A 72,089-nucleotide genomic window follows, 5' to 3' on the forward strand; every position below is an offset into this window, starting at 1 on the left:
AGTTTTCTTTATTTTCATGACTATGAAAATTGTAGATTCACACTGAAGGCATCAAAACTATGAGTTAACACATGTGGAATTATATACATAACAAAAATGTGTGAAACAACTGAAAATATGTCATATTCTAGGTTCTTCAAAGTAGCCACCTTTTGCTTTAATTACTGCTTTGCACACTCTTGGCATTCTCTTGATGAGCTTCAAGAGGTAGTCACCTGAAATGGTTTTCACTTCACAGGTGTGCCCTGTCAGGTTTAATAAGTGGGATTTCTTGCCTTATAAATGGGGTTGGGACCATCAGTTGCGTTGTGGAGAAGTCAGGTTGATACACAGCTGATAGTCCTACTGAATAGACTGTTAGATTTTGTATTATGGCAAGAAAAAAGCAGTATTACTTTAAGAAATGAAGGTCAGTCAGTCCGAAAAATTGGGAAAACTTTGAAAGTGTCCCCAAGTGCAGTCACAAAAACCATCAAGCGCTACAAAGAAACTGGCTCACATGCGGACCGCCCCAGGAAAGGAAGACCAAGAGTCACCTCTGCTGCGGAGGATAAGTTCATCCGAGTCACCAGCCTTAGAAATCGCAGGTTAACAGCAGCTCAGATTAGAGACCAGGTCAATGCCACACAGAGTTCTAGCAGCGGACACACCTCTAGAATAACTGTTAAAAGGAGACTGTGAATCAGGCCTTTATGGTAGAATATCTGCTAGGAAACCACTGCTAAGGACAGGCAACAAGCAGAAGAGACTTGTTTGGGCTAAAGGACATTAGACCAGTGGAAATCTGTGCTTTGGTCTGATGAGTCCAAATTTGAGATCTTTGGTTCCAACCACCGTGTCTTTGAGCGACGCAGAAAAGGTGAACGGATGGACTCTACATGCCTGGTTCCCACCGTGAAGCATGGAGGAGGTGTGATGGCGTGAGGGTGCTTTGCTGGTGACACTGTTGGGGATTTATTCAAAATTGAAGGCATACTGAACCAGCATGGCTACCACAGCATCTTGCAGCGGCATGCTATTCCATCCGCTTTGCGTTTAGTTGGACCATCATTTATTTTTCAACAGGACAATGACCCCAAACACACCTCCAGGCTGTATAAGGGCTATTTGACCATGAAGGAGGGTGATGGGCTGCTGCGCCAGATGACCTGGCCTCCACAGTCACCGGACCTGAACCCAATTGAGATGGTTTGGGGTGAGCTGGACAGCAGAGTGAAGGCAAAAGGGCCAACAAGTGCTAATCATCTCTGTGAACTCCTTCAAGACTGTTGGAAGACCATTTCAGGTGACTACCTCTTGAAGCTCATCAAGAGAATGCCAAGAGTGTGCAAAGCAGTAATCAAAGCAAAAAAAGGTGGCTACTTTGAAGAACCTAGAATATGACATATTTTCAGTTGTTTCAGACTTTTTTGTTATGTATATAATTCCACATGTGTTAATTCATAGTTTTGATGCCTTCAGTGTGAATCTACAATTTTCATAGTCAGGAAAATAAAGAAAACTCTTTAAATGAGAAGGTGTGTCCAAACTTTTGGTCTGTATGGTACAAGTAAATATTCAGGAAAGAATGTTTTCTATCAATTTTTAATCTAAAATTGATTTTTTTTTCCCCTTGGTTTTGTGCGTCTTATTGTCATTATGTAAAAGTGGCGTACTATTTGGACAACATAGTTCCCAGCAGCGACCAGCGAGTCCAAGATGCATCCATACATCTTCCCCATGTTGTAACAGAACCATTTCGGTGATGTTACCAACAATTTCTGACATTTTCTTATGAATCAGGCACCCTCCCCTCTTCAGAGCAGGAGGTACCTGGTTTAATGCTCGGGTTCTCCCATTGACTTCCATTATACTTGAGCCCCCAAGCACTACGGTGCTCGATCAACACTACTGTGAATCTATGGAATAGACTTCCTCAGGACATGGTCACAGCAGAAACAGCGGACAGTTTTAAAAAGGTTTTAGATAAATTATATAACGTAAATAACATTAATGCTTATGCTAAAACGTGTAGTTAGAGTCTCACTTCCTTCTGGGATTCGCGTCCCCACTTATCCCTTGGTTGAACTTGATGGACTTGTTACAACTATGTAACTATGCATGAATTGGCTGCAGAGTTTTTACAGGTGAAATATTTACAGACTTGATATGATTCACACAGCAAATCGCAGTAAAGGCGCGCGTGGTTGCAGTGGTGTGCCTATGGTGTTTGGCACCCAGGACGGGTCCTTTCTCTGGCAATCCACCAATACTTTAAAAAAAAATGTACCCCCTCACAGTAGATTTGCCTTCATTGTACAACCTTCACAGTAGTTTTGTACAGATATGTGCCCTCTAACAGTAGTTATGCCCACATTGTGCCCCCCTCAAAGTAGTTATGCCCTCTGTGCCCCTTTCACAGTAATAATCACCATTGTGCTCCCTTCACAGCAATAATCCCCATTGTCTCCCCTTCATAGTAATAATGCCCATTGTGCCCCTGCAGCATACGGGTAGGCTACCCGACACTGCTAGATTTGAGTGTGTAGTTCCCTTTAAGCCAGTCAGGCCGGTTACCGGCAATCCTTATAACAGCCAGCAGAGGGAGCCCCCAGTTCAGTATAAATAGGCTAGGGCCTAGCTCAGAAGGGTAGAAGTTTCCAGACTCAGTACAGAGAGGGTTCCCCTCCTGAGTCCTTATGCATAGAAGTCAGAAGGGCATAGCTAAACAGCCTGAAGACAAAGAATACCACAGAGGCCGATCAGATAAAGCAAGAGGTACTCAAGACAACAGAGGAGGTACTATATAAAGACAGCTTCAAGGGTACGCCAGCTATAGGGCATTAGACCTTGGAGAGAAAGTCACATGTAGCAGGACCAGTCAGGAATAGTGTGCAAACCGCCTGTACTGCATCTCCTGTAATCAACACTCTGTATAATGCCTTGCTAAGACCGGCCATTCTGTACTCCCAAGAACCAGCTGTATCCACTGATATTCAGTAAAAGTTCCAGTTTTTGTTGGCTATCCTATGCTTGCTTCATTCTTCTACGATACCATACACGGCGTGTCACCGTTTAATTGACACTGGCGTCACGAACTGTTAAATACCTGCCTGTTCCAGTATTTGCCCCAATTGAAGACGACAGTGGATCCCAGGTTAGTGGTCAATCTGCACTACAAAGCCCAGCATACACTACTGACCCCCTGGGACACTGCATCGCTCTTTTTGGCGTCACGAACAGGATCCGCATACTTCTACAGTGCAGAGAAGTGTGAACTGTGTGCTTTAACTATTCCACCACCGTATTACAAAGACTGTACCCTTTATTTCCAAGCCGGTGGATTGAAATTGTGCCTGGGAGGAATCAGAGACGCTGTACTGTGTTGCGCTACCCCCAGAGAAAAAATCGTACTTGTGGACTGTGATTTATTGGACTTTGCAACACCCTGCTTGCTGTCAGGGAATCGTGATCAAGATGGCCACCGGCCGCCTGGAGTAAAGTTTCCCGCGCTGCTGAGGACCTCCGTGGGCGGATCCCTTCAAAGACACAGAGAATCCCGCCCTCTTCATCATCGCACCGCCGCGGCCCTGCTTTTCCTGCGTCAGCAACGTCACCGCGTACACAGGACGTCCGGAGTCTCACGAGATTTGGCCTGCGCGAACCCGGCGATACCGGTAAGAACTTGTATCCGGAGGGAAGGGGATTGTTCCGGCCCCTTTAGTCACCAGCGGCCACCTCGTAATAAGTTAACATGTCAGATCCGGGAGTTGCCGAGCGGCCGGACCCGGGAGAGCTTGCGGCTCCTAATCATCCTATAGCCCCCAGCATGATGCCCTTTACCATGCCTTACTACTTTGGGGCCCCATGGTTTCCCCGCTATAACGGAGAGGTCCATACCCTAAGAGACTTTAAAGAAAAGTTGCTGGCCTTATTCAAACTGTACCCCATAAATGCCGATCAGCAAATGGAAATCTTGCTAGCGCAACTGGAGGGGGCTGCCCGCAGAGAGGTGTTATCCTGGCCTGCTGCTGAAAGGAGTACTCTAGAGCAGATATTCACCCGCCTCAGGGCCACTTTTGAAACGAGGACTGCCTCAGAGATAAAGATGCACTTCTTTGGCAAGAAACAGAAGTCCGGTGAGTCCCTCCGTGACTATGCCCTATCACTTCAGGAGGCTTTGGGGGCTGTAATCCAGATAGATCCCAAGGAAGCTGATAACCAGGATCAGACCCTGAGGGAACAATTTATTACCGGAGTGTCTAGTGAGCAAATAAGGACCCAATTAAAGATGCTGTCCGCCCAACACCCTAACAGTACCTTTCTGGACTTTAAAGAACTGGCTATAAAAATTCTGGGGTCAGCAGTATCTACAGAGCTGAGCACCCCACCTGAGTTATCAGCCTGCAGGTCAAAACCGCTTATCATTAACCGAGCTGAGGCCGGTCAAGCTGTTCAAGCTACAGCTACCGATACTATCGCCATGCTGACAGAGCAAGTAAATCACCTCACTAAAAGCCTAGAGAGAGTGTGCAGAAAAATGGAGGAATGGGAAAAACCTATGATGTCAGAAGAGGAGTTCCTGTCACCCTCTAAGCCGTTCCCACCTCCATACCAAGAGACTCACCCCAGGGATCCTGGGAGGCGCAATAGGGGTCGCCAGCGGCCCGTGTGTGCATACTGCAAAAAGATGGGACACACAGAATCCACTTGCTGGCAGTTAAACGGGCAACCCCTGAGGCTGAGGACCACCCCTCGGGAGGTAGAACACTAGGTCCAAAAGATCCAAATTGGATGCCACGGTATGTAGGATCCCATCCTAAAATCAATGTGGAGATTAACGGGGTCCCCTTTGAAGCCCTATTAGATACTGGGTCTCAGGTCACTACTATTCAGCTGCCCGCCTTTGAAAGATTCTGGGACACCAACCAATTGACCCAGCCGCCTGAATCCTGGGTAGAGATTGTCGCCAGCAATGGCAAACCGGTAAAGATCCATGGATACTGGGAACCCACCCTGCAGGTGGGAGAAGTAACCTTGCCTCAACAGGGGGTGATAGTAGTACAGGCTGGCGACAGAGGAGGACATCCTGTCATTCTAGGCACCAATGTCTTCAAAAACTGTTATGCAGAAATACATGCCGTATTACACCAGACTCTGCCCACCGCTTCCTCTGCATCCAAGAGGGTGATTCAAAAGACTATCACTGTGTTAAGTGCCCAGCAGAGGTTTGCTAACGGGAAAGGAGAAATTTGTACTGCCAGGATTCGTGATAATAAGCCTGTGACTTTGCCTCCTAATTCCCAAACTCTCTTATGGTGTCGTGCTGTCCTGGGAGTCCAAGGCCAAGATTATCCAGCCCTGGTGGAACCAATCCAGATGGAGAACTACCCTTACGTGAGAGCTGCCAAGTGCCTGGTGAACGTCTCCCAAGGTAAAGTACCTGTCCGTCTGATTAACCTGAGTGATCATCCTGTTGCGCTTACTAAGCATGACCCTGTTGCCCAGCTTTCTCAGGTGTTCTTCCAAGACATCATCCGTCTTCCAGTGACAGAAAAGCCGCCAGCTGTAGTCAGCGGATGTCCGCCGGTGCCCCAGTCACAAGTGCCCTGGTGGGAAGAGCTCCATGTCGGGGACGAGACTACCCCCCAACGTCAACAAGAGGGGATACTACAGCTTGTCAAAGAGCACCACCAGGCCTTCAGTAAACATGCTACTGATTATGGAGAGGTTAGTGCCATACAACACACCATACCTACTGGCTCTCATCCTCCTATCAAGGAGAGATACAGACCCTTACCGCCTACTTCCTATCAGACTGTAAAGGAAATGATCCAAGAGATGAAAGACTCTAATGTAATCCGGGACAGTCGTAGCCCGTGGGCGGCACCCCTGGTCCTTGTAAAGAAGAAGGATGGTGGTATCCGTTTCTGCGTGGACTATAGAAAAATTAATCAAATAACCCACAAAGACGCGTACCCACTGCCCCGCATTGAGGAGTCACTAACTGCTCTGGGCTCCGCTGCCTATTTCTCCACGTTGGACTTGACCAGTGGCTACTGGCAAGTACCCATGGCCCCGGCAGATAGGGAAAAGACGGCTTTCACCACTCCCATGGGCCTGTTCGAATTCAATTGTATGCCGTTCGGGTTATGTAATGCCCCAGGAACTTTCCAGAGACTAATGGAACGGTGCTTGGGTCACAAAAACTTTGAAACAGTGCTGCTGTATCTAGATGACGTCATTGTGTACTCAAAAACATATGAAGACCATCTGAAACACTTAGCAGAGGTCTTTGAAATCCTTATCAAATATGGCCTGAAGGTAAAGCCATCCAAGTGCCACTTGCTCAAACCTGCGGTAAAATACCTGGGGCATGTGGTAAGCGGAGAGGGCATACAACCTGACCCTGATAAGTTAGCGGCTGTCCGTAACTGGCCGGTCCCCACTACCGTCAAAGAGGTGAGGGGTTTCCTTGGTTTTGCCGGCTACTATAGACGTTTTATCCCCCATTTTGCTCAAATAGCCGATCCTATCCAGGAACTCTTGAGGGGGCAGCCCAAGAAAAGTCCTAGAACTCCAGTGCCCATTGAGTGGAATGAAGAAAGAGAGATAGCGTTCCAGTTGTTAAAAAAGAAACTGACTGAGCCTCCCGTGTTAGGTTATCCAGACTACAGCAAGCCCTTCCATCTGTATACTGATGCTAGCAAGCGAGGCCTGGGGGCTGTGTTAGCCCAGATCCAAGAGGGAAAAGAAAGAGTGATAGCTTATGCAAGCCGCTCCTTGAAAGGAGCTGAGAAAAATGACCAGAATTATAGTTCCTTCAAACTAGAGTTCCTGGCATTAGTGTGGGCAGTGACGGAGAAATTCAAAGATTATCTAGCCGCTACCCCCTTCATTGCATTCACTGATAATAACCCTCTGGCACATCTAAATACAGCTAAATTGGGGGCTTTGGAGCAAAGATGGGCCTCTCGCCTCGCCAACTATGATTTCTCTGTAAAATATCGTGCTGGACGTACTAATGACAATGCTGATGCTTTATCCAGGCTTCCCACAGAGACAGCTCCTGATGATGTGCGAGATGCTTGGGAAGATGTAGAAATGCCGGCCTTCTACCATAAATTTGCTCAACAGGATCAGGCTCGGGCTACCAGTAACAGAGCTGCAGTTCCTTCACCCTCCAGTAGGCCTGAACTCAAAGAAGAAAGGTGGGTGAAACTACAGTCTGAAAGTAGAGTGCTGGGTGAATTGTTGGACTTCATCACCAGTGGCAGAACCCCTGAGAGGATTCGGCGTAAGAGTACAGATCCTGAGCTCATCAAACTGTGGAGACAGCGCCATCAGCTCTTCATACAAAAGGGCCTGTTGCTGCGGAGAAGCCTAGACCCAGTGTCCAACGAGAGGGTGCATCAGATTCTCATACCCCGACGAGATGCAGGTATGGTGTTGGAGATGTACCACAATCAATCCGGTCACTTTGGGGTCCAAAAGACTGAGGCAAATATCCGCCAGCGGTTTTACTGGGTGGGCATGCGAGAAGACATGGAGAAGTGGTGTCGAGAGTGTGTAGCCTGTACCTTGAAACGAGGTGAACACCATGATCAGAGGGCACCACTGAGACCCATTGTAAGTACTCGTCCTCTTGAACTTGTCGCCATCGACCATGTGAAGCTGGAACCTAGTCGCTCAGGGTATGTGTACGCTATGACTATTATTGACCATTTCACTAAGTTTGTTGTAGCGGTGCCTGTGAGAGACCAGACGGCCAAGACTACAGCCGAACTGTTCTGGAAACACTTCCTCCTGCCCTACGGTTGTCCAGAAAAGATCCTCACCGATCAAGGTCCTGCTTTTGAGTCCCATCTGTTCCATGAACTGTGCCGCCTGCACAACTGTAAGAAGATCCGGACGACGGCCTACCATCCGCAAGGTAATGGATTGTGTGAAAAAATGAATCAGACCTTGATAGAGATGCTGAGGACCGTGCCTCCTGAAACCAGGGGAGATTGGCCTAATCTGTTGCCACAGCTCATGTTCACATACAATCATACCATACACTGTTCCACCGGGTATACCCCCTTCTATTTGATGTTTGGGCGCCAAGGGTTATTGCCTGCTGACCACTCCTTGGACGTACTCGTACCTGATTGCATCAACCCATTACCTAATACCGACTGGGTTGCTGAACACCAAAGGCGATTGAATACGGCCCAAGCTATTGTTCAGGAACGTATGGACTATGCTAGAGACCGGCAGCAGAGAGACTATGACCAAGCAGCCCATGCAGAACCCTTGACAATAGGGGCTGTGGTATGGTTAAAAAATAACCGCCGCACCAGTAAACTGGACAGTAAATGGGAACAAAGTCCCTATGTTGTCACTGCAATCCCAAATGTTGGAACTCACACTTATGAGATCACCCGGGAAGGCAGGGGATCCCAAATTGTACACCGAAACCGGTTAAAGCTCTGCCTGACACCAGAACCCAGTGCCGAGAGTTCTATCTCTGAACCCCCTGTGTCAGAGTCATCAATACGGCCCGAGGATCCTATGCAGGCTGTCCGTGATCTAAGGTATGACGCTGATCCCATGCATTGGCTTCTGACACCATGGTTGAACTTGTTGGTGCCCGCTCCGGCACCTACTGTACCTTCACTTCCAGAAGAGCCGGTTCAAGATGCCCCGGGTCCAGCTCCCCCTCTAGTGGATCCTGTTGTTCCTGTTGTTCCAGTTGTTCCTGACCAAGGTCTCACGGATGGAGATCCTCCTGTTGCTCCTCTCTCTTCTACCTCGTTGCTAAGGGAAGAGGAGACCCCTGTGTTGAGAAGGTCCACCCGGATAACCAGGGGACGTCCGCCAGTCCATTTAGGAGACTTTGACTATGCTGGTGGTGTCTCCCCCCGAACAGTTGTTAATAGAAATAGCCTGCTTGACGTTTGTACGCAAGAATGGACTCCTCCACGTGAGCCCTTGCCTGTTCTATACCCACGGGGAAACCCTGTGTAGTTCCTTATTATACTTCAGTCAAGGAAAAAATAGACCAACCTGGTTCACCTTAAGTCCGCTGTGCCAGGTCAGCGGCCGTGTCTAAGAAGAAAGAAGACGCCCCTTTTTCTTGCGTCATTTATTGCAAATGTTATATTTTTTGTGTGAAATAGTTGTTTATTATATTTATAATGCAATGTTTAAATTATGCAGCAGCTTATGTTGGTTCAGGCATGTGTGTGAGTACGAGGCCTTACTCACGTTAAAGTCTGGGGGTGTGCAGCATACGGGTAGGCTACCCGACACTGCTAGATTTGAGTGTGTAGTTCCCTTTAAGCCAGTCAGGCCGGTTACCGGCAATCCTTATAACAGCCAGCAGAGGGAGCCCCCAGTTCAGTATAAATAGGCTAGGGCCTAGCTCAGAAGGGTAGAAGTTTCCAGACTCAGTACAGAGAGGGTTCCCCTCCTGAGTCCTTATGCATAGAAGTCAGAAGGGCATAGCTAAACAGCCTGAAGACAAAGAATACCACAGAGGCCGATCAGATAAAGCAAGAGGTACTCAAGACAACAGAGGAGGTACTATATAAAGACAGCTTCAAGGGTACGCCAGCTATAGGGCATTAGACCTTGGAGAGAAAGTCACATGTAGCAGGACCAGTCAGGAATAGTGTGCAAACCGCCTGTACTGCATCTCCTGTAATCAACACTCTGTATAATGCCTTGCTAAGACCGGCCATTCTGTACTCCCAAGAACCAGCTGTATCCACTGATATTCAGTAAAAGTTCCAGTTTTTGTTGGCTATCCTATGCTTGCTTCATTCTTCTACGATACCATACACGGCGTGTCACCGTTTAATTGACACTGGCGTCACGAACTGTTAAATACCTGCCTGTTCCAGTATTTGCCCCAATTGAAGACGACAGTGGATCCCAGGTTAGTGGTCAATCTGCACTACAAAGCCCAGCATACACTACTGACCCCCTGGGACACTGCACCCCCTTTATAGTAGTAATGCCCTCTGTGCCCCCTCCATAGTAGAAATCCCCATTGTGCCCCCTCCATAGTAGAAATTTCCATTGTGCCCCCTTCCCAGTAATAATGCCCACTGTGCCCCATTTACAGTAATAATGCCGCCCTTCATTGTAGTAATACCCTCTGGCTATGTCGTCCCCCCCCCCCACAGTGTTGATCGCGAATATTCTAATCACAAATTTTAATCACGAATATTGGCACTTCGAGAATTCGCAAAGATGTAGAATATAGTGCTATATATTCGTAATCATGAATGTTCTAGATTTTTTCTTCATCAGTACCCACACTGCTTCTTGCTTGTGGGGCAAAGAGAAGGCTGCAATATCTTTGTCAGAGCTTAGCAACATCCCTAGCAACCAATAGGAAAGTTTCCTACCCCTTTACTATATAAGAAACTTCCCAGCAGTCATTTTCTGCAGTTTTTTTGCAGTTCTGAGAGAGAGAGCAGTGGCATTGCTGTGCTCTGTGCTTTCATCTGGATCCTATTCCTTATCCATTTACATTAGATAGTTAGTATGTGTGTGTGTATATATATACATATATATATACACACACACACACACACACACACACACATACACATACACATACATATGCTAATACAGATAGTTAGTGGGAAATAACAAGACCGTAATTACTCACCTTGTCCCGATCCGGAAGCTCACATACCCATACCTCCCAACCGTCTGGTGGGACAGTCCCGGATTTCAGTGGCTGTCCCAGTAAGGGGGAGGTATAAAAAGGGGTTCCGTGATCCGTGTCCGTTTTTATTTCCGTGTGACTTCCTTTACTTTTGGAGGATCTAAGAAAAGTTAGCAAAGTAAAAAAAAAAATCTAAGTTTAGTTTGCCATGCAAATGATAGGGAAAAAAAAAACGGACGTGGACGACAATCTTGTGTGCATCTGTGTTTTTTTACAGACCCATTGACTTGAATGACCAAAAAAAAGTGGACAGGGCAAATTTTTTTCACGGACTGGAAACACGGATCACGGACGGGGATGACAAACGGTGCATTAGCCGAGTTTTCCACGGACCCATTGAAAGTCAATGGGTCTGCAGAAAATCACGGAAAACGGAACAACGGACATGGGACACAACAACGGTCGTGTGCATGAGGCCTAAGTATGTGGTGTTTATTTTTTACTTACTGTGAGGGGCACAATGTGGGCATATTACTGGGGGGCACAATGTGGGCATAAATACTGTGCGGTGGCATGAAGGGGGAATAATTACTATGTGGTGCATTAAAGGGGTATCCCCATCACATACAATGGGGGCATATCGCTAGGGTGTTGTCTGATAGGTACAGGTCCCACCTTTGGGACCCGCTCCTACAAGGAGAACGGAGAGCTATGGCTGAAGGACCCCGTGCACGCGTGGCCCCTGCTCCCATTCATTTCTATGGGGCAGACAGAAATAGCCAAGCCAGTGCTCGGCTATTTTCGGCAGCCCCATTGAATTTAATGGAGGGCGGCTGGTCATGGGCAGTGCGCCCTCCATTCATTTCCCCGCTCCGTTCTTGTTCAGGACCCGCACCTATCAGACAGTGGGGGCGCATCCTAGTGATATGTCCCCATTGTATGTGATGGTAAAACCTTTTTAAGGGGACTGGGTCGGATTAGGTGTATAGTTATGTTTTGGGAGGAGTTAGAGGCGTGGCCTAGTGCAGAAGAAATTTGCTTTGTGCGCCGCACATTGTGTCCCTCTTTGTTAGTTTACACGCACAGCGATCTTTTTGCAGGCACAGATTATTCTGCAGCATGGTGTGGGCGGAGCTTATGCAGATTCCCGGGCTGCAGGCTCCACCCACACAGGCTGGCAGTGCGATCTGTGTCTGCAGGCTGAATGGTGGAGCAGGGAGAAGTCTTCCTTCTTCACCATTCTGTGCGCTGCCGGCCTGAAGGAGGGGAGAAGCGCTGGAAGCTGAGCGGTAAGTGACAGGGCCGCAGCTCCCAGCGCTCCAGCAAATGAGCGCTTCCATCGGTATTGATGGAAGCGCCCATTGCTTCTGGCACCCCCTGAGTGCCGGCATGGGCCGGACCCCCCCCCCCCCCCAGTACGCCACAGCGTGGTTGTCAAACGCAGGTTCTGATGCAAGTGTCAACAGCAGTATGTGAAGAAATCCTTATGGGTCCAACAGTGAGGAATAGCTGTAAAGTTTTAGCCCACATAATAAGGGATGAGCAAACTTTGCGAGTTCAGGGACCCGGACCCAAACCCAGACTTTTTCACTAAAGTCTGGGTTCGATGTTTGGGTGTTTTATTTTTCGTTATAACATGCTTATATCAGAAAATAATGGCATTCTTAAGACGGAATGGAAAAGGGAGACCTTTAGAGACATTCCATTTTGCAATTGTTCAAAATTGAAGTCTACAGGAGCATAACGGATCCATCCTGGTTTCCGTTATGCAGAACAGGACTCCTGCATAACGGAAACCAGGTATTCCTTTTGCATTCAGTCTTAAGAATGCCATTGTTTTCAGATAGAACCATGTGATTATGAAAAATTAAAACGTGAAGAAGTTCAGGTCCCCATTGACTTTAATGGGATTTGGGCCTGGGGTCAAGTTCAGAACCTGAACTTCCATGGGTTCATCGTCCCTAGTCATAATGCCATCTTGTATTGGCGTTGCAGTGTAATTGTTCAACTGTTCACATGAATGCTGTATGCCATATATTGCTATGTCCACTACATTATTTAACCCTGTGCAGTACATAGGATGATAACCACAGCATGAAAATCCACAGGTAACTTTTTCTGCAAATTCTTTGAAGATTTTTTGCACCAAAATATGCCATATGTAGGGTGGCTGCTTTTAGGCCGGACAGCCCTGTTTTCTGACTCCCTGTCCTCTGTCCACCGCAGGGCCTGGATGGACACAGGGATGTCCTCCTTTTCAGTAGCTCACGCTCAGACGGCCATAAAAAACAGATGCAAAACCGCCATTAAAAACTGACAGATGGCCAGAAAATGGAGGCACAAATGGTTGACAAATGGCCATGACAGTGCATTTTTTTCACTGTTGCTTATAGTGTGCATGTAGCCTAATGTTTCTCTTCAGTTACAATAGGTAATGCAGGCTTTGACAAACCATGGCTACTGGAAAACTGTACCTTTTTTTTCCTCTTACATTAAATACTTAGTGAAGAAATGTTCCCAATCATAGTTATGACAATTCATGTCTGCTGTTTTGCAGGACTTATAATGACACGTCGTTTTCGAGACCCGCATTCCATATTTGACAGCCTGAGCACGGCAGCCATGGAGGAGGACGTCAAGTTAGACATTGACGACTGGGAGGGGAGCTCGGGAGTAAGAATAGACCGAAACATATCTGCTAGTGAATTTTCCTGCAGTTGTTGCCATAATATATTGGTGAACCCCACCACCCTGAAATGTGGTCACAGCTTCTGCAGACATTGCCTCGCCCAGTGGTGGGTGTCTTCTAAGAAGACCGAGTGTCCCCTATGTAGTGACAAGTGCAAAGAGTTTCCCAAAGTGAACATACTTCTTAGGTAAGTAGAGGTGGGGGCTAAACGTAATTCTGATATACGTATTTTCATGGTAAAATTGTTTTGTTTGAGGCAAAGATGACATATTCTGCATGTGTCCTACAAGCGAAGTGGCTCATCAACTGAATGCGATGGTAATCTCTCCTCTTTCATATCAATTAAAGGGTTGCCCCTATGACAACTTATTGCCTACTAACAGGATAGATGGTAAATATTTTATCAGTAGGCATTCACTCACAGGGACCCCCATGTTCACAAGACAGCGCCCCAGAGTGAATGGAGAAACAATCTACATGCACTGCCACTCTATTTATTCTCTATGGGACTGTCGGATATGGCTATTTTCACATGCACGACAATTGATCCATTCATTCTGAGGACTTCAAGACCCTGTTCTTGTGATCGGTGGGGGCCTATCTATTGAATCCCCCACACACATCAGATACTTATCACCTATCCTGTGGATATGCAGCAAGCCCTTGAGGAGCCGGAGCAGAGGGTGAGAATGGTAGTGGCTCTGACTATAGGATGTGTCACAGTGGTTTCCCTCAGGCTGTTGCTCCCTAGGGTGATGCAGTGAGAGGAGGGCACACCCTTTGTTTCTCGGGATGCTCCTGGTCGCTGGGGTTCCTGCAGGATGGTAGATTGGGGTACCCTTGATGTTAAGTGTTTGTATGGCGGCAAGGCAGGGTGTGTAGAGTATGCAATGGCCGGCGTATGGCGATGTACGAGTCAATAAACCAGCCCAGCTTTAAACAGAATAAATGCTTGTCCTTAATGTAGAGAAAAATGGGAGTTGTAGTATATCCAACAACAAGGAAATACAGTCTTATCTGTACATAGTGCAACTCCTTCCACGGATAGCAATGTATGGCTCTTGGCCCTCTTTATACACTATATTGCTAAAGTCTCTCTTTCTAGAATCTCTGGCTGGTGACTGTATTCTTGCAATAATGCCTATAGTTCACACTGCGATGTGCAGGTCCAAATGACTAAGATTGGTCAATTCATGCCCATGTGTGTAGGGTGTCTTAACTTGTTATCCCTAGTACTGCAGATAGGTGGCAAGTTCTTATTTTTTAAAATAACACCTTTAATGCTGAGCTGTTAGTGGAACGTAGGATTGTATCAATGGGTTTTGTAGGACAAACAGGAATGTATATTGATATAAATACACTCTGCAAGAAACTCCGCATTTGACCAAATGTTAATATGTAGAGAGAGCATCCACCTGAAGACAGTGTGTCATCAGTAAATTACTTACATTTTTATTAGTTAATATATTTATTTATTAGTTAATATATTTTTTATAACTTTGATAGGTTTTCTTGTCGTTGTCTGTATAAAAAAGAAACTCTGAAATCTTTTCGCTCTGATCACTGAGCCTCACAATACCCGTTTTGTGCAGATCACTTCTCAGTGGCCATCTCATTATCATCACAAGCAGGATTATAATGAAATATATCTCGATATAGATAACACAGGACCCACCATTCACAATAGTTGAGGGTCACAGCTTTTCAACTACCCCTCCCTGCACAATAACCTCTGTACAGTTCACAGAGCATGGGTTAATGATTCATCTCGTCTACAAATGTTGAGCTATATAAAAAAATTAGACAGAGCGCATAGAGATGGGCACAAAATGGAGGTGCTCACCTACCAGAAGATAGGTCAATATACATTCCGAGATAACTCCTTTAAAGGGGTTATACAACTACTATAATGCCCCCCAAAATTACGGGTGACACTAGGGAGGCCCCATAAGGGCCTAACAACATGCAATCGTCAGACTGCCAAATCTATTTAGCAATAGGATTTAATATGTTGCTAAATATAAAATTCTGTATATTCCAATGTAGTGCTGCCACCTGCAGGCCTACATTGGATTGGAATATACCTGTGAAAGGCCTGAGTCTCCAACAGGCTCGGGGCTTTCTCAACAAACAAATGTTTCCCCAATAGCTGCGCGGGGAAGCCAATTCAGGCCCAGATGCACAGTTCTTCCAGGTTTTCAGCTCTCAGATGCCAAGGTCACATTTGACTATGACATCACCAATCGCAGACATTAGCAATGGGTGCATGAGAAATGTGTGACTGTACCTTTAAACTATCAGCTGATTGTTTGGAAATTAATGAAGACCTAGTCTTACAGACTTCAACAGCATCCTCTCCTGACGAGAGAGAGATCAGTTTTGGTCGGATTACTTCTTTTCAAAAGGTTTTCTGGAGGAGCTGTCATGCGTACTGAAATGTTTTTTTTTTTGTTTTAATAATTTCCCTGTGACGCAGCAATTCTGTTCTCTGTTATTCATTTTGGAAAATTATGAACAAATTGACAACTGTGTTTGAACTAGGGCTGCAGTAAACGATTATCTTAGAAAGAAATCGAGTATTCTATCGATCAAGTAATCTAATAAGAAACGATGAATTAATAGACCGTTTTCCTTTATAAAAACTCATCAGACCCCCTGCCATCAGTCCCCAACACCCTTCCCCCAGTGCAATCAGCCCAAGTGCATCAGTTCGCCCCAGTACCATCAGCTCAGTCCCCCCAGGGCCTTAAGCTCTTCCTCACCTTGTGCCATCAGCTGCCTCCTCAGTGCCACCAGCTTGCATCCCCAACTGCCGTAGAGTGCCACCAGCTTGCCCCCCAGTACCACCAGCTTGCCCCCCAGTACCACCAGCTTGCCCCATAGTGCCACCAGCTTGCCCCCCATGTGCCCTACAGTGTCACCAAATGCCCCCCAGTGCAACCAGCTTCACCACCAACTTCTTCCCAGTGCCACCATCTCCCCCTCCTAGTCATGACCCCAGCAACAGTAATTACCTATCCTGTAGGGGTGCCTCTCCACAGCTCCTCCATCTTCTCTGTGCACTGACGTCCTGACGTCACACAGCGTCGGGTCATAGTGCGCGCTTCACTCCCGTTCCGTGGTCACATGACACAAACGAATCCTCAATGCAAAAAATTTGAATTGAGAATTTTATTGTGTCTAATTACTTGATTAAATCGAGTAATCGTTTCAGCCGTTGTATGAACATTCCCCTTCTCAGCTTTCTCTGTCCCTGCAGCATCTGCAATGGTCGGCACTGATTGGATAGTGCCAGACCATGATTCCCCCCTCAAGATGAGCACTCGTGCTTAAACCTGCACTTGTCCCCATATTGGATATTGCATGTGCCCTCGTTAAAGAGGAAGCCAAACCCTTCTGAACCGCCACCGAGCACTCCGACTGTCCTGAACAACTGCCCCCTCCCCCAGTGAAAGGACTGACCTGCCCTAACTGGAGCCGTCACCCGCAACCACAGCGCTATATTCTTGTGGTCCAACCTGATACTAGGACGCACTGCCTTGCACTGACAAAACTGTTCGTCATAATGCAACCAAGCAAGCCCCCATAAACCCGATATGCTTCCCCAATAGCGTCAAAAAAGTGCAGAACAATTCTCCGGCGCCTTTTCCCCTATAACAGTGATAGGCAAACTGCGGCTCTCCAGCTGTTGCAGAACTACGACTCCCAGCATGCAAAGACTGCCTACAGCTTTCAGCTAACAGCAGGGCATGGTGGGAGTTGTAGTTTTGCAACAGCTGGAGAGCCGCAGTTTGCCTATCACTGCCCTATAACATTGGCCAGGATCACAAAGGCCTGCAACAAATTTAAGAACGTACACGGAATCAGACGATAACATCGCCTGTCCTCATCCTCCTTTTTCTTATCCTCTTTCCGTTCCCTATCCAACTAAAAATGCTCCAAAGGGAGTAGGGGCCCTTCAAAGCAAACATACGGTCACGGATGTTGTAGGGGAGAACACCAAAAGACAAGAAGAAGGAAGGGAAAAGACACTTAACTTCTGAGGCTGATGGATGATGGATGAACAGGACTTCACCAGGAACCACACTCCAGCTCTTCCAAAAACCAAATGAAGCCGGAGAAAGGAGTGATGGGTAAAGTCAGACTAAATAGGGGGAGGTGAAGGTCACATGATCCACACCTGAACAGGGTGTGTGGACATACCAGCAACACACAGACAAAGTGAAACCAAAAGAGGCTGTCAGATAACTAATGTGCAGATAATCTTTCAGACCTTCTCGAACCTGTCACCGGCGTGACACATACATCTCGCCCTTTGCCGCGTCAGCCAAATGAGGCACATCCTCCTCCTTATCACCGTCTTTACCTCCGTCCTTATCCCCCCCGACTCCGCTGTTGTCCCTCCAGTCCCACCACTACTACCGCAGCTCCCCTCCCCTTAGACACCCCATGTTGCCAATGGCGTCCCCACCGTCGACCCAGGTGCCACTAAACCCCGCACCAACTCCCGTAACCCAGCCCAAAGCTCCCCTAACCCCAACCAGCCGCTGCCCAACCCAGAGGTCCCCTTTGCTACCTCCAAGAGGTTACCTTGCAACTCACCTGGCTGCACAGATGCTGTGACTCCGCCAGCCAGAACAAGAGCTTCAGGGTGTTGCGTGCAGTCACCCCCCCTGTCCTAGGATGCTCAGGAAGTCCTCTGCAGAGATGTCTTCTCCTCTTGTAGCCTGGACGCACGGTTCGACAAATCTCCAGAAGACAGTGAGCCAGCCCTGTGCGGCAGACGCTGAGCCTCCATCTTAGCCACGCTACTCCTGCTGCTCTCCCCCTCGCTAGGCGTCAGAACCACTGCCCAGAGATCCTGCCACACCTGGTCCTGCTCCCCTGCCGCCCACCTCCACTGAAGAAAAAGGGGATCCACTCCCAACGCCTGGGTCCCGCCGTGCTGCCGAATTCATCCTGGCTTGTGCCTGCCTAGAACTAACCTGCCCCACAGCACCACAAACTGGAGGATCCCTGGAGGGTCTCCTCACTCTGTGCCGGACCCTCGGGGTCACCTCTGGGCTTAGGCGCCCGAAAGCCTGGTCCTCCGCGGCCATTTTCCTAGGGGCACTTCAGCAGCAGCACCAACCGACCCTGCCAGCAATCCCTGGACCTGAGCCTTCAGCCATCCAGAGCTGCGCTAGCATTGCCTCCATCTCAGAAATGGTGAGTAGGCTTTGGGTCACACAGCACACTGTAGCTTTTTTTGTTTAGTTTTTTAAATAGGGGGGAGAACGACTGATCCCTTTACTGTGCCCACTAAAATGGCCCCTTTCCTGCCCTTTGTCCTCCCTTTTAACAGCCTTCTCCCCCACCAGCTACATCTCCTAGCGCGGCCCTTAACCCCTTGCCTGCCATTTTCTCACCACTCCTCCCAAACCCAGTCATGCAGGCCTCCCCCCAGGCTTGCAACACAGGTCTGGCCCGTCCTTTTATGCATGACATTTATATGTGAAATACAGGCATAGGAGGGATAATGAATTTCCCCTAATAGGTTTTTTTTTTTTTTTCTTACCATTTTGGGGTACTTAACAATTTTTGATCACTTTTAATTCCATTTTTTTTGTAAATGAGCGAAAAACAGCAATTCTGGTGTGTGTGTGTTTTTTTTTACAGCATTACTACTGTAAAGGGGTCACAGTGAGGGCATTACTGCTGTGAAGGGGCACAAAGAGGGCATTACTGCTGTGAAGGGGCACAGAGGGCATTACTGCTGTGAAGGGGCACAGAGGGCATTACTGCTGTGAAGGGGCACAGAGGGCATTACTACTGTGAAGGGTTGCAGAGGGCATTACTACTGTGAAGGGGCACAAAGGGCAATACTACTGTAAATGGGAACAGAGGGCATTACTACTGTAAAGGGGCACAGAGGGCATTACTGCTGTGAAGGGGCACAGAGGGCATCACTGCTGTGAAGGGGCACAGAGGGCATCACTGCTGTGAAGGGACACAGAGGGCATTACTGCTGTGAAGGGGCACAGAGGGCATTACTGCTGTGAAGGGGCACAGAGGGCATTACTGCTGTGAAGGGGCACAGATGGCATTACTACTGTGAAGGGACACAGAGAGCAATACTACTGTGAAGGGGCACAGAGGGCATTACTACTGTGAAGGGGCACAGAGGGCATAACTACTGTGAAGGGGCACAGAGGGCATAACTACTGTGAAGGGGCACAGAGGGCATAACTACTGTGAAAGGGCACAGAAGGCATCACTACTGTGAAGGGGACACAACAAAGGCATAACTACTGTGAAGAGGCACATTGTGGGCATTACTACTGTGAAGGGGCATAGAGGGGGCATTACTACTATGAAGGGGCCACAGTGAGGGGATTACTTCTGTGAAGGGGGAACAATGTCGGCATAACTACTGTGAGGGGGGCACATTGTGAGCATGACTACTGTGAAGGGGTATATTGGGGGCATAGCTACTGTGAAGGGGTATATTGGGGGCATAACTACTGTGAAGTACTCACTTTGCACTTGGTAGTCCAAGACCCTTCCTGCTACCCTTAGATTGGCCAAAACTACTTACATGTGCATTGCTGGCTAATCCAAGTGCAGGGCTGGACAAGCAGGACTGCGACCAGAAGGTTGTTTTTAACATTGTAAAATGTACATAGTTGGAGTCCAATGCTAAAGGAACAATTGAAACAAATGATAAAATATTACATGGCATCCAGCAAATCTCAGTGAGATAGTACTTACATGAGAAATATTTGAAAGGGCTCCCAGAGGGTTAATTTCCGTTAATACCAGATTATTTAGCAGTAATGCATAATGTTACGTTTTCTTTGTGTATCTTATAATGACCTCTTGGTTGATATTTTGTTTTTCAGGAATGTCATTGAAAAACTGTTTCCTAATACCATAAAAGAAAAATATGAGGACCTTAAGCAGAAAGTTGATATTACCAAAGCCTTGCAGGCCTTCAATAAGTATGGGATTTTACAGAGTCGGTTGTCTTCCTGGGCCAGAGGTGACTTCTCAGGAGTGCTGGCTGTATTAAAGGGAGTAACAGTAAGTGACCCTCCTGTATAACACAGTCATTTGTAATGTCTTTACATACATCCCATCTGCTCTGTCTTCATACACATTCACACAGTGTGCAGTCTGACATTCAGCACAAACCAGGCATGCTCAACCTGCGGCCCTCCAGCTGTTGCATAACTACAACTCCCAGCATGCCCGAACAGCCTACAGCTCTCAGCCTACAGCAGGGCTGGGAGTTGTAGTTTTACAACAGCTGGTGGGCCGCAGGTTGAGCATCCTTGGCATAAACCATTCATGTCTTCCAAATAAGAGGACTGTTTTCTGTAGTCTAACTTGTTTATTGGCAAAATAGGAGTATTTAATGTGATTGATCAATTCCGGTAAAACTAAGAATACAAATGGCTTGTATAAGGCATAACATGTATCATGCAGAAAGCATAGAACAGCATATATTATAACATTTGCATAACAATGAGAAAAATGTCCAAAATGGCTGCCATATACATAGATTGCATGGCTAGCTAACATAAATAACTCCCTCAGTGACACTTCAACTACTAGAACAGCTCTGTATAACATACTGTCCATGAAACAAAGGTAGATGTCACTCACCAGCTATACTTGCACAAAGATGGTGGAATTTAAGAAGAACTGCATGGAACAGCTCTGCTGATGTCCTGTAGTCTGTATGTAGACTGGAGACTGAGCTTCTCCTTCCCAGAATGCCTTGCACTACCCACCATGCCTAACACCTCTCACAAAGCAGTAATCTTTATTAACAAGAAAACAAGGTGCAATACATTTTTACCACCGCTAGATGGTGCTGTTACCTAACTAATAACTACAGGAATACAGAAAGTGCAGCAGAATGAACTAGAAAAGAAATAGACTTGAATTGAAATGAATCTCCTCCTACTGGAGGCAGAACACCATCTGTTCATGTGCCTACACAATGATGAAGAGGACTATGTTATCACTTCTCTTTATGAACCAGAGCAGAGAACCGCTCTGTAAGACTGGCTCCTATCCTGGTGGACACAAATCTCAATCTCCTGTTCTGGCAGACTTGTGCCTCATCAAGTATGGAAGCTCATCAGAATGGACACTATGTAGTATTGCACTTTCCAGGGTGCTGATCAGTCATTAGCTTTTTCAAAGGGGTTGTCTCTTATGCGTATAACACTATAAACCCAATGTGCCATATAGAAGGAATATTGCAGCGCCACATTTTGTGAATCAAAACCAATCCAATCTTGCAAAGGAAGCGTTATTCTGTTTTCTATTAATGGTTTGTAATGGATTGTTTCCCAGGTTGTGTTACTGGTGTGTTATCGGATCACTCAAGCATTTGAACATGACCTCTTGGAGCACAAACCAGTGTCTAAATGGACCCCTAAAGAGGTAGTCCTTTGGTTTGAGCAGTTGGGTCCATGGACGTCTGATTACCAAGACAAATTTTTATCTGGAAGGGTAAATGGAAGGTGAGAATATTGGTATAGATTATTGGAAATGAATGCATCTACTAGCAATATGGCAAGTGTCTATTATCTTGGTGCTCATCTCTTAGATGCTCTTACAAAAGCAAGTGCATGCTGCTTGTTAATTATCCATCCCCCATTCATTGGCGTGGCTAACAGTAATTTAGCATACAGGGCCCGCTATTTTGTGGCTCTATGCATTGGCAGCGCTATTGCAACTGTTGGATTATTTTCCTTCAGATCCAGTGACAGACTCTCTAAGGCTACTGCCGTACACTCAGGTTCCTGCATGGAATTTTGGATGTCAAAACTAGCAGTGAATTAAAAAAAGAAGTCATATCTGTCCTTTACACTTTCTCTCCTTTTATGATCTGCTCCTGGTTTTAGCTTCCAAACCTGCATGCAGAAAAATGACCATGTGCATTGCTGGCCGTACCCTTAGGTTTTGTGCACACAGTGGATATTTACATCTGAAAAATTTGCTGCAGATTAACAGTTTGGAGCGAATCCGCACGCAGATTCAGGTCCAGTCAATGTTTGCAATAGTAAAAGTCCAGCTCACCTGCATCAGCAATTTAGAAGGTGCACGGATGGGAAGAGACCCAGACTCAAGTACTTGGAAGGAAAAAATCCAGCACCTCGATTTTTCGTGCTTAACGATGTTTATTCCACAAAACCAAATGTACAGCGGTGAAAAATCCTCAAGTGCAAGCCCCATTACGGTCTACGCGTTTTGAACTGGATGGTTCTTAATCATGACCTTCATAATAAATTTCTAAGGAAGTATATATAGGAGTGAGCATAAAAAAATCCCTCCCCCCCTCAAACTAGCTGGGCGGTCCAAGCCATCCCCGGTGTTACAATCAAAAGTGCTAGCAGAAATTGAAATGCACCAAACAAGTTTAAAATCTGACATGAGCCACTATGAACAGACATTTTATGACATTATACCCAGCGATTTTTTATGCTCACTTCTATATAGACTTCCTTAGAAATGTATTATGAAGGTCATGATTAAGAACCATCCGGTTCGAAACGCGTAGACCGTATTGGGGCTTGTACCTTGAGGATTTTTCACCGCTGTACATTTGGTTTTGTGGAATAAACACCGTTAAGCACGAAAAATCGAGGTGCTGGATTTTTTCCTTCCAAGTACCAGTCAAAGTTTGCAATCCACATGCGGCCACTCACTTAGGTTTCTGCAGCAACTGAAGTTATTTATCAAGGTAAAAATCCAGAAGCATGTGAGCTATCTCATGGATTTCCAATTGGATTTTGGCACTTGAACATTCCACTGTGTGAAGATACGCTTAAACACGGTCATGCCAACCAGTGGCGTACATAGCAAGGATCAAACCAGCCCCCCCCCCCCCACACACACACACGCACAAGACAGAAGGGTTTTTGCCTAAACCCCTTTCAATGACACTTGGACCATTTTTTCCACTGCCTCATTTGCTAAAAGTTGTTCCTTTAGAGGGTGAAGTCCTGACCAAGTTTTCACCCCCAGTAGAAGAGAGGATGATCCCAAATGGGCCCCCTCTTGCCCTGGTCTCATAGCAGTCGCATGGTCTGCCATTGTGGTAGTTACGCCCCTGATGCCAACAGATCTGATCATTTACATCTGTCACACTTGTCTTGTCATCCTGCTATTTACTACAATGACAGAAGAAGAAAAGATGTTTTGCCTGGATAAGGAACCCTACATTTGTGCACTTGTGTTATCATTGCTTTAACTTTTTGGGAGCTATTTATTTTAGCTTTTATGAACTGCTGATGTCTACTTCTATAAACAGGCTTCTACTGACACTGGCTGAGGATGAGTTTTCAAAAGAGCCATACAGTATAGAGAGCGCCAGTCACAGGAAAGTCATCATCATGGAGCTGGAGAAAGTGAAGACGTTTGGGGTGAAGCCACCTCAGAATATGTGGGAATATAGGGTAAAGCATTTGTCCACTGTCATATGGTTACATTGGTACAAGTGAAGGTTCTTCACCTATATGTGATGATGTTGCCTGTTGTGTTCTGTGATTGGTATAAGACAAATGGTTCCTGGACCACACTAAGATTTATTTACGTGCCTGTCAATGAAACTTACAAGAAAATGGCATCGCTGTGGGGCTACATGATCACTAGCATGAAGGTGCCACAAGTTTTTCTACAACATTTGCTATTGACTGCAGCAGAACTGCATGCTCATCAACATTCAGTGTCTGGTTGGGTTCACATGGCAAGGTCCCTAACCAAAGAACTTTTCTTAGAACTTTTCATATGGTTGAAAAACATCCATGTCCATCATGTCCTACTAAGGGATGGGAGAGGATGTAGATGAAAGGAAGAGGTCTGGATATACTTAAAAAAATAGTTTCCCACTCTTAATCTAGGGGAATCCGAGGAAACCATTAATGCATGAAATTGAAATCAGCTTTTGTAACTGGGGGAGGGGAGGGGGGCAGCCATTACCCCTGCAGCATCACATTGTGTCTTTTAATTTGTTTCATATATATTTACTGGAAAGTGAATGCTTGTTTAGTGGCTTTTGGTAAATGTAAACTTTCTTCTTTCTACTTCTCTTAGGCGGTAAACCCCGGAAAATCCTATTTCCTGTTGTATACCCTGGATTCATTGCCGCGGCTCAGCATCTTATACATGTATTTGTTTGATTATACAGAGACCTTTTTACCATTCATCCACTCCGCATGTCCTCTGCAGGAGGGGGATGAAGAAGACCATATAACCAAATTCATAGTAAGTTTTCACAGATTTTTAACACCTTTTTAAAGATTTTTTTACCTTATTTACTATACTCAGTTTTCTTATTGGTTTCAGTAACGCCATTCTTTGTCTAGACACTTTTAGATGCCAGTGTTGTATTCTATGCTGTTGAGTAGAGATGAGCAAATTTTTTTAAAATTTGATTCAGCCGGTTCACCGAATTTCCCAAAAAGATTTGATCTGATTTTATTTGTGGCAAATCGCGTTAAAAAACTGCTATTTCCTGGCTGCAGAGAGCCTTTATAGTGGTGTAGAACTCTGTGCCTTGCAGTAACATGCATAGGGAGTCTGCTGTGGTAGTGAAACAATACTGTGAGTCAGTATGACACGCAGATGACAGGCATCGCTCTTAGAATTCACTTATTTGGGCAGTCACGGGGCCAAAACTGACCAAATAACTCAAGAGTGAACTCAGCCTTACAGGTCAATGTTAGCGTCAAAAAAGAAAAAAAAAACCTGTGAGGTAGAAGCCAATTTACCCCACTTTAGGGGAATAAAAAATTCCTTCTCGACTCCAATCAGGCAATCAGAATAACTCCCTGGTAGAGTTGAGCGAACACCTGGATGTTCGGGTTCGAGAAGTTCGGCCGAACTTCCCGAAAATGTTCGGGTTCGGGATCCGAACCCGATCCGAACTTCGTCCCGAACCCGAACCCCATTGAAGTCAATGGGGACCCGAACTTTTCGGCACTAAAAAGGCTGTAAAACAGCCCAGGAAAGGGCTAGAGGGCTGCAAAAGGCAGCAACATGTAGGTAAATCCCCTGCAAACAAATGTGGATAGGGAAATGAATTAAAATAAAAATTAAATAAATAAAAATTAACCAAAATCAATTGGAGAGAGGTCCCATAGCAGAGAATCTGGCTTCCCGTCACCCACCACTGGAACAGTCCATTCTCAGATATTTAGGCCCCGGAACCCAGGCAGAGGAGAGAGGTCCCGTAACAGAGAATCTGGCTTCATGTCAGCAGAGAATTAGTCTGCATGTCATAGCAGAGAATGAGGCTTCACGTCACCCACCACTGCAACAGTCCATTTTCATAAGTTTAGGCCAAGCACCCAGGCAGAGGAGAGAGGTCCCGTAACAGAAAATCTGGCTTCATGTCAGTAGAGAATCAGTCTGCATGTCATAGCAGAGAATCAGGCTTCACGTCACCCACCACTGCAACAGTCCATTTTCATAAGTTTAGGCCAAGCACCCAGGCAGAGGAGAGAGGTCCCGTAACAGACAATCTGGCTTCATGTCAGCAGAGAATTAGTCTGCATGTCATAGCAGAGAATGAGGCTTCACGTCAGCCACCACTGCAACAGTCCATTGGCATATATTTAGGCCCAGCACACAGGCAGAGGAGAGAGGTCCCGTAACAGACAATCTGGCTTCATGTCAGCAGAGAATCAGTCTTCATGTCATAGCAGAGAATCAGGCTTCACGTCACCCACCATTGTATAAGTCCATTTTCATAAATTTAGGCCCAGCACCCAGGCAGAGGAGAAAGGTCCCGTAACAGAGGATCTGGCTTCATGTCAGCAGAGAATTAGTCTGCATGTCATAGCAGAGAATGAGGCTTCACGTCAGCCACCACTGCAACAGTCCATTGGCATATATTTAGGCCCAGCACCCAGGCAGAGGAGAGAGGTCCCGTAACAGACAATCTGGCTTCATGTCAGCAGAGAATCAGTCTTCATGTCATAGCAGAGAATCAGGCTTCACGTCACCCACCACTGTAAGAGTCCATTTTCATAAATTTAGGCCCAGCACCCAGGCAGAGGAGAGAGGTCCCGTAACAGAGGATCTGGCTTCATGTCAGCAGAGAATTAGTCTGCATGTCATAGCAGAGAATGAGGCTTCACGTCAGCCACCACTGCAACAGTCCATTGGCATATATTTAGGCCCAGCACACAGGCAGAGGAGAGAGGTCCCGTAACAGACAATCTGGCTTCATGTCAGCAGAGAATTAGTCTGCATGTCATAGCAGAGAATGAGGCTTCACGTCAGCCACCACTGCAACAGTCCATTGGCATATATTTAGGCCCAGCACACAGGCAGAGGAGAGAGGTCCCGTAACAGACAATCTGGCTTCATGTCAGTAGAGAATCAGTCTGCATGTCATAGCAGAGAATCAGGCTTCACGTCACCCACCACTGCAACAGTCCATTTTCATAAGTTTAGGCCAAGCACCCAGGCAGAGGAGAGAGGTCCCGTAACAGACAATCTGGCTTCATGTCAGCAGAGAATTAGTCTGCATGTCATAGCAGAGAATGAGGCTTCACGTCACCCACCACTGCAACAGTCCATTGGCATATATTTAGACCCAGCACCCAGGCAGAGGAGAGAGGTCCCGTAACAGACAATCTGGCTTCATGTCAGCAGAGAATCAGTCTGCATGTCATAGCAGAGAATGAGGCTTCACGTCAGCCACCACTGCAACAGTCCATTGGCATATATTTAGGCCCAGCACACAGGCAGAGGAGAGAGGTCCCGTAACAGACAATCTGGCTTCATGTCAGTAGAGAATCAGTCTGCATGTCATAGCAGAGAATCAGGCTTCACGTCACCCACCACTGCAACAGTCCATTTTCATAAGTTTAGGCCAAGCACCCAGGCAGAGGAGAGAGGTCCCGTAACAGACAATCTGGCTTCATGTCAGCAGAGAATTAGTCTGCATGTCATAGCAGAGAATGAGGCTTCACGTCAGCCACCACTGCAACAGTCCATTGGCATATATTTAGGCCCAGCACACAGGCAGAGGAGAGAGGTCCCGTAACAGACAATCTGGCTTCATGTCAGTAGAGAATCAGTCTGCATGTCATAGCAGAGAATCAGGCTTCACGTCACCCACCACTGCAACAGTCCATTGTCATAAATTTAGGCCAAGCACCCAGGCAGAGGAGAGAGGTCCCGTAACAGAGGATCTGGCTTCATGTCAGCAGAGAATTAGTCTGCATGTCATAGCAGAGAATGAGGCTTCACGTCAGCCACCACTGCAACAGTCCATTGGCATATATTTAGGCCCAGCACACAGGCAGAGGAGAGAGGTCCCGTAACAGACAATCTGGCTTCATGTCAGCAGAGAATTAGTCTGCATGTCATAGCAGAGAATGAGGCTTCACGTCAGCCACCACTGCAACAGTCCATTGGCATATATTTAGGCCCAGCACACAGGCAGAGAAGAGAGGTCCCGTAACAGACAATCTGGCTTCATGTCAGCAGAGAATTAGTCTGCATGTCATAGCAGAGAATGAGGCTTCACGTCAGCCACCACTGCAACAGTCCATTGGCATATATTTAGGCCCAGCACACAGGCAGAGGAGAGAGGTCCCGTAACAGACAATCTGGCTTCATGTCAGTAGAGAATCAGTCTGCATGTCATAGCAGAGAATCAGGCTTCACGTCACCCACCACTGCAACAGTCCATTGTCATAAATTTAGGCCCAGCACCCAGGCAGAGGAGAGAGGTCCCGTAACAGACAATCTGGCTTCATGTCAGTAGAGAATCAGTCTGCATGTCATAGCAGAGAATGAGGCTTCACATCACCCACCACTGCAACAGTCCATTGTCATAAATTTAGGCCCAGCACCCAGGCAGAGGAGAGAGGTCCCGTAACAGACAATCTGGCTTCATGTCAGTAGAGAATCAGTCTGCATGTCATAGCAGAGAATCAGGCTTCACGTCACCCACCACTGCAACAGTCCATTGTCATAAATTTAGGCCCAGCACCCAGGCAGAAAAGAGAGGTCCCGTAACAGACAATCTGGCTTCATGTCAGTAGAGAATCAGTCTGCATGTCATAGCAGAGAATGAGGCTTCACGTCACCCACCACTGCAACAGTCCATTGGCATATATTTAGGCCCCGGCACCCAGACAGAGGAGAGGTTCATTCAACTTTGGGTAGCCTCGCAATATAATGGTAAAATGAAAATAAAAATAGGATTGAATGAGGAAGTGCCCTGGAGTCCAATAATATATGGTTAAGGGGAGGTAGTTAATGTCTAATCTGGACAAGGGACGGACAGATCCTGTGGGATCCATGCCTGGTTCATTTTTATGAACGTCAGCTTGTCCACACTGGCTGTAGACAGGCGGCTGCGTTTGTCTGTAATGACGCCCCCTGCCGTGCTGAATACACGTTCAGACAAAACGCTGGCCGCCGGGCAGGCCAGCACCTCCAAGGCATAAAAGGCTAGCTCTGGCCACGTGGACAATTTAGAGACCCAGAAGTTGAATGGGGCCGAACCATCAGTCAGTACGTGGAGGGGTGTGCACATGTACTGTTCCACCATGTTAGTGAAATGTTGCCTCCTGCTAACACGTTGCGTATCAGGTGGTGGTGCAGTTAGCTGTGGCGTGTTGACAAAAGTTTTCCACATCTCTGCCATGCTAACCCTGCCCTCAAAGGAGCTGGCATTGACACAGCTGCCTTGGCGACCTCTTGCTCCTCCTCTGCCTTTGTCTTGGGCTTCCACTTGTTCCCCTGTGACATTTGGGAATGCTCTCAGTAGCGCATCTACCAACGTGCGCTTGTACTCGCGCATCTTCCTATCACGCTCCAGTGCAGGAAGTAAGGTGGGCACATTGTCTTTGTAGCGTGGATCCAGCAGGGTGGCAACCCAGTAGTCCGCACAGGTTAAAATGTGGGCAACTCTGCTGTCGTTGCGCAGGCACTGCAGCATGTAGTCGCTCATGTGTGCCAGGCTGCCCAGGGGTAAAGACAAGCTGTCCTCTGTGGGAGGCGTATCGTCATCGTCCTGCCTTTCCCCCCAGCCACGCACCAGTGATGGACCCGAGCTGCGTTGGGTGCCACCCCGCTGTGACCATGCTTCATCCTCATCCTCCTCCACCTCCTCCTCATCCTCGTCCTCCTCGTCCTCCAGTAGTGGGCCCTGGCTGGCCACATTTGTACCTGGCCTCTGCTGTTGCCAAAAACCTCCCTCTGAGTCACTTCGAAGAGACTGGCCTGAAAGTGCTAAAAATGACCCCTCTTCCTCCTCCTCCTCCTGGGCCACCTCCTCTTCCATCATCGCCCTAAGTGTTTTCTCAAGGAGACATAGAAGTGGTATTGTAACGCTGATAACGGCGTCATCGCCACTGGCCATGTTGGTGGAGTACTCGAAACAGCGCAACAGGGCACACAGGTCTCGCATGGAGGCCCAGTCATTGGTGGTAAAGTGGTGCTGTTCTGTAGTGCGACTGACCCGTGCGTGCTGCAGCTGAAACTCCACTATGGCCTGCTGCTGCTCGCACAGTCTGTCCAGCATGTGCAAGGTGGAGTTCCACCTGGTGGGCACGTCGCATATGAGGCGTGAGCGGGAAGGCCGAAGTTACGCTGTAGCGCAGACAGGCGAGCAGCAGCAGGATGTGAACGCCGGAAGCGCGAACAGACGGCCCGCACTTTATGCAGCAGCTCTGACATGTCGGGGTAGTTGTGTATGAACTTCTGCACCACCAAATTCAGCACATGCGCCAAGCATGCGTCAAATTGGCTAGTCCCAGAGCTGCAACGAGATTTCGCCCATTATCACACACCACCAGGCCGGGCTTGAGGCTCACCGGCAGCAACCACTCGTCGGTCTGTTGTTCTATACCCCGCCACAACTCCTGTGCGGTGTGGGGCCTGTCCCCCAAACATATGAGTTTCAGAATGGCCTGCTGACGTTTACCCCGGGCTGTGCTGAAGTTGGTGGTGAAGGTGTGTGGCTGACTGGATGAGCAGGTGGAAGAAGAGGAGGAGGAAGCCGAGAAGGAGGAGGTGGCAACAGGAGGCAAAGAATGTTGCCCTGCGATCCTTGGCGGCGGAAGGACGTGCGCCAAACAGCTCTCCGCCTGGGGCCCAGCTGCCACTACATTTACCCAGTGTGCAGTTAGGGAGATATAGCGTCCCTGGCTGTGCTTACTGGTCCACGTATCTGTGGTTAGGTGGACCTTGCTACAGATGGCGTTGCGCAGTGCACACTTGATTTTATCGGATACTTGGTTGTGCAGGGAAGGCACGGCTCTCTTGGAGAAGTAGTGGCGGCTGGGAACAACATACTGTGGGACAGCAAGCGACATGAGCTGTTTGAAGCTGTCTGTGTCCACCAGCCTAAATGACAGCATTTCATAGGCCAGTAGTTTAGAAATGCTGGCATTCAGGGCCAGGGATTGAGGGTGGCTAGGTGGGAATTTACGCTTTCTCTCAAATGTTTGTGAGATGGAGAGCTGAACGCTGCCGTGTGACATGGTTGAGACGCTTGGTGACGGAGGTGGTGGTGGTGGTGTTGGTGGTACATCCCCTGTTTGCTGGGCGGCAGGTGCCAACGTTCCTCCAGAGGCGGAGGAAGAGGCCGAGGCGGCAGCAGCAGAAGAGGCCGAGGCGGCAGCAGCAGAAGAGGCCGAGGCGGCAGCAGCAGAAGAGGTAGCAGGGGGAGCCTGAGTGACTTCCTTGGTTTTAAGGTGTTTACTCCACTGCAGTTCATGCTTTGCATGCAGGTGCCTGGTCATGCAGGTTGTGCTCAGGTTCAGAACGTTAATGCCTCGCTTCAGGCTCTGATGGCACAGCGTGCAAACCACTCGGGTCTTGTCGTCAGCACATTGTTTGAAGAAGTGCCATGCCAGGGAACTCCTTGAAGCTGCCTTTGGGGTGCTCGGTCCCAGATGGCGGCGGTCAGTAGCAGGCGGAGTCTCTTGGCGGCGGGTGTTCTGCTTTTGCCCACTGCTCCCTCTTTTGCTACGCTGTTGGCTCGGTCTCACCACTGCCTCTTCCTCCGAACTGTGAAAGTCAGTGGCACGACCTTCATTCCATGTGGGGTCTAGGACCTCATCGTCCCCTGCATCGTCTTCCACCCAGTCTTGATCCCTGACCTCCTGTTCAGTCTGCACACTGCAGAAAGACGCAGCAGTTGGCACCTGTGTTTCGTCATCATCAGAGACATGCTGGGTTGGTATTCCCATGTCCTCATCATCAGGAAACATAAGTGGTTGTGCGTCAGTGCATTCTATGTCTTTCACCGCTGGGGAAGGGCTAGGTGGATGCCCTTGGGAAACCCTGCCAGCGGAGTCTTCAAACAGCATAAGAGACTGCTGCATAACTTGAGGCTGAGACAGTTTTCCTGGTATGCATGGGGGTGATGTGACAGACTGATGGGGTTGGTTTTCAGGCGCCATCTGTGCGCTTTCTGCAGAAGACTGGGTGGGAGATAATGTGAACGTGCTGGATCCACTGTCGGCCACCCAATTGACTAATGCCTGTACCTGCTCAGGCCTTACCATCCTTAGAACGGCATTGGGCCCCACCATATATCGCTGTAAATTCTGGCGGCTACTGGGACCTGAGGTAGTTGGTACACTAGGACGTGTGGATGTGGCAGAACGGCCACGTCCTCTCCCAGCACCAGAGGGTCCACTAACACCACCACGACCATGTCCACGTCCGCGTCCCTTACTAGATGTTTTCCTCATTGTTATGGTTCACCACAACAACAAAAATATTATTTGGCCCAATGTATTGTATTCAAATTCAGCGGGATATAAATTTGAGGCCTAGTATTTAGGCGCTGGGTGACCGGTATGGATTTACTAACAGAATTGGACTTGGAAATGCACAGTAGCGTGTGTGTGAAGTTATTCTGAATGACCCTATGTGCACCTTGAATATTATATACCCTTTTAGGGATAGATTTCAAATAGCTCTGATATAGCAGAAACCACTAAATTATGAAATTGCTAAATTGGGAATTGTATTTCAACCCAGAACAAAAAATGTGCTTTGACAGACACTAAATAACTTTCCCAGCCACAACAGGACAGCGGTAACGAGAGATTTAGCGGGATATAAATTTGAGGCCTAGTATTTAGGCGCTGGGTGACCGGTATGGATTTACTAACAGAATTGGACTTGGAAATGCACAGTAGCGTGTGTGTGAAGTTATTCTGAATCACCCTATGTGCACCTTGAATATTATATACCATTTTAGGGATAGATTTCAAATAGCTCTGATATAGCAGAAACCACTAAATTATGAAATTGCTAAATTGGGAATTGTATTTCAACCCAGAACAAAAAATGTGCTTTGACGGACACTAAATAACTTTCCCAGCCACAACAGGACAGCGGTAACGAGAGATTTAGCGGGATATAAATTTGAGGCCTAGTATTTAGGCGCTGGGTGACCGGTATGGATTTACTAACAGAATTAGACTGGGATATGGCCAAAAAATAACCACACTATTGCTGGTTAAATGCACTTGGTGACGGGCGCAGCTTGCCCCTGATGTAGTATATGGCCAAAAAATGAACAGACTATTGCTGGTTAAATGCACTTGGTGTCACAGCTTGACCAACCACACTACTGAGGGTTAAATGCACTTGGTGACGGGCGCAGCTTGCCCCTGATGTAGTATATGGCCAAAAAATGAACAGACTATTGCTGGTTAAATGCACTTGGTGTCACAGCTTGACCAACCACACTACTGAGGGTTAAATGCACTTGGTGACGGGCGCAGCTTGCCCCTGATGTAGTATATGGCCAAAAAATGAACAGACTATTGCTGGTTAAATGCACTTGGTGACAGGCGCAGCTTGCCCCTGATTTAGTATATGGCCAAAAAATGAACAGACTATTGCTGGTTAAATGCACTTGGTGTGATAGCTTGACCAACCACACTACTGAGGGTTAAATGCACTTGGTGACGGGCGCAGCTTGCCCCTGATGTAGTATATGGCCAAAAAATGAACAGACTATTGCTGGTTAAATGCACTTGGTGACGGGCGCAGCTTGCCCCTGATTTAGTATATGGCCAAAAAATGAACAGACTATTGCTGGTTAAATGCACTTGGTGTGATAGCTTGACCAACCACACTACTGAGGGTTAAATGCACTTGGTGACGGGCGCAGCTTGCCCCTGATGTAGTATATGGCCAAAAAATGAACAGACTATTGCTGGTTAAATGCACTTGGTGACGGGCGCAGCTTGCCCCTGATTTAGTATATGGCCAAAAAATGAACAGACTATTGCTGGTTAAATGCACTTGGTGTGATAGCTTGACCAACCACACTACTGAGGGTTAAATGCACTTGGTGACGGGCGCAGCTTGCCCCTGATGTAGTATATGGCCAAAAAATGAACAGACTATTGCTGGTTAAATGCACTTGGTGACGGGCGCAGCTTGCCCCTGATTTAGTATATGGCCAAAAAATGAACAGACTATTGCTGGTTAAATGCACTTGGTGTGATAGCTTGACCAACCACACTACTGAGGGTTAAATGCACTTGGTGACGGGCGCAGCTTGCCCCTGATGTAGTATATGGCCAAAAAATGAACAGACTATTGCTGGTTAAATGCACTTGGTGTAACAGCTTGACCAACCACACTACTGAGGGTTAAATGCACTTTGTGACGGGCGCAGCTTGCCCCTCATGTAGTATATGGCCAAAAAATTAACAGACTATTGCTGGTTAAATGCACTTGGTGTGACAGCTTGACCAACCACACTACTGAGGGTTAAATGCACTTGGTGACGGGCGCAGCTTGCCCCTGATGTAGTATATGGCCAAAAAATGAACAGACTATTGCTGGTTAAATGCACTTGGTGTCACAGCTTGACCAACCACACTACTGAGGGTTAAATGCACTTGGTGACGGGCGCAGCTTGCCCCTGATGTAGTATATGGCCAAAAAATTAACAGACTATTGCTGGTTAAATGCACTTGGTGTGACAGCTTCACCCTGATGTAGGCTTCAGCCAAAAAACAACCACACCATTGAGGGTTAAATGCACTTGGTGACAGGCGCAGCTTGCCCCTGATGTAGTATATGGCCAAAAAATAAACAGACTATTGCTGGTTAAATGCACTTGGTGTGACAGCTTCACCCTGATGTAGGCTTTAGCCAAAAAACAACCACACCATTGAGGGTTAAATGCACTTGGTCGCAGCTTGGATGCACTTGGTCGCAGCACCGCACAAGACACAAAATGGCCGCCGATCACCCCAGAAAAAAGTGACTGACAAACGGTCTGGGCAGCCTAAAAACAGTGAGCAATTGAATTTCAGCAGCTCAATGATGCACAGCTGCAGATCGATCATTGGATGGAGTCTTTTGGAGGAGTTAATCTGCCTAATCTCGCCCTACTGTCGCAGCCGCAACCTCTCCCTACGCTAATCAGAGCAGAGTGACGGGCGGCGCTATGTGACTCCAGCTTAAATAGAGGCTGGGTCACATGGTGCTCTGGCCAATCACAGCCATGCCAATAGTAGGCATGGCTGTGACGGCCTCTTGGGGCAAGTAGTATGACGCTTGTTGATTGGCTGCTTTGCAGCCTTTCAAAAAGCGCCAAGAAAGCGTCACGAAAGCGCCAAGAAAGCGACGAACACCGAACCCGGACTTTTGCGAAAATGTCCGGGTTCGGGTCCGTGTCACGGACACCCCAAAATTCGGTACGAACCCGAACTATACAGTTCGGGTTCGCTCATCCCTACTCCCTGGATCAACGACCCCTCTCTAGTAGCTATAGCCTGTAATATTATTACACTCCAGAAAAATACATCCAGGCCCCTCCTGAATTCCTTTATTGTACTCACTCTGTACTGACCCCTGATATATTTATACATAGTAATTAGATCTCCCCTCAGTCGTCTTTTTTCTAAAGTGAGTAACCCTAATTTTGATAATCTTTCAGGGTACTGTAGTTGCCCTATTCCAGTTATGACTTTAGTTGCCCTTCTCTGGACCTTCTCCAGCTCTGCTATGTCTGCCTTGTTTACAGGAGCCCAGAACTGTACACAGTACTCCATGTGTGGTCTGACTAGCGATTTGTAAAGTGGTAGGACTATGTCCTTATCACGGGCATCTATGCCCCTTCTGATGCAACCCATTATATTATTGGCCTTGGCAGCAGCTGCCTGACACTGGTTTTTTTAATAGGTAAAGAAATTCCTGACCGCCCGGATATTGTTTTAAAAAAAGCCCCCAACCTCGGTAATCATTTGGTGCGCAGTGCGATTCCCACTGAAAATGTCAGAAAAGGAGGAGATAAATTCTCCTGGCGCAGTTTTTGCCTCCCATGCAAAAATAGGGACAAAAGCAAAAGACAGTGTAAAGTGACTACTGTTCATTCCATGAAAATAAATAGGGACTTTAAGATCAAGGGGAACATCACCTGTGAAAACGCAGGAGTAGTCTACATGCTGGAGTGCCCGTGTGGCCTCCAGTATGTGGGCCGCACCATGCGAAAATTGAAGACACGTATACAAGAACACATCAGGAATATTACAAAGGGATTAGAGACACATGGCGTATCGCTGCATTTGAAAATCACGCATCAAAAAAATCTGAGGCGACTTACCTTTGTGGGGATCGGACTGGTGAAGGCGAATTGGTGGGGGGGGGGGGGGGGGGGGGAGACACTGTGGCCAAGATTGATCGGAAGGAGGTGAAGTGGATTTATGATCTTGACACGATCCAGCCCCGTGGGTTAAATGTGGAGTTTGACCTGAAACCTTGTCTGACCGGCTAGAGGAGTGTGTTCCTATATTGAAAATAGAATATACTATTCTTATTGTTTTTGTTCGGTGGATTAAGGCTGTGATTGGCTGGTGCAAAACCATGTGACTAACTACGTGTTTGATCACATGGTGAAATGGATTTATGAATGGGTCTATGGTAGTAACATGGAACGAGTGCGAATCGTGAATATATAAATACATATTAAAGAGGACCTTTCACTCGTATACAAACTAAAAACTAACTCTATCTGTGAGCAGAGCGGCGCCCAGGGGTCCCCCTGCACTTACTAGTATGCCTGGGCGCCGCTCCGTTCGCCCGGTATAGGCTCTGGTGTCTCAGCTCCGTCTGTTGTATTGGACTGATTTTTTGTAGGAGGCGTGTCCCTTGCTGCAGTGCTGGCCAATCGCAGCGCATAGCTCATAGCCAGTCTATGAGCTGTGTGCTGCGATTGGCCAGTGCTGGAGCATAGGACACGCCTCCTACAAAAAATCAGTCCAATACAACAGACGGAGATGAGACACCAGAGCCTATACCGGGCGAATGGAGCGGCGCCCAGGCATACTAGTAAGTGCAGGGGGACCCCTGGGCGCCGCTCTGTCCACAGATAGAGTTAGTTTTTAGTTTGTATACGAGTGAAAGGTCCTCTTTAAGTTTGGGAGAAGGATGTGTGAGATTTGCTTCAGGTTTAAATCCCCTTGATTTTTTCTTGATTTCAGTAATATATAAGAAAAAAATAAATAAATAAGGGTTTAAGATATATCGATCGTTTTGCATCATCATTGGTGGAGAAATAGTCATGTGACAAGTTGTGTGGTGGAGTGATTTTATGAATGAAGCTACGTTTGATGCAGATAAAAATGGGAACATAACCAATGAGAGCGTAAAATATTAACATTATAGGTTAAGTCCTTTGGATTCATTTGATTGTTTGTTATTTTTAAAAGAAAATGTATGTTTTTATTTAATTTGAGCAGCATTGTGACCCAGTGTAACTAAGGAGGAGTTTAAGGGTGGATATTTAAACAAGTGTTGATGATTGAGGTCAATGCCCCTGACGAAGTCTAAGGCGAAACCCGGGTCGGGCGTGCAAAAGGCTGCTGCTTTTTATCTGTGAATTCCTTATACCTTATATGGAATTTGTGAGTATAATAAATACTTGTTCTATACAAATTGGAGATGGTGCTTCACTATTGTAGCGAACTCCTCATAGGATTACTATCGGGAAAGAGGACCTTGATGTACTCGCTTCTATATCGCTTGTTTGAAGTGTCTGCATATTACTGTGCGCCTGTGCTTGCAATCGACAGTAGCAGTACTTCACTATCAGTGTGATTTTGGTATCCTATCGGAGTCAGTGGAGGAAGAGTGATTCCGGTGGAGACTAATGTTTTACTCATACGTGCAGAAGTGGATACTCTGATTGGAGTGGTTACCTGAAATACGCGCGGTCTACTAAAACGCATTGAACTGAGTGTGAATTATACCCTACTCTCTATAGTAGTTCAGTTTGTCCTCCCTCTCAGCGGATGTAAAAAAGGCCCCCATTTTGGACCTGTAGCGAGGGTCCAACAAGGTGGAGAGCCAGAAGTCATCCCTCTGCCGAATGGTGACAACTCGGCTGTCACTACGCAAGCAAGTGAGCATGCATTGGGCCATTTGTGCAAGTGACTTGGAGGGACTCCCTGCCTCCATCTCCACTGCATACTGCCACGGTGTATCTGGGTCCTCTGCCTCGTCTTCCTCATCGCCCTGTAGCTCCTCTGGCTGCTCCTGCTCCTCCTCTCCTGTCACCTATGTAGAAAAACCACCCATTTCGCTACACATTTTTTGTGCTCCAATGTCCTCCTCCTCCTCCAGTTCAGCCCCCACAGAGCTCATGTGGGCGTGAGATCTAGGCGCCACGTTTTCAGTCCCCTGACCAGCCAGATTTACCAGCATCTATTCTAGGACATGAAGCAGTGTAATGACATTGGTCATCCTGTAGTCCTGGCAACTGACAAATAACGTGGCCTCCTCAAAGGGCCTGAGCAAACGGCAGGTGTCATGCATGAGCTGCCACTGGCTGACATTGAAGTTACACAGGGGAGTACTCCTGTCCACTTGGATCATCAAGAAATTGTTTATGGTCTTTCTCTGTTCGGCTAGTCGGTCAAACATATGGAGGGTGTAATTCCAACGGGTGGAAACATCGCATATCAGTCTATGTTGGGGGATGCCATGCTGCCACTTCAGATCCAGGAAGGTGTGCTTTGCGGTGTACAAGTGGCTGAAGTACATGCAAAGTTTCCTGGCCATTTTTAGGATCTCTTGCAGACAGGAGAGGGCTGGCAGCCTTAGTCCTGGGGGGCAAATCCAATCAATCGGCCTATTTTTTCCCCTGCCCATTATTAAAAGCCCCTCCTACATATAATAGGCCACTCCCAACAAACACTGTACAGCTGAAATTCTATTGGTGAGGCCTGTCTCTACACATCATACGGAGAGGGGAGGCCTGTCCTGGCTGCACTGCCTGCTTCACATTATACAATAAACAGCAGGATACAGTTAGGAAGCTCCTCTGCTCTCCTCCCTCCCCAGCTCCTGCTCAGGGCTTGTGGTTCCCCCCACCATCTGTCACCCGCCCATGGCCTGCTTCCCCCTTTGGCCGTCCTCACCCAGCTCTGAATCCTCCTTCTGCAAATGGCAAATTAGCTGTGCCACATCTCCTGTATAAAGTGTGCGCATCCCAAAAATATCTGCGACATCTAGTATACTTTTTCCGTAGATGGTGTCCGCTGCGGAAATTGACATTAGCTGTGCCACATCTTCAGTGTAAAGAGTGCGCATCCAAAAAATATCTGACATCCAGTGTACTTTTTCCGTTGACGGTGTCCGCTGCGGACAGTGACTTTAGCTGCGCCACATCTCCTGTGTAAAGTGTGCATATCCAAAAAATATCTGTGACATCCAGTGTACTTTTTCCGTAGATGGTGTCCGCTGCGGTCAGTGACTTTAGCTGCGCCACATCTCCTGTGTAAAGTGTGCACATCCAAAAAATATCTGTGACATCCAGTGTACTTTTTCCATAGACGGTGTCCGCTGCAGAAATTGACATTAGCTGCGCTACATCTCCAGTGCAAAGTGTGCGCATCCCAAAATATCTGTGACATCCAGTTAGGGGTGGGCGGTATAGGCGATATGCGATATGAATTTGGGCCACGATATGGATTTTCGCCATATCGCCTATATCGCCGGACCGCGATATGATCGCGCGCACCATGTTCTCCTGAGCCGGCCGGCACAGCGGAGGGGGGAGGAGGAGGAGGGAATCCCTCCCCACTGTGCGCGGCTACCGCTGAACACCAATGAGGACAGAGTAGGAGGAGGGGAGGGACTGTGGCCACTGCGCTACCAATGAATGTGCCGGCCATATCCCACAGGGTCCCCCTCCTCCCCCCCATCATTGGTGGCAGTTTGCAGTTCCGATCGGAGCCCCAGCAGTGTAATGCTGGGGCTCCGATCGGTTACCATGGCAGCCAGGAGTCACGCTGCTGAAGTCCTGGCTGCCATGGTATGTTAGTGAGCAGAGAGCAGCGCATTATACTTACGTGCGCTGTGGCCGCCGGTCGCTCCTTCTTCTGTCTGTGCGGCGGATTGCTAATGCTTACAGCATTAGCAATGCGCCGCACAGACCTATGAGAAGAAGGAGCGACCGGCGACCACAGCGCACGTGAGTATAATGCGCTGCTCTCTGCTCACTAACATACCATGGCAGCCAGGACTTCAGCAGCGTGACTCCTGGCTGCCATGGTAACCGATCGGAGCCCCAGCATTACACTGCTGGGGCTCTGATCGGAACTGCAAACTGCCACCAATGATGGGGGGGAGGAGGGGGACCCTGTGGCCACTGCCACCAATGATTAATACTGGGGAGGGAGGGAGGGGGGGGTTTGCGTTACCAGAGGGGACATATCAGAGGCTGGGGGAGAAGATCAGAGGCTGGGGATGGGGGGCAGATCAGAGGCTGGGGGAGAAGATCAGAGGCTGGGGAAGGGGGGCAGATCAGAGGCTGGGGAGAAGATCAGAGGCTGGGGAAGGGGGGCAGATCAGAGGCTGGGGGGGGCAGATCAGAGGCTGGGGGGGGCAGATCAGAGGCTGGGGGGGCAGATCAGAGGCTGGGGAAGGGGGGCAGATCAGAGGCTGGGGAGAAGATCAGAGGCTGGGGAAGGGGGCAGATCAGAGGCTGGGGGAGAAGATCAGAGGCTGGGGAAGGGGGGCAGATCAGAGGCTGGGGGAGAAGATCAGAGGCTGGGGAAGGGGGGCAGATCAGAGGCTGGGGGAGAAGATCAGAGGCTGGGGAGAAGATCAGAGGCTGGGGAGAAGATCAGAGGCTGGGGAAGGGGGGCAGATCAGAGGCTGGGGAGAAGATCAGAGGCTGGGGGGGCAGATCAGAGGCTGGGGAGAAGATCAGAGGCTGGGGGGGCAGATCAGAGGCTGGGGGGCAGATCAGAGGTTGGGGGAGGCAGATCAGAGGCTGGGGGGCAGATAAGAGGCTGGGGGGGGGCAGATAAGAGGCTGGGGGAGCACATGAGAGGCTGGCGCCATGGTCAGCTCCCTGCTGTTGTGTGCACTATGCACAGGGCAGCAGGGAGAGTGTAAAGTCCTATTCACCCTAATAGAGCTCTATTAGGGTGAATATGACAAGGGTTCTAGCCCTTAAGGAGGCCAATAGTTAATAAATAAAAAGTAAAAAAAAAAAAAAATTTAAACACCCCCCCCATATAGAAAACAATATATCGCAATATATATCGCATATCGCACATGCTTAAAATTATATTGCAATATAGATTTTAGGCCATATCGCCCACCCCTACATCCAGTGTACTTTTTCCGTAGACGGTGTCTGCTGTGGACAGTGACATTACCAGCGTCACAGCTGCAGTGTAACGTGTTTGCTGAAAAAATGTATTTGTGACATGCAGTGTACTTTTTCTGACAGTGACATTACCAGTGCCACATCTCCAGTGTAACATGTTTGCATCCAAAAAATATCTGTGACATCCAGTGTACTTTTTCCTTAGACGCTGCAGACAGTGACATTACTGGTGTATAACGTTTCCTCATCCCAAATACCTGTGATATTGCCTGTAATTTTTTATTAGCCACTGGTGACAGCATTGAGATTATCTGCGGGATATCTCCTGTGTGATGTTTCCACATCCCAAATACCTTTTTAAATTTGTTTGCGCATACACTTTCAAATCCTACGCTACTGTACGTGTGACATACTTTCAAGCATACACTACGTGCAGAATTATTAGGCAAATGAGTATTTTGACCACATCATCCTCTTTATGCATGTTGTCTTACTCCAAGCTGTATAGGCTCGAAAGCCTACTACCAATTAAGCATATTAGGTGATGTGCATCTCTGTAATGAGAAGGGGTGTGGTCTAATGACATCAACACCCTATATCAGGTGTGCATAATTATTAGGCAACTTCCTTTCCTTTGGCAAAATGGGTCAAAAGAAGGACTTGACAGGCTCAGAAAAGTCAAAAATAGTGAGATATCTTGCAGAGGGATGCAGCACTCTTAAAATTGCAAAGCTTCTGAAGCGTGATCATCGAACAATCAAGCGTTTCATTCAAAATAGTCAACAGGGTCGCAAGAAGCGTGTGGAAAAACCAAGGCGCAAAATAACTGCCCATGAACTGAGAAAAGTCAAGCGTGCAGCTGCCAAGATGCCACTTGCCACCAGTTTGGCCATATTTCAGAGCTGCAACATCACTGGAGTGCCCAAAAGCACAAGGTGTGCAATACTCAGAGACATGGCCAAGGTAAGAAAGGCTGAAAGACGACCACCACTGAACAAGACACACAAGCTGAAATGTCAAGACTGGGCCAAGAAATATCTCAAGACTGATTTTTCTAAGGTTTTATGGACTGATGAAATGAGAGTGAGTCTTGATGGGCCAGATGGATGGGCCCGTGGCTGGATTGGTAAATGGCAGAGAGCTCCAGTCCGACTCAGACGCCAGCAAGGTGGAGGTGGAGTACTGGTTTGGGCTGGTATCATCAAAGATGACTTGTGGGGCCTTTTTGGGTTGAGGATGGAGTCAAGCTCAACTCCCAGTCCTACTGCCAGTTTCTGGAAGACACCTTCTTCAAGCAGTGGTACAGGAAGAAGTCTGCAAGGTAAGAAAAACATGATTTTCATGCAGGACAATGCTCCATCACATGCGTCCAAGTACTCCACAACGTGGCTGGCAAGAAAGGGTATAAAAGAAGAAAATCTAATGACATGGCCTCCTTGTTCACCTGATCTAAACCCCATTGAGAACCTGTGGTCCATCATCAAATGTGAGATTTACAAGGAGGGAAAACAGTACACCTCTCAGTGTCTGGGAGGCTGTGGTTGCTGCTGCACGCAATGTTGATGGTGAACAGATCAAAACACTGACAGAATCCATGGATGGCAGGCTTTTGAGTGTCCTTGCAAAGAAAGGTGGCTATATTGGTCACTGATTTGTTTTTGTTTTGTTTTTGAATGTCAGAAATGTATATTTGTGAATGTTGAGATGTTATATTGGTTTCACTGGTAAAATGGTAATTATGCACAGTAATAGTCACCTGCACACACAGATATCCCCCTAAAATAGCTAAAACTAAAAACAAACTAAAAACTACTTCCAAAAATATTCAGCTTTGATATTAATGAGTTTTTTGGGTTCATTGAGAACATGGTTGTTGTTCAATAATAAAATTAATCCTCAAAAATACAACTTGCCTAATAATTCTGCACTCCCTGTATATAACATTTAATATGAAGAAGGCAAGTAGTAAAGAACAGGGAAGTGGCCGTGATGCTGATGGTGCACGCAAAGGCCTTGGCCCTGGGTGCAGTGAAACTGTGCCTGCTGCCAGAGCACAAGAAAAACAATCATCCACGATACCTAGCTTCATGTCCCAGTTTGCAGGGCGGCACAGGACATCACTCTTGAAGTCAGACCAGTGCAAGCAGGTGGTCGTTGGATTGCAGCAGATAATGCTTCCAGTCAATTAAGCACCACCCTGTCTTCTACCAAGTCCAGTCTTGGTAGCCAAGAGTCTGCTCAACACAATCCTGACCCTGATCCTCCTTCCTCTCACCATGGAGAGTCTGGGCAAACAAGTGATCCCACACTCGGATATTCTGAGGAGCTCTTTTCAGTGCCATTCCTTGATTTGGCCCTCTCACCAAGCATGCTTAAAGAGGGACAGACCTTGTGCCCTGATTCCCAAACTCTTGAGCATCCACAGTCACAAGAAGATGACGGTGGGGAACGGCAATTACTGTTTAGCAATTACTGCTAGGGATTCTCAGCCACAAAGCACCTCAAGTAGGTCTCCAGGTTTTGATTAGTACGCTCTGTCTGCCCATTCGACTGCGGATGAAAAGCCGAAGAGAACGAACGTTGAATGCCAAGCCAAGAGCAGAACGCCCTCCAAAACCTGGAGACAAACTGCTTACCCCTATCAGAAACCACATCCGAGGGAATGCCATGTAATTTCACGATATTATCAACAAAAATCTGAGTCTTGGCATTGGGCAGACTAGCAAACGATACATAGTGAGCCATTTTACTAAAACGGTCAACAAACACCAAAATTACTGTTTTCCCGAAGGAACTCGGCAGATCCGTAATAAATTCCATAGACAAGTGCGTCCAAGGACGAGACGGAATAGACAAAGGAAGAAGTGAACCAGAAGGTCGAGTGTGAGCAACCTTTGACCGTGCACAGGTTTCACAAGCTGCTACGTAATCCTCAACACTCTTATGTAACCCGGGCCACCAGAACCTCTGGGAAACAAGATCAAAGGTGGACTTACCACCAGGATGTCCAGCAAGGACAGTATCGTGATGTTCCTTGAATACCTTGTATCGCAGTCCATCAGGAACAAACAACCTCCCTGGGGGACAAGACTCAGGAGCCCCCTCCTGGACTCCCAACACCTAGATCTCCAATTCGGGGTACAGAGCGGAGACCACCACCCTATCAGCCAAAATCAGAGCAGGATCCTCTGAATCACATCCCCCAGGAAAACTGCGGACATCGCCATATGTTTGCATGTTAGGCAGATCGCGAACACTCAAAGTTCGCTGCGAACTGACCGCCGAGTGTCAGCTCTTTGCAGGCCCTCGCATATAATTTTTTAGAGGGTTGGCTCACCAGCAGGCCCTCACCTACAATCTTTTGCACGGTCAGCTCACCTGCATGCCCTCACCTACATTCTTTTACAGGGTCAGCTCACCTGCAGGCCCTCGCATATAATGTTTTACAGGGTCAGCTCACTAGTAGGCCATCAATCATAATTTTTCAAGAGTGTATGATGCCTCCTTTTTGTGTAATAAAGGGTGTATTGGAGTGCTGGTTCCTTGTAATTTTTGGCAGCCCTTTCACTTAGTGCATAGGCTTTATGAGTGTTGGAGTCCCACTACCTGAACAATTGTACCACAATATGAATGAGGCCCTCCTTTATGTGATATACAGGTTGTATTGGAGTGCCTCTTCCTTGTAATTTTTGGCAGCACTTGAACTTTATATACGGGAAAGAATGTTTCCTAACAATTTTTCCTCTAAAATCGATCTTATCTTCAGTATGGTGTGTATTATTGTCAGTCTGTAAAAGTGGCGTACTACTCGGACAACATCGTTCCCAGTAGCCACCTGGTAGTACAAGATGCATCCAGACATCCTCCCCATGCTCTTCCTGAACCATTTCAGTGGTGTTTCCATCAATTTCTGACCTTTTGCTATGAACCAGACACCCTCCCCTCTTCAGAGCAGGGGGTGCCTGGTTTAATGCTCAGGTTTTCCCATTGACTTCCATTGTGCTCGGGTGCTTGGTAGAGCACCCGAGCATCCCGAGGTGTTCGGCCGAGCACCCTAGCACTTTGGTGCTCGATCAACACTACTAATAAGCCCTTTTTGTCCCCCACTAATACAAGCCAAAAAATGCTTTAGAACATATAACTGTACCGCACAAGGGAAAATAAGATGTAGAAATATTTCCTTGTAATAAACCCTGTTAATGGCTGTATCAAACAGCACGTGCACCCCAATAACAAGAACAGTTTGCTGGAATTACAGAGCTGTATAATGGCAATTTGGATCTGCGATCAGTGCAGCAAGGTGTAATATGATTGTTCCTATTACCCAGGCTGTAAACTCCCCTACTAGGGCAATAGAGATCAAGGTGGTTCTAGCCTCGTATCCATGGGCGTAGGGATCACCATAGCAGCCATAGCAATGGCTATGGGGCCCTACGCCACTGGGGGCCCGGGCTGCCTGCTGAGGATTATTATAATTTTTTTAATTCATGTGGTATAGCTACAGGGGTCGCAGGCCCCTCCAGGACAGACAGAGAAAGCGCTATCTGCAGGGCCTGTAGGCTGTGGGCAGTGCGATAGGGGGCGGCTGGAGGCAGAGAGGCGTACCTGCAGTGAGGAGAGGGAGTGGTCCCGCTCCCAGTCTGGGCGGCAGTCTTACTGGCCGGAAGTGGAAGAGGCGGAGCCTACAGCAAAGCTGCGTGCTGCTGGGCCTGGCAGCACTGCTGGAGTGTGGGCGCGCAGACGTTCAAGTGGCTGTGAGGTGAGGGCAGGCTGACTCTGGGACTGGTAAAATTTACTCTGGAGTCCTGGACCATTATATCTAGGGAGGAGGGGGGAGCAGGACCCTGGAGGTCTGGACCAGTACATTTAAGGAGAAGGGGGGAGCAGGACCTGGAGGTATGGTCTGGACCATTATATAGGGGGGAACACGACACTGGACCATTATATCTTGGGAGGAGGGGGAGCAGGACCCTGGAGGTCTGGACCATTATATTTAGGGGGAAGCAGGACCCTGGAGGTCTAGACCAATTTATTGAGGGGGAAGCCGCAGGATCTCCAAGGTCTAAACCATTAAATTGTGGGGGGGAGCAGGACACTTGATGTCTGGACCATTATATCTGGGGACTGGCAGTGGGAGATTTAGGATGGGTGTGGGGGTGGGAGGTCTTGGAGGAGTGTGGGGATGCTGGGGTGGGAGGTACTGGAGGGGTGTTTGGGTGGGAGCTCTGGAAGGGGTGGGAGGTCTGAGAGGTATGTGGGGGTGGGAGATCCGGGAGGGGGGCCCATAAATTTTTTTGCTATGGGGCCCAGTCATTTCTAGCTACGCCCCTGCTCGTATCATCACTCAGGATAGTAGGTAGTTCTTATCCTTGCTGTAACATGGGAAGTGTCCCATGTCAGTCAGTTTCTCACCACAAATGGCAGTGATTTGGGCTCACCTTGATCTCTATTGCCCTTGAATACATGTGCGAAGTCCCCTGATGATGTCTGGAAAGAAAGACAGAAACATGGCATGTAGGGCGTTGTAATTAGGGCTTTATAGAACACTAGACCCATACTGAGGGAAAGGTTCGGTGTGGGGTCGCCCATGTCGGGGGCGGGTGCTCCATGTGTGTTAGGCAGGCTATAAGAACAGCCCCTTGCCCCTAGGAAGGTAGGAAAGCCATAATAGGGTGCATTAGGAGCGGATATAGTGCCAACTACGACACAAGCACCCTGGTCACACTGGTCCCAGGTATTACCAACTGCCAGGACCTTCCTCTACGGTTTGTGGATCCTGCTAAGATGGGGTAAGATCCACCCTTTTTATCATTCATTAGTATATGATTTGATATAGTGGAGGTAATTTGTTGTTATTGTCGTCTCTCACCCAGTGTGAATCACTATTTTAAATGACTTAGTAAATGCTACGTTTTATGAATCCCAGTTTACAAAATTAATCTGTTTACTGAAGATAACTTGTATACAAGCAATATACAGCCTTGGTCTCTTGGTCCCAGCAGGTTTTAGCAATGATTGGCAAGAAATGAATGCTTCTGCTTTAAACGTGAGCTTGCAGAATAAGTCATCTGCTTGGTAGCTCTGTAATTGTGGCAGGAACAGAATCGTTCCACCCTGAACGGCCATAACATTAAAACTATCTTTATTAATGATGCTGCCACCTGCTGGTATACCAGGAAAATGACTTGAACAATTGCATTTAACATAGGTTTATGCACATTTGTGGAGGACATAAAGCAAAATCACGTCAGATGACAGTATAAAAGCTCTTAGAAGATAGTAGCATTACGTTATGCATTCCAGCATAGAATTGCGTTATGATCTGTGGTAACGAAATCCATAACGCAATTCACCTTTTACCACCAAACGAAGTGTGAACGAATTTCATAAGCGGAAATTCGCTCATCTCTAATGACCACGTATCAGGTGTTGCCGTATTGCGGAAAAAATGCATACAACATTTTGGGGGGCATTTTCTCCTGTTACCCCTTGTGGAAATGAAAAATGTGGGTCTAAAGCAACTTTATATTGGAAATTAAAGTTAATTTTTCATTTTCACAGCCATGCGTTTCAAAATTCTATAAAATACTTGTTGGGTCAAAGCATTCACTTCATCACTAGATTTATTCCTTGAGGGGGGGTATTTCCAAAATGAGGTTACTTTATGGGGTTTTCTTTCTAGGGTACCTCAGGGGCTGTTCAAATATGACATGGCACCTGAAAACCATTCCAGCAAAATCTGCCCTCCGTTAACAATATGGCGCTCCTTTGCCTCTACACCCTGCCGTGTGCCCATAAAGCAGTTTATGACCACATATGGGAAGTTTCTGTAAACTGTAGAATCAGTGTATTACAGGGAGTGCAGAATTATTAGGCAAGTTGTATTTTTGAGGATTAATTTTATTATTGAACAACAACCATGTTCTCAATGAACCCAAAAAACTCATTAATATCAAAGCTGAATATTTTTGGAAGTAGTTTTTAGTTTGTTTTTAGTTTTAGCTATTTTAGGGGGATATCTGTGTGTGCAGGTGACTATTACTGTACATAATTATTAGGCAACTTAACAAAAAACAAATATATACCCATTTCAATTATTTATTTTTACCAGTGAAACCAATATAACATCTCAAAATTCACAAATATACATTTCTGACATTCAAAAACAAAACAAAAACAAATCAGTGACCAATATAGCCACCTTTCTTTGCAAGGACACTCAAAAGCCTGCCATCCATGGATTCTGTCAGTGTTTTGATCTGTTCACCATCAACATTGCGTGCAGCAGCAACCACAGCCTCCCAGACACTGTTCAGAGAGGTGTACTGTTTTCCCTCCTTGTAAATCTCACATTTGATGATGGACCACAGGTTCTCAATGGGGTTCAGATCAGGTGAACAAGGAGGCCATGTCATTAGATTTTCTTCTTTTATACCCTTTCTTGCCAGCCACGTTGTGGAGTACTTGGACGCGTGTGATGGAGCATTGTCCTGCATGAAAATCATGTTTTTCTTACCTTGCAGACTTCTTCCTGTACCACTGCTTGAAGAAGGTGTCTTCCAGAAACTGGCAGTAGGACTGGGAGTTGAGCTTGACTCCATCCTCAACCCAAAAAGGCCCCACAAGAAAAATCAGTCTTGAGATATTTCTTGGCCCAGTCTTGACGTTTCAGCTTGTGTGTCTTGTTCAGTGGTGGTCGTCTTTCAGCCTTTCTTACCTTGGCCATGTCTCTGAGTATTGCACACCTTGTGCTTTTGGGCACTCCAGTGATGTTGCAGCTCTGAAATATGGCCAAACTGGTGGCAAGTGGCATCTTGGCAGCTGCACGCTTGACTTTTCTCAGTTCATGGGCAGTTATTTTGCGCCTTGGTTTTTCCACACGCTTCTTGCGACCCTGTTGACTATTTTGAATGAAACGCTTGATTGTTCGATGATCACGCTTCAGAAGCTTTGCAATTTTAAGAGTGCTGCATCCCTCTGCAAGATATCTCACTATTTTTGACTTTTCTGAGCCTGTCAAGTCCTTCTTTTGACCCATTTTGCCAAAGGAAAGGAAGTTGCCTAATAATTATGCACACCTGATATAGGGTGTTGATGTCATAAGACCACACCCCTTCTCATTACAGAGATGCACATCACCTAATATGCTTAATTGGTAGTAGGCTTTCGAGCCTATACAGCTTGGAGTAAGACAACATGCATAAAGAGGATGATGTGGTCAAAATACTCATTTGCCTAATAATTCTGCACGTAGTGTAAAGATTGAGGTTTCTTTGGCTGTTAACCCTTGCTGTGTTACTGTGAAATTTTAAAATTTCCCCTCCATTTTGCTTTAATCCTTGTGGAACACCTAAAAGGTAATAAAGTTTGTAAAATCAGTTTTGAATAACTTGAGGGGTGTAATTTCTAAAATGAGGTCATTTATTGGTGGCTTCTACTGTGTAAGCCCCACAAAGGAACTTCTTAACTGAAATGGTCTTTAAAGAGAGTCTTTCACCTAATCTGAGCGTTTTAGACTGCTCAGATCAGGTTATAGACTCTTTGACCCTCATTACAATGGTACCTTTGTTTTCTGTGTCCCTCGTCTAGAACATGATATTTTTTTTAAACGTATGCAAATGAGCTTCTGAAGGTGCCCAGAAAAACACACCTCTCTCAGCCCTCTGGCCCGCCCTTCTGTCCTATTACCTCCTCCGCCTCCAGCCATCGAAAGTCACGAGCAGCACCACAGGATGGAGGGTCAGCTGTCTTTAGTTGGCCGGCGCATGCACAATATGAAAAGATGTTCTTCTGCCCATAATGGCCAGAGCAGTGCGCAGGTGCGGGCCAGTTCCCAGCCTGAATTTTTCTCTTGCCGCTCATGACGTCCGCCGGCTGGAGGCAGAGGAGAAGGTAATAATAGGACAGAAGGGCGTGCCAGAGAGCTGAAAGAGGTGTGTTTTTCTGGGCACATCGCCCAGTAACTCCGCCCCTGGGCACCTTCAGAAGCTCATTTGCATACGTTTAAAAAGTGTTTTTTTCATGATCTGGACAAGGGACACAGAAAACAAAGGTACCATTGCAATGAGGGTCAAAGAGTCTATAACCTGATCTGAGCGGTCTAAAACTCTCAGATTAGGTAAAAAAGTGGGTTTTTGAAATTTTCTTAAAAATATAAAAATGTGCTTCTAAAATTCTGTCTTCTAACTTCCTAAAAAAATTAAATTACATTTGCAAAATGATGCCAACATAAAGTAGACATATGGGGAATGTAAAGCGATAACTATTTTATGAAGTATCACTATCCATCTAAGGCTAGTTTCATGTGTGCCCCCAGAATGCCGCTTCTTCCCCATTGACTATAATGGGGTCAGAGTTCCATCGGCAGCACGGCATCGCACGGTGAGAGGCAGCCGGACTAAAAGTACTGCATGTTGTACATTATAGTCAATAGGGACAGAGTGGCAGTCTGGGGGCACACGTAAACTAGCGGCTGGACTGATCCGCCAAGCTGTTTACCCGGCGGAAAAGCCTGCCGGACTACCCTGCCGCTAATGTGAAAGTAACCTTAATAGCAAAGAAATTCTAATTTTGAATAGTGATTTTTTTCCAAAATATCTGCAAATTTGGGATTTTTTTATGCATAAAGGTAAAACGTATATTTATTACAATTTTATATTAAATAACAGCGAATTTCACAATGGCTGCCCCATTAACGGGGACCGCCCCTTTAACAGTGACTTTCACAGTGGCCACCCCTTTAACGGTGACCCGCCGTTTAACAGTGACTTTCATAGTGGTCACCCCTTTAACGGTGACCACCCCTTTAACAGTGACTTTCACAGTGGCGCAGTCCCTTTAACGGAGACTGCCCCTTTAACAGTGACTTTCATGGTGACTGTCCTTTTAACAGTGAATTTTACAGTGGCCGCCCCTTTAACGGTTACCGCCCCTTTAGCAGTGATTTTCACAGTGGCCGCCCCTTTAACGGTGACCACCCGTTTAACAGTGACTTTCATAGTGGTTGCCCCTTTAACGGTGACTGCCCCTTTAACAGTGACTTTCACGGTGGCTGTCCTTTTAACAGTGACTTTTACAGTGGCCGCCCCTTTAACGGTGACCGCCCCTTTAGCAGTGACTTTCATAGTGGTCACCCCTTTAACAGTGACTTTCATAGTGGTTGCCCCTTTAACGGTGACTGCCCCTTTAACAGTGACTTTCACGGTGGCTGTCCTTTTAACAGTGACTTTTACAGTGGCCGCCCCTTTAACGGTGACCGCCCCTTTAGCAGTGACTTTCATAGTGGTCACCCCTTTAACAGTGACTTTCACAGTGGCGCCGTCCCTTTAACGGAGACTGCCCCTTTAACAGTGACTTTCACGGTGGCTGTCCTTTTAACAGTGACTTTCATAGTGGTTGCCCCTTTAACGGTGACTGCCCCTTTAAAGGGAACCTGTCACCGGGATTTTGTGTATAGAGCTGAGAACATGGGTTGCTAGATGGCCGCTAGCACATCCGCAATACCCAGTCCCCATAGCTCTGTGTGCTTTTATTGTGTAATAAAAACTATTTGATACATATGCAAATTAACCTGAGTTGAGTCCTGTATGTGAGATTAGTCAGGGACAGGACTCCTCTCAGGTTAATTTGCATATGTATCAAATCTTTTTTTTTTACACAATAAAAGCACACAGAGCTATGGGGACTGGGTATTGCGGATGTGCTAGCGGTCATCTAGCAACCCATGTCCTCAGCTCTATACACAAAATCCAGGTGACAGGTTCCCTTTAACAGTGACTTTCACGGTGGCTGTCCTTTTAACAGTGACTTTTACAGTGGCCGCCCCTTTAACGGTGACCGCCCCTTTAGCAGTGATTTTCACAGTGGCTGCCCCTTTAATGGTGACCGCCCGTTTAACAGTGACTTTCATAGTGGCCGCCCCTTTAAGGGTGACTGCCCCTTTAGCAGTGACTTTCACAGTGGCCGCTCCTTTAACGGGCACCGCCCCTTTAACAGCGACTTTCACAGCAGTGGCCGCCCCTTTAACAGTGACTTTCACAGTGACTGCCCCTTTAACAGTGACTTTCACAGTGACCGCCCCTTTAACAGTGACTTTCACAGTGACCACCCCTTTAACAGTGACTTCTTCTTTAACCGTGACTTTCACAGTGACCACCCCTTTAACAGTGACTTTCACAGTGACCGTGTATCATCCACAAACTGATGGCCTGGTAGAAAGGTTTAATCAAACGTTAAAAAGAGCAGTGTCTAAGGATGGGAGGGGCTGGGACCTTCTTCTGCCCTATCTCATGTTCGCAGTGCGAGAAGTGCCCCAGGCCTCTACTGGGTTCTCGCCCTTCGAACTGCTATACGGCAGACACCCTCGCGGTCTGTTAGACGTCGCCAAAGAGGCATGGGAACACCAACCCACACTGCACAAAAGTGTTGTCGAGCACATCACCCAGATGCAAGGACGGATGGAAACAGTTTTACCTCTGGTTAGGAAGCATATGGAGGCAGCGCAGCGAGCCCAGAGTAGGGTCTATAATCGGCAGGCTTGGGTCCTTTAACCCGGGTGATCGGGTGTTGGTTCTGGTACCGACTGTAGACAGTAAGTTCCTAGCTAGGTGGCTGGGGCCCTACAAGGTACTTGAACAAATTGGAGAGGTAGATTACAAGGTACATCAGCCATGGAGGCGAAATCCAGAGCAGGTGTACCATGTGAATCTGCTCAAACCATGGAGAGATAGGGAAACCTGTACGGAAGACTGCCCATGACCAGGGTTCTTTGGGGAAGCGGTTTCGACCCCTCTGTCTGTAGCAAGGGAAGCGGCTGCCACAGTGAAAATTGCTGACATCCTCTCCCCTAAACAGGCTCAGGAAGCCAGGGAGTTCATTAGTCGGAACAAATTTGACGCATATCCCATGCCCCGAGTAGATGAGCTTATTGAGAAGTTAGGCCAAGCCAGATATTTTTCTGTGTTTGACCTCACCAAAGGGTACTGGCAGGTACCCTTGATGGAGGCTGCCAAGGAAAAAACGGCTTTCATCACACCAGAGGGGCTATATCAGTACAAGGTTATTACCCTTTGGTCTACATGGCGCTCCCGCCACGTTTCAAAGGCTAATGGACGTTGCACTATGCCCACATTGTTGGTACGGTTTGGCGTACCTGGACGATATCGTTATCCATAGCACCGACTGGGAAAGTCACCTATCTAAAGTACAGGCTGTAGTGGACTCCCTTAGGAAGGCTGGCTTAATTGCTAACCCAAAAAAGTGCGCAATAGGGTTAGAAGAGACCAGGTACCTGGGGAATGTAATTGGGTGCAGAATGATCAAACCTCAGGTGAACAAAATTGAGGCAATTCGGAATTGGCCCGACCTGTCTCTACTCGGCAAGTAAAGTTGTTCCTGGGTATGGTGGGGTGCTATATGAAGTTTGTCCCCAATTTTGCTACAGTCGTCGCACCATTGACAGGCCTTTTGAAGGGACGCTAGTCAGTGACGGTTTAGTGGAATGATCAGGCGGAAAATCTTTCTCCGCCTTGAAGTCTGCCCTGTATGGGTCCCCGATATTGGTGACACCTGACTTCAAGAGGGAATTTGTGGTACAGACCGATACCTCTGAAGTAGGCCTCGGAGCTGTACTCTCTCAGGACATCAATGTGGAGGAACATCCTGTTTTTTTCCTATACTGAAAGCTTACACCAGTCTGTTAATCAAGTGGGCACTCGAGTCTCTCCGTTATTATCTGTTGGTGGAGAAAGTTCCATCTGGTGACCGACCACTCCCCTCTCAAGTGGATGAGCCTAGCCAAACAGAGGAATGCTCGGGTCACCAGATAGATCTTGTCGTTACAGAACTTCAAGTTCTCAGTGGAACACAGGGCAGGCCGCTTACAGAGAAACGCAGATTCCCTGTCCCGGGTACACTGTCTGGCAAGTGTTCACCCCCTCAGGGTTGAACAAAGGGGGGAGTTATGTAGGAAGGTGGTCTGCCATAAATAGCCAAAAACTGTACTCTGCTATCTGCGACAGCCCCTTAGAGAATAAATGGGGTGGCTGGACACATGTTCAACCTGCCACTCCATCAGGAGAAGGGAATTGGACCTTGTTCTCAGGATCGTGGGGGTCTGACCGCTGTGGGTACGTGATAGCATTAATACTGGGCACCAGGGGCGTAGCTAAAGGCTCATGGTCCCTGGTGCAAGAGTTCAGCTTGGGCCCCCCTTCCCTCAGTGTTTTGTGGCCAAGGGCCGGGAAGTACATAGCCTTCATGCTGCCTGAGGCAAAAATTGAAATGGCACCTCCCCATGCCAAATTCTTGATCCAACCCCTTTCCTTCCAGCCAGAGGTTTGACCTGACCATCATGTTCTTTCTATTATACCAATGTCTTCTTATGTTGCATAATGGATTTTAGGCCCCCTCAGGCTCCTGGGCCTGGTAGTGACTACTACCTCTGCACCCCCTATAGCTACGCCCCTGCTTGGCACATATTGTCCAGTTGTGGTAGAAAGAACGGCCCTGGAGCACAAGCTGCTGTTCATATGAACACAGTTCTGTTGTTTGACTACAGGTGGCTGCAAAATATGATAAAATGTGATATATCAGGAGATGAGTTTTCTGCACAAAAAGCATAAAATCATTTAAGAACAGGAATGTATGGCAAACTCTAAAGAGGAGGCAATGTGAGCATATCTTAACGTGAAGATAAGACTTGTATTACATTTTATGTGTTTGAATGTAAATAAATGGTTTGCGTTAATTAACAAAATAATCAGTTTAACATTTTTACTAGAATAGTTCTGAGTTCCTGTTGAAGTGCATGAATTGTGTCGGCTTATGCAGTGTGGCTGACCACAAATACAATGCAGATGCACACTGCAAGCATCAACACATTTTTGATAATAGTTTTGTAGTTTTCCATTATTGCTGTTTTAAATTTTAATTCAATGAAATCGCAATGCAAATTTGTATACCTGTCTACAGAGAGACATTGCCTTCCAAGTCTTAAGCAAATACCTTTCAGCTAGTCAGTCAGCAGACATAGGATGTTTTAAGACAGCACATGTTTGCTGCTAATTTGGCAAAATAGACCTGCATACATTAACCATACCTTATGCCGTTTTCAGGATTTACAGGATCCAACATGGACACAGTGGTGTGAGTTTCTTGTCAAATACTTGATTCTTCCATATCAACTTCTTGTTGAGTTTGCATGGGACTGGCTAGAAGTACATTACTGGACTTCTCGATTTATAATTGTACATGCCATGATGCTCTCAATGTTGGAGATACTTAATTTTTTTAAACTGTGGTCAACCAGCCAACTACGGTAAGTGATGGTGGATTTTCATGAAGAATAGAATTTTATAATTTCTAATTAATTGCGGCAGAAACAGGCAGGATATACCATCTCTGTCATTCAGATAGAAGCCACGTACTAGTGTTCAATTGTGAAAGATTTATCTGTTTGTTTAAAAATGATGGCCTATCCTATAATATTAGGTTGGTGGGGGCTAACTCTGTTCTTAAGAGTGTCGCCTTCACTATGTACCAGGCATAGCTCTGTACTTTTAGTGGCAACTGTGCCTGGTTTCACTAAAGCTTAGTCAAGTCCAGGTGAATGGGACTGAACTGCAATACCAGGCACAGCCATCGCTAAAAATACAGAGCTTGTAAATAGTGAAGAGGTTTGTTGTCCCCCGTGTGCTGCAGCCCCTTCAAACAGCTGTTCTATGGCGGTGCCCCAAGTTCAGAACTCCCCCCCCCCCCCCCCCCCACTGATCTAACATTGATCTCTTATTGTAAGGACAGGCCACCAGTTTTAAAGAACATGATAATCACTTAAATTTTTGATCATGTAGTACTAAGAATTAGTCTTTTCCTACATCCCGATGGAGGACAAGTCCGGAGACGCTGCAGGCCACGGTAGCACATTTATTTCACGAATGCTACTCACATTAACATGCAGCCTGGTGTTGACCTGTTGAAACACAGCTCTTGGGACAATTTAGAGAAATGGCCGTACCACTGGTCCCACAAACAAATCAATGTAACACCGAGCTGGGGAATTTGGCTACTGTACATTATGCCACCCCACACCATAATGCCAGGAATAAGACTGGTGTGACATTCCCTTGTGAAGGCTTTTTTATGGCATTGCCCACGGTGGCTTCCAGACCAATCTCCAGCTATCATTGCATCCAAGACAAAAGCGAGACTCATCACTGAAGATAGCAGACCTCCAAGCCTGCCTCCAATGCCTTGTTGCTATGCATCATGATATCAATGAATAGCGATGGAGAGCGGTGACATGAGGTCAGTAGAGCACCTGTAGCTGGACATCTGCCTCGTAGCCCAGTGTCGTACAAACACCTTCTAATGGTTTATGTAGACACTGTTTGCCGTCCTAGGGTTGGGATATGACATCCTATTTCACTTGCAGTACAGAATGGATCACTACACTACATGTCATTCTTCTAATCAGATATTCTGTCCGTGCAGAGGTTCGCATCTATGCACTTCTTTCTGTCATTGCAGTTGATCATTGTTCTCCCAAACACTGGGACACGCAGCATTGAACAGTGCTGACATCTTGGCCTAGGCCCGTAGTGATATTATTGGAGTGATAAACTAAGGTCTCTCAGTTCAATAATTTTGTCCCTCTCAGTTTGCGACAAGTGGCCATAAGTGGCACATCAACAAACAGGCATCGCACAATCATCCCACATGACTTTATGCAATTTTAGAGGTTTCATGTGGCTTACAAAAATGTATTTTTAATCTGGCTTTTATGCCCCTCCCACATACCACAGATTGCTTGAAAATTTGATCATCTGCATATCTTAGAGACATCTGCTACTTACTTGATTTGCATAACTTTATGGCTTATCCATCTTGATGTTGCAATTTCAATGTTGAGGAGTGTATTCCATGTTAACACATTTCTACTAAATCTTTCAGGTCCATCCCTATAAGTGTGTTGACCCTTTTCTGGCATATAGCAACCCGAAGACTTCTTCCTATTTTCGTCTTCTGGAATTTAATCCCACAGTTTTTCTGGAAATACATGTTTTACTTTGATTTGTATATCAGCCCAACCCTTAACTTTTTTGCATGGATAAGAATGTGTCTAGTATTGTATAATTATCAAGCAATGAGAGACAGGACTTCATTCTTCCCCAGGACTTGACACAAGTCGTGATACTGAATTAAATGAGGGAAGACAACTTTCTACAGTCACTGAGTGATCCGTGTATTTTAAAAAGTCTATTAAAATCCAAGAGCCACTATTAAAGGGGTTGTCTCACTTCAGCAAATGGCATGTATCATGTAGAGAAAGCAATTACAAGGCACTTACTAATGTACTGTGATTGTCCATATTGCCTCTTTTGCTGGCTTGATTCATTTTTCCATTGCATCCATTCCATCGGTGGTGTTACGGCAACCAGTGCAACACGAGATACGAGATGGTCGGAACGGGGACTGCTGCACATGAGTGTTTATGCAGACTCCCATGGCCCCGACAACCACAGCAGCTGGCTCTTTTTCATTTAATGTGCAAGCATGGCCACCGCTCTAAGTTAAGATGGTTGGTGGCACACCTCAAGAAGCCACTCCAACACTGTAGCATTGAGTGCAAACAGGCCACAACCAGCTTTCATTTTCTTGTCACAGCAAGACAGTGTACATTCCACCTCAATTGGTGTACATTTCCATCACAGGATACAAAACAAATCCTAGACCACTAACTACACAGTCGTTTCTCCCTCACTAACAGGTTCAAGGTCTACCACCCAAATCTCCAAAACACAAGTCACAATTCATACCATACGGCCATTCCTGCAAATCTGACATGTCCCTTTATGCGGTAATAACTTTGGAATACTTTTACTTATACAAGCAATTCTGAGATTTTTTTTCTCGTGACACATCATACTTCATGTTATTGGTGATTTTGAGTCGATATGTTTTATCTCTATTTATAAAAAAAATCCCAAATTTATGAAAAACTTGGAAACATTTATATTTTCTAAATTTGAACAGATAGCAATGCCACATAAAATAGTTATTAACATTCAACATATGTCTACTTTATGTTGATACCATTTTGAAAATGTAAATTCAGCGATAAAGTCACTTTCTGGGGGTAGAAGCCACCAATAAATGACCACATTTTAGAAACTACACCTGAAATTATTCAGATAACTGATTTTATAAACTTTGGTAACCCTTTACATGTTTCACGAGAATTAAAGGAATATGAATGTGAAATTTCAAAATGACGCTTTTTTGTTGTTGCAGATTTTCCATTTTTCTTTATTTTTCCTGTAACACTGCAAGGGAAACAGCAAATTACCTTTGTATTACGGTACATGCAGTTGTAATTTGTCACCATCTTCATCACTGTGCAGTGCATCAAGATTCATCGCTATCCCTTCTATTAAACAAAAAGCATACAGCACCCTTCAGTAAAGCAAAAAACCCATGCGTGCCCCTGCAGGAGCTGTGCCCAAATGTCTTCTCAGTGGAACGCAATAAAGAAATGGAGGCAGCGCCAATAAAGAAGTGGATAAAAAAAAAAGTTCTTTTAATGCATGTTGTGGCAGTAAGGCTGTGTACATATCACTTTTTATTTTTGCGTTCTTCTAAGGCTACTTTCACATTAGCGTTTTCAATTCCACTATTGAGATCCATCATAGGACTACTCTTTGCGGACTCCCCTGGTACTTCTCTACTCTACTTCTTTAAGTAGGCAGGGCCAGGGGTGAGGGTGGAGCGCAGTGGTCACTATCCTTCCCCCTGTGTGTGTGTGGACGTGACCGTTACAATGGGGCTGCGTGAAAATCGCAAGCATCCACAAGCAAGTGCGGATGCGGTAGGATTTTCATGCATGGTTGCTAGGTGACGATCGGGATAGGGACCCGATCTTTATTATTTTACCTTATAACATGGTTATAAGGGAAAATAATGGCATTCTTAATACAGTATGCTTAGTAAAATAGTGATGGAGGGGTTAAAAATAAATATATATTTAAACTCACCTCATCCACCGCCCGGCTCGTCTTCTTTCTTCTTCTTTGAGGACCTGGGAGAAAATGACCTTTGGTGACATCACTGCTCTGATCACATGGTCCATCACCATGGTGATGGACCATGTGACGTACCATGTGATGAGCGCAGTGATGTCACCTTTGGTCATTTTCTCCCAGGTCCTCAAAGAAGAAGAAAGAAGACAAGCCGAGCTGTGCGAACAAGTGGATGAGGTGAGATCAAAATATTTTATTTGTATTTGTTAACCCCTCCATCACTATTTTACTAAGCATACTGTATTAAGAATGCTATTATTTCCCCTATAACCATGTTATAAGGGAAAATAATAAAATCTACACAACACCGATCCCAAACCCGAACTTCTGTGAACCTTGGTACTTCTGGGTACTAAACATGCCGATTTTTCACACGCGTGTGCAAAACGCATTAAAGCACTTTGCACTTGCGCGGAAAAAACGCGCATTTTCCTGCAACGCACCCGCATCCTATCCGGCCCTCACAAGCGACGCCTGTGTGAAAGAGGCCTTAGGGATTGGGTGACAACGAGATTCAAGACGTGCACCATGCAGGGTGCATGGCTCAGCCCTTCCTGACGCAGCACAGACAAAATGTTTTTTACTTTATCAGTAACTATGGTTCCTATCTCCATTTGGCGGCATTGCCATCACCTGGCCAAGATGCTGGTGTGAAACCTATATAAAGCCCAAAACCAATATCCAGGACCCACACCTGAACATATCAGAGAAAACCAATCAGAGATGAATGGGTCACTCAATGAACAAAAACACATATAGAAACAAAGTAATCGCAAAATTACATGATTTTTATTGAAAATTTCACAAAGACATGCTTAAAGGTCAGCCCACTAAACCGTTTTTTTTTTTGGGGGGTTAATAATAATCCCTACACTGCGAGCTCCCTATACATAAGTATTCATTTTTTGTTCAGTAGATTTTGTTAAAAAGCAATTTTTATAATATGTAAATTACCTTGCTACCAGCAAGTAGGGCGGCTACTTGCTGGTAGCAGCCGCATCCTCCTCTCATAATGACGCCCCCTCCGCTGTGTGATTGACAGGGCCAGGGAACGGGATCGTTCTCTGCTGGCCCTGTTTGAATTCAAAATATCGCGCCTGCCCCGTACCTGTCTTTAATCGGCGCAGGCGCACTGAGAGGCGGCCGCTCTCTCGGCAGCTCCATCCTCAATGCGCCTGCGCCGGGTGTAGATGTGACATCATCGGCGCAGGCGCATTGAGGATGGAGCGGCCGACAGAGACATATTAAAAAAATTGCTTTTTAACCAAATCTACTGAACAAAAATGAATATTTAGCTTATGTATAGGGAGCTCGCAGTGTAGGGATTATTATTAACCCCCCAAAAAAAAAACAGTTTAGTGGGCTGACAGAAGCCCTTTAACACAAGACATTTTAAAAACATTAAAAACCAAAAGGACCGATGGTGGGTGGTCGGTGTACAATAATAAAGTGCAAGTACAATATTAATGGTCAGCCTCTGATGGTAAAAGTTTGTATGACCAAACAGTTTAAGCTCAATAATAAATAATGTCAAAATTCATATCTCAATACAGCAAAACCACATTGCCAAATTGGTGTAACACATAACAGATACTGACCAAACAAACTCAGACACCGCACACGAACACCACCAGTCCACTCCCCTGGATATGAATTTTGACATTATTTATTATTGAGCTTAAACAGTTTGGTCATACCTAGAGTTGAGCAGACACCTGGATGTTCGGGTTCGATGGGTTCGGCCGAACTTCAGAAAAATGTTCGAGTTCGGGACCCGAACTTGACCCGGAACCCGAACCCCATTGAAGTCAATGGGGACCCGAACTTTTGAGCACTAAAATGGCTGTAAAAATGTCATGGAAAGGGCTAGAGGGCTGCAAATGGCATCAAAATGTGGTCAAGAGCATGACAAGTGCTCTGCAAGCAAATGTGGATAGGGAAATGACTTTAAATAACACAAAATGCGTAAAAATAAAAAAATTATAATCTTGATCTAGGAGGACGAGGTCCATATGGAGTAGGAGGTTGAGGAGGCAGTGGATGTGGCGGTGTAGGTGGAAGTGGCGGTGGAGGTACCCTACACTGCTTTTTTTAAATGTATTTTTATTTTTTTAAATTAGGGTACACCCCAAAACATTGGGAAATATAACCTGTGATAACCCCCTCGAGTTGTGCTAAACGCACGTTCAGACAATACACTGGCTACAATGCAGGCCAGCACCTCCAAGGGGTAAAAGGCAAGCTCAGGCCATGTGCCCAATTTGGAGACCCAGAAGTTGCAGGGGCTGACCCCTGTCAGTCAGTTCGTGTAGGCGTGTGCATACTTACTGCCCCACCATGTCGCACGTCCCCGTGATGTTCACGATCCAATTTGATATCTGCTCTATCAACTTTCGATTCTTTTATGCGCCTACCATGGTGATCACGGGTGGTGGGGAATCAGTGTTCCAGGCCGGAGAGGGAGCCTGAGAAAGAGAGACCACATCCAAGGGAGGATAGATTTTTTTCAAATTAAAAATGATAGAGCGGAAATATGGGAGAAATTATTAAAGTGTAAAAGTGGAACAACTTTTTAAAGTTTAAGCATTGAATGAAAGGATGTGTCATGCATCAATTACTGAAGAATTTATTGTATTTTACTCCCTGTCAACTATGTAGAGCAGGGGTTTCTATCTGGCAAAATTTTTAAAATGTCACCTGACAATGTAATTGACGATTTTTTTACATTTATGTTCCTGTCACCTTTGTAGAGGTGCCCCAGTGACATCCACCATCCATTTGGATATCTTCTCTATCAACTTTCAATGTTCTTTTCTGAGCCTACTATGTTGATCACGGTTATCAGCGAATCAGGGTTCCACGCTGGAGAGGAAGCGTGAGAAAAAGAGATCAAATTTAAAGGAGATAAATTTATTTTAAAAAATTGGGATCGAGAGGAAATGTGAGAAAAGCTATTGAGGCGCAAATGTAGGACAAATTACAGAAGCCAAAATGTGGGCCAAAAGAGTCAAGCGGAAATGTGGGAAAAGCTATTGAGGTGCAAATGTGCAGAGCAGGGGTTTATTCACGTCTAAAATTGTATAATGTCAACCCAAGAATGTCACAGGAAAATTACAGAAATGTATTAACCTATCTACTTGGTAGAGCAGGGGTCTATGACAGAAAAAAATTGTTTATTGTCACCCTAAGGCTACTTTCACACTTGCGTTTGGGGTTCCGCTTGTGAGATCCGTTTGAAGGCTCTCGCAAGCGGCCCCGAACTGATCCGTTCATCCCCAATGCATTCTGAATGGATGCGGATCCGTTCAGAATGCATCAGTTTGGCTCCGTTCCGCCTCAATTCCGCTCTGAAGGCGGACACCAAAATGCAGCTTGCAGCGTTTTGGTGTCCGCCTTGCTGTGCGGAGCCAAACAGATCCGTCCTGATTTACAATGCAAGTCAATGGGGATGGATCCGTTTGACGTTGACACAATATGGTGCAATTGCAAACGGATCCGTCCCCCATTGACTTTCAATGTAAAGTCAGGAATCCCTATTAATATACCATCGGATCTGAGTTTTCTCCAATCCGATGGTATATTTTAACTTGAAGCGTCCCCATCACCATGGGAACGCCTCTATGTTAGAATATACCATCGGATTTGAGTTAGATTGTGAAAACTCAGATCTGACAGTATATTCTAACACAGAGGCGTTCCCATAGTGATGGGGACGCTTCAAGTTAGAATATACTAAGAACTGTGTACATAACTTCCCCCCGCTGCCTGGCAGCACCTGATCTCTTACAGGGGGCTGTGATCCGCACAATTAACCCCTCAGGTGCCGCACCTGAGGGGTTAATTGTGCGTATCATAGCCCCCTATAAGAGATCAGGTGCTGCCAGGCAGCAGGGGGCAGACCCCCTCCCTCCCCAGTTTTAAATTCATTGGTGGCCAGTGCAGCCCCCCCTCCCTCCCTCCCCAGTATTAAATTAATTGGTGGCCAGTGCGGCCTCCCCTCCCTCCCTCCCCCTCCTAATTAAAATCACCCCCCCCCCCATCATTGGTGGCAGCGGAGAGTTCCGATCGGAGTCCCAGTTTAATCTATTGCAGTCCTGGCTGCCATGGTTACTTAGCAATTTTAGAAGTATTATACTTACCTGCGCTGTCTGTGGCCGGCCGGTCGCTCCTCCTACTGGTAAGTGACAGGTCTGTGCTATAAGCAATGCGCCGCACAGACCTTTCACTTACCAGTAGGAGGAGCGACCGGCCGGCCGGCCGGCCGGCCACAGACAGCGCAGGTAATTAAATGTTTCGAAAATTGCTAAGTAACCATGGCAGCCAGAACTGCAATAGTGATAAAATATTAAGGCACTCAGTCTGAAGGTTTTGCAATTCAAATGTATTTTTTATTTTTTCATTTCTCTGCATCATCCATTTGCCCGTGGTATATTAAGGAATGACAGACTATTTCTGACCAGACGTTTCGGTCACGGTGGACCTTCATCAGTGGTCATGTTATCTGTGCATTGAATAGGGGTTTGCCTGGGCGCTGGATGCTGGCGGTGCCCCAGCTGCGTTGGCGACCTCTTCCTTCAAAAAGCAGAAGAGACTGCTGCATGACTTGGGGCTCAGACTGCTTGGCTGATTTGCAAGGGGGGTGAGGTGAAAGTCTGATGGACATCAGTGTCAACTGTGGTCTTTCAGCAGGAGACTGGGTGGGAGAAAATGTGAAGGAACTGGATCCATTGTCAGCAACCAAATCGACTATCGCCTTACTTGTTCAGGCCTCACGATTCATAGAGCCGCATTAGGCCCGACCAAATACCGCTGCAGGTTCTGTCATCTACTCGCACCTGAGGAAGAGGTTTCACTTGTGCGTGTAGCTGGCACAGATCGACAACGTCCTCTCCCTGCAACAGGAGCTCCACCAGCAGCACCACGACCTGGGCCACGTCCCTTATTTGACACTCTCCTCATATTTCTTGAATTTAGGATCTTGCCCTAAATGGGTGTTTAATTAATAGTAGAAGAGAACGACAGTATGTACAGGGTGTATCTCACACGCCCTGATCCAGACTAGGCCTCAATAAATTAGTTTGCCCAACATGGCTGTATTTCAAATAACTCAATAGAACCCCTGTATATAAAGGGTGTATCTCAGACGCCCTGATCCAGACTAGGCCTCAATGAAATTTGTTTGCCAAAAATGGCTGTATTTCAAATACCCGAATAGAACCCCTGTATATAAAGGGTGCATCTCACACGCTTTGAAACAAACTAGGCCGCAATTAAAGATTTATGCACTAAATGGCTGTATTTCAAATACCTGAATAAAACCCCTGTATTTAAAGGGTATATCTTACAATGACATCTGCAGCAAAGGCTGCTAAATATTTTTTTTTTTGCCCAAACGGGTGTTTGTTTAATAACTGAATATGACAGCAGTATATAACCCTGGAATATCAAACGTGCTGATGCTGCAAGGGCACAAAAAAGGGTGTTTTATTAATAGAAGAATATAAGCCCTGTATAAACAGGGTGTATCTCACACGCCCTGAACCAAATTAGTCCGCAATGAAAGATTTGTGCACTAAATGGCGGCATTTCAAATATCTGAATATAACCCAAATATATAAAGGGTATATCTCACAATGACATCTGCAGCAAAGGCTGCCAAATCAACTTTTTTGCCCAAAACGTTTGTTTAACCCCTTAAGGACACAGCCTTTTTTCACCTTAAGAACCAGGCCATTTTTTGCAAATCGGACCAGTGTCAGTTCAAGTGTCGATAACTTCAAAACACTTTGACTTAGGCCTCATGTACATGGCCGTTTTTTTTTTGCGGTCCGCAAAAACGGTTTCCGTTGTTCCGTGATCCGTGTCCGTTTTTTCTTCCGTGGGTCTTCCTTGATTTTTGGAGGATCCACGGACATGAAAAATGAAAAAAAAAATCTAAGTCAAGTTTGCCTTTGAAATTATAGAAAAAAACGGACACGGATCACGGACACGGATCACGGACGCGGATTACAATCTTGTGTGCAGCCGAGATTTTTCACGGACCTATTGACTTGAATGAGTCCGTGAACCGTTGTCCGTGAAAAAAATAGGACAGGTCCTATTTTTTTCATGGACTGGAAACACGGATCACGGACGCGGATGCCAAACGGAGCATTTTCTGATTTTTCCACGGACCCATTGAAAGTCAATGGGTCCGCGGAAAAAAACGGAAAACGGAACAACGGCCGCGGATGCACACAACGGTCGTGTGCATGAGGCCTTATCCAGGCCATTCTGAGATCGTTTTTTCGTCACATATTGTACTTCATGACACTGGTAAAATGAAGCAAAAATGTTTTAATTTTTATTTATAAAAAAATTCCAAATTTACCAATTTTTTTTTTTAAATTGCAAATTTCCAAGTTTCAATTTCTCTACTTCTATAATACATAGTAATTCCTACAAAAATAGGTATTACTTTACATTCCCCATATGTATACTTCATGTTTGGATCAATTTGGGAATTATATTTTATTTTTGGGGGATGTTACTATAAGTTTAGAAGCAATTTTTTCAGAAATTTTCAAAAACCCACTTTTTAGGGACCATCCAAAAATGACCCCATTCTAGAAACTACACCCCTCCAGGTATTCAAAACTGATTTTGCAAACGTCGTTAACCCTTTAGGTGTTCCACAAGAGTTAATAGCAAATGGTGATAAAATTTCAGAATTTAGATTGGCAAATTTTCAATTTTAATCAATTTTTTTCCAGTAACAAAGCAAGGGTTAACAGCCAAAGAAAATGCTATATTTATTGCCTCGATTCTGTAGTTTGCAGAAACACCCCATATGTGGCCGTAAACTACTGTACTGGCACACAGTAGGGCGTAGAGGGAAAGGTGCGCCGTATGGTTTTTGGAAGGCAGATTTTGCTGGACTGGTTTATTTTCACCATGTCCCATTTGAAGCCCCTCCTGATGCACCCCTACAGTAGAAACTCCATAAAAGTGACCCCATCTAAGAAACTACACCCCTTAAGGTATTGAAAACATATTTTACAAACTTTGTTAACCCTTTATGTGTTGCACAAGAATTAATGGGAAATAGAGATACAATTTCAAAATTTCACTTTTTTGGCAGATTTTCCATTTTAATATTTTTTCTCCAGTTACAAAGCAAGGGTTAACAGCCAAACAAAACTCATTATTTATGGCCCCGATTCTGTACTTTACAGAAACACCCCATATGTGGTCGTAAACTGCTGTACGGGCACACGGCAGGGCGCAGAAGGAAAGGAATGCCATACGGTAGATTTTGCTGGACATGTCCCATCATGTCCCCTGATGCACCCCTAGAGTAGAAACTCCAAAAAAGTGACCCCAATTTAGAAACTACGGGATAGGGTGGCAGTTTGTTTGTACTAGTTTAGGGTACATATGATTTTTGGTTGCTCTATATTACACTTTTTGTGAGGCAAGGTAACAAGAAATAGCTTTTTTGGGACAGTTTTTTTGTTATTTACAACATTCATCTGACAGGTTAGATCATGTGGTATTTTTATGGAGCAGGATGTCACAGACGCGTTGATACCTAATATGTATACCATTTTTTTATTTATGTAAGTTTTACACAAAGATTTTATTTTTGAAACAAAAAAAAATCTCCATAGTCTGAGGGCCATATTTTGTTTTTGGGTGATTGTCTTAGGTAGGGTCTCATTTTTTGTGGGATGAGATGACGGTTTGATTGGCACTATGTTGGGGTGCATATGACTTTTTGATTGCTTGCTATTACACGTTTTGTGACATAAGATGACAAAAAATCTATTTTTTTACACCGGTTTTATTTATATTTTTTTTACTGTGGTCACCTGAGGGGTTAGGTCATGTGATATTTTTATAGATGTTGGTCGATACGGATGCGGCGATACATAATATGCATACTTTTTTTTATTTATGTAAGTTTTACACAATGATTTCAGTTTTGAAACAAAAAAAATCATGTTTTAGTGTTTCCATAGTCTAAGAGCCATAGTTTTTTCAGTTTTTGGGAGATTATCTTGGGTAGGGTTGATTGCAAGATGAGATGACGGTTTGATTGGTACTTTTTTGATCACTTTTATTACCTTTTTTGGGAAGTAAGGTGGGCAAAATTTCAATTTCCTCATAGTTTTTTTTTTTTTATGGCGTTCACCTTGCGGGGAAAGTGACATGACCGTTTTATAGATCAGGTCGTTACGGATGCGGCAATACATAATATGTATAGTGTATTTTTATTTTATTTTTTATTCAGTGATAAATGTGATATTTTTTTTTTATCTTTACTTTTTTTTCTTTTTTTTTACCCAGACCCACTTGGTTCTTGAAGATCCAGTGGGTCTGATGTCTGTATAATACAGTACAGTACACTATATAGTGTATTGTACTGTATTTTACTTACACTTTGTCTGAACAGATCTATGCCTTTAGCACTGATCTGTTCAGCACTATGGACAGCAGGATGCCTGAGAAGGCATCCTGTTGCCTGGGAACCTTCCCCGTCTGCCACAACTGAGCAGACGGGGAAGGGTAAGGAGGGAGGCTCCCTCCCTCTGTGACCCCATCCTGTCTGGGGGCTGCAAAGGCACAGCAGCCCCCCGTTGGGAGAGGGAGCTCCCTGACTGTTAATGGAAAAATATATTGGTCCATACGGACCGCGGTATGGAAAGGGTTAAACGGCTGACATCACAGCACAGATATCAGCCGTTTATACCAGAGTGTCAGCAATGTGCTGACACTCTGGTATACCCACTGGACACCAAGAAATATTCAAGAGGAGGCGAGCGGGGCATTGCAGATCCCGCCTGCTGCACCGCCCGCCTCCCGCACTGCCTGCAACCCCCCCCTGCACCAACCACCGGCATAAAATTATTGAGGGGTGCAGGGGGGTGAAAAGTCAATATTTTCGGCATATTAAAGTTTCTGATCCCCACGGTCAGGGACAGCGGGGATCAGAAACTGCAGAAAGCGCAGCAAACCGCAGGTCTGAATTGACCTGCAGTTTGCTGCGATCACCGACATGGGGGGGTCACGGGACCCCCCCCTGCGCATTTAGCCGAGGTGCCTGCTCAATGATTTGAGCAGGCACCTTATTCCAATCACCGCCCGCCGGGCGGCGGTGATCGGAACAACACATGACGTACCGGTACGTCATGTTTCCTTAAGGGGTTAATAACTGAATATGACAGCAGTATATAAGGCTTGAATTTCACATGTGCTGATGCTGCAAGGGCTGTAAAATAGTGGATTTTGCCCAAAAAAGGGTGTTTTAATAATAGAGAATATAACCACTGTATATAAACAGGGTGTATCTCACACACCCCGGCCCAACGCTAGGCCGCAATTAAAGATTTGTGCATTAAATGGCGGTATTTCAAATCTCTGACTATAACCCAAATATATAAAGGGTGTATCTCACAATGACATCTTTATCAAAGGCTGCCAAATAAACTTTTTTTGCCCAAACGGGTGTTTGTTTAATAACTGAATATGACAGCAGTATATGATCCTGGAATTTCACACATGCTGATGCTGCAAGGGTGCAACAATTGTGCATTTTGCCCCCAAAATTGTGTTTTATTTATAGATAAGCCCTGTAAAAACAGGGTGTATCTCACACGCCCTGAACCACACTAGGCCGCAAGTAAAGATTTGTGCACAAAATGGCTGTTTTTCAAATAACTGAATAGAAACACAGTATGTAAAAGCTGTATCTCACAATGACATCTGCAGCAAAGGCTGCTAAATCAACTTTTTTTTGCCCAAACGGGTGTTTGTTTAATAACTGAATATGACAGCAGTATATAACCCTTGAATATCACACGTGCTAATGCTGCAAGGGCTGTAAAATAGTGGATTTTGGCAAAAAAAAGTGTGTTTTTAAAAACCCAGAAAATGATGGCTGTATTTCTAGCTTAAATTGCACACTGACTAATCCTGCAAATTCACCAGATGTTGTATATTGCCCAAAAAAGGGTGATTTTTTTACAACCAGATTATTTGTGCTGTTTTTCAAGCTTGGATTTCAATGTCACAAAAGCTCAGATGCAGTGCTGGTGCACTGAGCTTCCATAAAATGGCCGCCGCCCACCTAACTAACTGACTTATAAAAGTAATTTTTTTTCGGTCACTGGGCTCAGGGCAGGATAAAAAAATTGGGCCCTGCACCCACACAATAAAATGTATGTAGATCGCTGAGTTAGATTCTCTCCTATTCTCTCCCTGAAATCACCAGCGGCATCCTCTCCCTACACTAGTAACAGCAGAGTGACGTGCAGTGCTACGTGACTCCAGCTTATATAGAGGCTGGGTCACATGCTGCACTGGCCAATCACAGCCATGCCATTAGTAGGCATGGCTGTGATGGCTTCCAAGGGCACACAGTTAAACACTTGGTGATTGGCTGCTCTGCAGCCTTTCAAAAAGCGGCAAGAAAGCGCTGAACACCGAACCTAAACTTTTACTGAAATGTTCGGGTCCGGGGTCCAAAAATCCCTTTATCACTTTATAGTTCAGGTTTGCTCAACCCTAGGCATACCAACTTTTACTATCAGAGGCTGACCATTAATATTGCACTTGCACTTTATTATTGTACACCGACCACCCACCATTGGTCCTTTTGGTTTTTAAAATGTCTTGTGGCTTGTGTTAATCATGTCTTTGTGAAATTTTCTATAAAAATCATGTAATTTTGCGATTACTTTGTTTCTCTATGTGTTTTTGTTCATTGAGTGACCAATTCATCTTTGATTGTTTTTCCAAGAAGCTGGTGTGCCTGGTCCGGAATCACATTTACTCAGGAAACTGTAAACAACATATATTTTCCTTAACCGTAGTTATAACACCATACATCAGCATTGGTGTATACTCTACCGGACACCGAGAGGCCCAAGAACTGCGCCCCTTCTGCTCAACATACATGTGGAGGGCTCGTACAGCTTTTTTTGAAAAGTAATGTCGGCTCTGAAATGTGCAGAGTCAACTACATGGAAAGGGATGAACTGTAGAACCAGCAACTTGGCCAGGTGTACGTTCAAGTTCTGCGTCGTTAGATGAGTGCACACATACTGTTGTCTTTTTGCAATTGTCTCAGTGATGATGATGAGGAGGAGCATCAGGAGCAATGGACGACATTGAAGTCAATAGGAAGGAATGACAGCTTCCTTCTGTTGATGTTGTTGAGTCCTAACTGGACTGGAGAGGGGGTATGGGCCAGTGGGAGATGCAACCATTGCTGCATCAGGCTTTAAGACTAAATTAGTGGAACTGCTTTACCAAGCCACTTTATTGTAACACTCCAGGTTTTCACATAGTGTCGTCGTGCCAACATTAGCACCCTGGCCACGCCTCACTTTCTACCCATATATTTTGCATATTGCCACGCTAACGCTCCCCAGCGACTTGCTGAAAAATTCCTACACTACAAAATAAGATATTTTCTGTCTCACGGGCACGCTGCCACACTGGCCCCCTGATGATGATAATGCCCCCTCTTCACCCAACGTGCGATCGGCTACATCACCATCTACATCTGTTTGGTTGTCATTTGTGTCACCCTCATCTGTCTCTTCTGCACGTCGCTGACCTCTTGCAACATGTGCTACCACACGACTTTTATCATCGGTAGTTGCACATCTAGAGGAGTCCAGAGCCGACCTCTTTTCCAAGTCTGTGCTAGCCTGTAACTGCTGATTGTCCTCACAAAGCTCATCCTCACTGAAAAGCAGAGCAGAGCTTGTGGTTATCATTACTTGGCTAGCAGAACATAGTTTACATAGTTTATAAGTTTTATAAGGCGGAAAAAAGACACCTGTTCATCCAGTTCAGCCTGTTATCCTGCAAGTTGATTCAGAGGAAAGCAAAGAAAAAAAAACTTTGAGGTAGAAGCCAATTTTCCCCACTTTAGGGGAAAAAAGTTCCTTCCCAACTCCAATCAGGCAATCAGAATAACTCCCTGGATCAACGACCCCTCTCTAGTAACTAGAATCTGTAATATTATTATACTCCAGAAATACATCCAGGCCCCTCTTGAACTCTTTTAGTGAATTCACTATCACCACCTTCTCAGGCAGAGAGTTTCATGGTCTCACTGCTCTTACCGTAAAGAATCCTCTTCTATGCTTGTTTAGAAACTTTCTCAGTCACAGTCCTGGGAATAAATAAATGATGGGCGAGATCTCTGTACTGACCCCTGATATATTTATACATAGCTATAAGATCTCCCCTCAGTCTTCTTTTGTCTGAAGTGAATAACCTTAATTTTGATAATCTTTCTAGGTACTGTAGTCCACCCATTCCAGTTATTACTTTAGTTGACCTCCTCTAAACCCTCTCCAGCTCTGCTATGTCTGTCTTATTCACAGTAGCCCAGAATCGTAACGATACTCCATGTGTGGTCTGATTAGTGATTTGTAAAGTGGCAGGAATATGTTCATCACGTGCATCTATGCCCCTTTTGATGCAACCCATTATCTTATTGGTCTTGGCAACAGATGCCTGACACTGGTTTGGTCATCGTGTCTGAACTGACATTCTGCTGTTTGGCCACAAGATGCCACGGTTTCCAAAGCATAGCTGAAAAGGGCTGCATTCCTAGATTCATCTGATGTTAAAAAAAAACCTCTCAGGGGTGGAGTTACAGGCCTGGAAAGGAAGTGAAGGATTTTCCATCTTAGGGCTTGTTCACACAACGTGTTTTGCTGTCCCCACATGGCAGATCTGCAAAACACGGATGCCGCCCGTGTGCCTTACGCAATTTGCGGAACGGAACAGGAGGCCCATTATAGAAATGCCTATTCTTGTCTGCAAAACGGACAAGAATAGGACATGACTCATAATTTTTGCGGGGCCACGGAACGTGGCAACAGATGCGGACAGCACTCTGAGTGCTGTCCGCATCTTTTGTGGCCCCATTGAAGGGAATGCGGAACAAAACCACGGTCCTGTGAACAAGCCCTTAGAGTGAAGCTGAGAGAGACACTGAGGACCTGTGTGTGGAGAGAATCCATCAACATTCAGGTGTGGGAGCGTCCTTCTGTG

The 72,089-nt window shown here is 46.1% G+C and overlaps 1 protein-coding gene across 1 annotated transcript; it reads left to right on the forward strand.

Annotated features, from left to right (window-relative positions):
• The first annotated feature begins 13,264 nt into the window (after window positions 1-13,264).
• Window positions 13,265-57,136, forward strand: LOC122945450 (bifunctional apoptosis regulator-like). Its single transcript, XM_044304519.1, has 7 exons — window positions 13,265-13,518; window positions 20,213-20,393; window positions 21,678-21,847; window positions 23,641-23,785; window positions 24,423-24,593; window positions 55,074-55,276; window positions 56,908-57,136. Exons 1-7 carry the CDS (start codon window positions 13,265-13,267, stop codon window positions 57,134-57,136), a joined length of 1,353 nt encoding a protein of 450 aa, XP_044160454.1.
• The last annotated feature ends 14,953 nt before the right edge of the window (window positions 57,137-72,089 follow it).

The sequence above is a fragment of the Bufo gargarizans genome, chromosome 8, assembly GCF_014858855.1.
Source record: "Bufo gargarizans isolate SCDJY-AF-19 chromosome 8, ASM1485885v1, whole genome shotgun sequence".
Classification (NCBI taxonomy): Eukaryota; Metazoa; Chordata; class Amphibia; order Anura; family Bufonidae; genus Bufo; species Bufo gargarizans.

Excerpts from the sequence above, each read along its gene's own strand:
- LOC122945450 (XM_044304519.1), top strand. The coding sequence starts at position 13,265 with ATGGAGGAGGACGTCAAGTTAGACATTGACGACTGGGAGGGGAGCTCG. Across the intron at positions 13,519-20,212 it reads AAAGTGAACATACTTCTTAG|GAATGTCATTGAAAAACTGT; the intron begins GTAAGTAGAGGT and ends TTTGTTTTTCAG. Across the intron at positions 23,786-24,422 it reads AGAATATGTGGGAATATAGG|GCGGTAAACCCCGGAAAATC; the intron begins GTAAAGCATTTG and ends TACTTCTCTTAG.